This window comes from Elephas maximus, chromosome 8 (genome assembly GCF_024166365.1).
Source record: "Elephas maximus indicus isolate mEleMax1 chromosome 8, mEleMax1 primary haplotype, whole genome shotgun sequence".
Lineage (NCBI taxonomy): Eukaryota > Metazoa > Chordata > Mammalia > Proboscidea > Elephantidae > Elephas > Elephas maximus.
The window spans coordinates 24,732,893-24,804,981 of NC_064826.1; the positions used below are offsets into that span (position 1 = coordinate 24,732,893).

Consider the following 72,089-nt stretch of genomic DNA (forward strand, 5'->3'; position numbering starts at 1 on the left):
TTTTTTAGGTCAATGATCTTCAGTCCAAGCTATGCACAGCCCTGGAAATATACAATGAGTTCTGCATGTTGTTGTTGTTGTTCACCAAAAAAACCCAAACCCACTGCCGTCGAGTCGATTTCGACTCATAGCCACACTTTAGGACAGAGTAGAACTGCCCCATAGAGTTTCCAAGGAGCACCTGGCAGATTCAAACTGCTGACTTGGTTAGCGGCCGTAGCACTTTGCCACTATGCCACCAGGGTTTCCAAAACCAAACCCACTGCCATCAAGTTGATTCTGACTCATAGCAAGCCTATAGGACAGAGTAGAGCTGCCCCATAGGGTTGCCAAGGAGTGCCTGGTGGATTTGAACTGCCGACCCTTTGGTTAGCAGCTGTAGCACTTAACCACTACACTACCAGTGTTGTTGTTAGGTGCCTTCAAGTTGGTTCCGACTCATAGCGACCCCACGTACAACAGGTTGAAACACTGCCCAGACTTGCATCATCCTCACAATCGTTGTTGTGCTTGAGCCTATTGTTGCAGTCTACTGTGTCAATCCATCTCATTGGGGGGGTCTTCTTCTTTTTGCTGATCCTCTACTTTAACAAGCATGATGTTCTTCTCCAGGGACTGGTCCCTTCTGATAACATGTCCAAAGTACGTGACATGAAGTTTTGCCATCCTTGCTTCTAAGGAGCATTCTGACTGTACTTCTTCCAAGACAGATTTGTTCATTCTTCTGCAGCCCACGGTATATTCAATATTCTTCACCAACACCATAATTCAAGGGCATCAGCTCGTTTTCAGTCTTCCTTATTCATTGTCCAGCTGTTGCATGCGCATGAGGCAACCGAAAATACCTTGGCTTGGGTCAGGCACACCTTATCTTCAAAGTGACATCTTTGCTTTTCAACACTTTAAGGAAGTCTTTTGCAGCAGATTTGCCCAATGCAACACGTCCTTTGATTTCCTGACTGCTGCTTCCATGGACGTTTATTGTGGATCCAAGTAAAACAAAATCCTTGACAATTTCAATCTTTTCTCCATTTGTCATGATGTTGCTTATTGGTCCAATTGTGAGATTTTTGTTTTCTTTATGTTAAGGTATAATCCATACTGAAGTCTTTGATCTTCGTCAGTAAGTGCTTCAAGTCCTCTTCACTTTCAGCAAGCAAGGTTCTGTCAACTGTATAACTGGGGTTGTTAATAAGTCTTCCTCCAATCCTGATGCCCTATTCTTCTTCATATAGTCCAGCTTCTCAGACTATTTGCTCAGCGTACAGATTTCCTGACTTTAAATCATGCAGCATTCCCTTGTTCTGTTTGAACAACTTCCTCTTGGTCTGTGTATAAGTTCCTTGTGAGCACACTTAAGTGTTCTGGAATTATAATCCTTCCCAGTGTTATCCATAATTTGTCATGATCCACACAGTTAAATGCCTATGCATAGTCAGTAAAACACAGGTAAACATATTTCTGGGATTCTCTGCTTTCAGCCAAAATCCATCTGATATTGGCAATGATATCCCTTGTTCCATGTCCTCTTCTGAATCTGGCTTGAACTTCTGGCAGTTCCTTCTGAATGTACTGCTGCAGCTGCTTTTGGATGATCTTCAGCAAAATTTTACTTGTGTGTGATATTAATGATATTGTTCGACAATTTCTGCATTCTGTTGGATCATCTTTCTTTGGAATGGGCACAAATATGGATCTTTTCCAGTCAGTTGGCCAGGAAGCTGTCTTCCACATTTCTTAACGAGTGAGCACCTCCAGCACTGTGTCCATTTGTTGAAACATTTCAACTGATATTCCCTCAATTCCTGGAGCCTTGTTTTTCGCCAGTGCCTCCAGTGTAGCTTGGACTTCTTCCTTCAATACCATTGGTTCTTGATCAAACACTGCCTCCTGAAATGGTTGAACATTGACCAATTCCTTCTGATAGAGTGACTCTGTGTATTCCTTGCATCTTCTTCTGATGCTTCCTGTGTCTTTCAATATTTTCCCCCATAGAATCCTTCAATATTGCAACTTGAGGCTTCAATTTTTAATTCAGTTCTTTCAGCTTGAGAAATGCTGAGTGTGTTCTTCCTTTTATGTTTTCTAACTTTTTAGGTCTTTGCACAATTCATTACAATACTTTGTTTTCTTGTACTACCCTTTGAAATCTTGCCTTCAGCTCTTTTACTACATCACTTCTTCCTTTTCTTTAGCTACTTTATGTTCAATAGCAAGTTTCAGAGACATCCATTTTGATCTTCTCTTTCTTTCCTGTCTTTTTAATAACCTTTTGCTTTCTTCATGTATGATGTCCTTGATGTCATTCCACAACTTGTCTGGGGTTCAGTCATTAGTGCTCAATGTGTCAAAACTCTTCTTGAGATGGTCTCCAAATTCAGGTGGGATATACTAAATGTTGTACTTTGGCTCACATGGACTTGTTCTGATTTTCTTCAGCTTCAACTTGAACTTGCATGTGAGGGACTGATGGTCTGTTCCACAGTTGACCCCTGGCCTTTTTCTGACTGATGATACTGAACCTTTCCATTGCCTCTTTCCACAGATGTAGTTGATTTGATTCCTGTGTATTCCATCTGGTGAGGTCCACATGTATTGTCTCTGTTTATGTTGTTGAAAAAAGTTATTTGCAAAGAAGAAGTCGTTGGTCTTGCAAAATTCTATCAAGCCGTCTCCAGTGTTGTTTCTATCCCCAAAGCCATATTTTCCAACTACCAACCCTTCTTTGTTTCCAATGTTCTCATTCCAATCACCAGTAATTATCGATGTGCATAGGACTTGTGCATAGGAATGGATGATTTTAAGAGATTCAAAATCGGATGCTATTTCCCAAAATAAATGCATCTAAGAAAGACTGTGCCGTCAGATTTTCACTTTCTAATTCTCCTGTCACAATGATCCTTCCTCCACTTTGGAAGAAGAATTAAGAAGAACAAGGAGATGAAGATGCAGAAGAAGAAGAAAGAGAACAAGAAGACCAACAACAAGAAAGAAAGAATGAACAAACAACCAAAACAAAGAAAGAAAATAGCTAATTTTTTGTCCCAAATGTTTCTGAAGATACCGTCTTGGTCATCTAGTGCTGCTATAACAGAAATATCACAAGTGGATGGCTTCAACAAAGTTTATTCTATCACAGTCCAATAGGCTAAAATTCCAAACTCAGGGCATCAGCTCCAGTGGAAGGCTTTCTCTGTTGGCTCTGGAGGAAGGTCCTTGTCATCAATCTTCCCCTGGTGTAGGAGCTTCTCCGCGTGGGATCCCCAGGTCCAAAGGAAGCGCTTTGTTCCTGGTGCTTTTTTCTTGGTGGTATGAGGTTCCCAACTCTCTGCTCACTGCTATTTCCTTTCATCTCTTGTAAGATAAAAGGTAGTACAGGTCACACCCCAGGGAAACTCCCTTTACATTGGATCGGGGATGTGACCTGGGTAAAGGTGTTACAACCCACCCTAATCCTCTTAAACATAATCTAATCTTGCCTCATTTACCATAGGCAGAGATTAGGATTTACAACACGTAAAAAGATTTTGTTGGTAAAAAGATTACATCTATTACAAAATGGAGAGCAATCACATAACACTGGGAATTATGGCCTAACCAAGTCAACACATATTTTGTGGGGGCACAATTCAATCCATGACAGATACCCATTCATTTCCTTCTAAGACATCACAGAGCAGAACGGTCAGTTTCTTGAACTTTGTTTGAGGTTAGGGCTGAATTCTATTCTCATCTCATTCACTTAAGAATTGCTTAACCTGTTGTTGTTAGTTGCCACCTAGTCAATTCTGACCCCATGTGTGCGTAGTAGAACCAACCTCTCCATAAGGTTTTCAAAGATGTAACCTTCGGGAAGCAGATCACTAGACCTGTCTTCTAATGGGCATTTGAGTGGGTTCAAACTGCCAACCTTTGGCTAGTTGTCAAGTACTTAACCATCTCACCACCCAAGGACTCCATCACTTAACCTACAAGTTCGCAAACTGGTCATAAGAAAAGTTTCCAAGGAGTAAAAAGTTATATCAATTTTAATATAATTAATCTTTAGATCTCCAAACCTATGTTTTCTTTTATAAAATTAATCTTTCTGAGAAAACACTACAGTTGGGGTGTCATTCAGCTTCTCCTTTCTAAACATGCATTTCTCCTGAGGGAAAATACAGTGAATGAAAAACAAAAGGAATATTGGTAAGAAATACTAAAAGCAACAGAGCTTTACTTCATCTAGGCAGAAATATACACAAAAGAAATCTGACCCTTACCCATCAATACATCTTAGAATTCAAAAGTAAGATGGTTGTCACAAGGAAACATATTAACATACTCATTTGTATTAAAAAATGAAGTTTTTTTTTTTTTTTTAAGGGAGTAATTCCAATTTGATTAGTTTGACAATGAGGACTGGTTTTTCCCATTATATTTTATGGTGAATATTTTCCAGAAATTGAATGAACTAAATCTAAATCTGCAACTCCAAGTTTTGACCATTTTATCAAAATATTGTATTACCAAAGCTATTCTGAAATTAACAACATTTAGACTTTTTCCACTTTTTCTGAGTATATTAGGTTAAACAGGGTATCTCTAGGTTAAGAAGTAAAAGGTAAAATTAATATTTTGATACATTTTGGTGAAATCTTTTGATACAGTTTCCAGAAATGGAAGAAGCGAATGACTCTACTTCCAGATGTCATTTGCAAGTCAGATCATGTTATAATCTTTGCTTTTATCAAATATGCAAGACATAATTAAATTATCAGTTGAGCTAGCATAAAAAGTAATGATGATGGATTACAGTGATTTTTGGTTTAAAATGTAGTAGGATTTCAAGAAAATGTGTTCCTTAAGCTTTATTGTATACCACTCATTCTGTTAGAGGCTGATAATATGACAGTGAACAAGACAGTCATGACCTTGCTTTCATGGAAATGACATTCTTACAGAAGAATAGATGTTAAACAAGTGATGACAAGCGCGATGAGTTTCACAGAGCAAAAATAGAAGTGGATATGAAAACATGGAGCAAAAGGGTATAATTTGGTCTATAAGATCAGAGATAGACTAGTGGACAAACATGTCACGACATCTATTTTTACTGTCTAAAGGGTAGAAATGTACATATAATACATGTATGTACATAATTTTTATAAATGTATATAAACACATAACTAAATTCTTAAAATAATATGTGCAAACATCTCTGTGTGTGTGGTACGTGTGTGTTTTGAGACTTGGTGCTGAAAGATATCAAATGAAATACTGAGCACCAAGAGTATTCAAATGCATGTACTAGACCCTTTAGAAAATTTTTGAAAAACATCAAATATGTTGGAAACCAGCTCTTCCTGTGTAACAAGTTCCTTCAAAATCTCAGCAAAGAATTAGTTTATAAGCGTTCTCTCTCAGTAAAACACATGCCCACATTTCCCTAGAATGTGTACTCGAAGTTTCAGTGAATTTAAAATTGTGAAGCATGCCAAGCTTGCCTTTAATTCTGCAATCTTCCCTCTTCTCCCTCCAAAAGCTATTCCAGATTTTCTATCCATGCTCAATGGAGCAAGAGTATAAAGTTCATGGCCATTATCGTCAAGTAGACACGGTTCTGATTTTGTGTTCCACTAATTATTGTGATCTCAGGAAACTTATTTAACTTCTCTGTCTTAATACCTTCAGAGCAAAAATCAGATAATGCTAAGTAACTCACGGGGTTATTTTAAGCCTTAAAGGAGATAAAGAACGTTAACAGAAGTCAACTGAGATCTTCCCAGGCTGGCAAGAGCGCCTCGTCCCACGGCTTCGGGAGTCCAGTGGCAGCAATGGCTCGTGTGTCTGGCTTGCTTTTTTCACCTGAGGGGGAGGCTTCGGGCTCTGGGGAGAAGCTTTGCAGACTGTCAAGGTGGCCCCAGCCCACTAAAGCCACCCACTCCCCGCGAGGCCACCACTCTCACACTCTTGCTCTCGATCCAGGAACCAGAATGGCCTCAGCCATCAGGTGGGGAGTCACAGCTAAACCTACAGAAACCAACCCTACCGCTCCCGGTAGGGGTCTCGGTCTCGAGAGTGGCCTTCTCGACCCGGGGCATTCGTTTCGCATCTTTGTGGATCCCGGGGCATTCGCTTTGCATCTGCTTCCTCGTCCGCATATTACCACGGCTACTTGCACCCCTACGGGGGCGCCAAGCTGTGGCCCAGCCTCCCAGACAAAGAGGGCGAGGAGACTCTGTGGCAGATGAGATTAAGTGAGAGAGAGAAGTTGGAGAATTGGGAGTTCCTGAAGTGTGGGCACTTTTTCCAAAGATCCCTGAACCCCTCTCTGATGAACATACACCCATAGAGAATGAAGAGCCAGAGGAAAACACTACTTCAGCTTCTACTTCAGAAAAACACAAAGAAGTCTAGATACAAAAGGAGGGCAAAGAAAGCCAAGGAAAAGGAGAAAAAGAAATGAAGATAGAAGAAGTACAAGAAAAGAGTAGAAAAGAGAGCAATGATTCAAGCCCTGAAGATTCCCAAGAAGAGTTTCTGGAGAATCTCTGAAAGGATGGATCAAAGCCTGAGGAACCCTCAGATTTAACTGGACCAGAGGCTGCAAAAACACTTGCCTTTCAAAATGATAAACCTTTGAACTATGGCCGTGCCCTGTTACCTAGCGAAAGTGCAGCTATGGCTAACTGTGTGAAAACTGGAAAACATATCCCACGAAGAGGTGAAATTGGCTTGACAAGTGAAGAAATGGCATCATTTGAATGCTCAGGTTACTTAATGATTGGTAGCAGGCCTCATCGAATGGAGACTGTGCAACTGTGAAAAGAGAACCAGATCTATAGTACTGACGAGAAGAGAGCCCTTGCATCCTTTTACCAAGACGAGAAATGAAAAAGAGAGAACACGATTCTGACCAGTTTTTTTTTAAATAATTTTTATTGTGCTTTAAGTGAAAGTTTATAAATCAAGTCAGTCTCTCACACAAAAACTTATATACACCTTGCTACATACTCCCAATTACTCTCCCCCTAATGATACAGCCCACTCGCTCCCTCCAATCTCTCTTTTCATATCCATTTTCCCAGCTTCTAACCCCATCTACCCTCTCATCTCCCCTCCAGGCAGGAGATACCAACATAGTCTCAAGCGTTCACCTGATCCAAGAAGCTCACTCCTCACCAGCATCCCTCTCCAACCCATTGTCCAGTCCAAAACATGCCTGAAGAGTTGGCTTCAGGAATTGTTCCTGTCCTGGGCCAACAGAAGGTCTGGGGGCCATGGCCACCGGGGTCCTTCTAGTCTCAGTCAGACCGTTAAGTCTGGTCTTTTTATGAGAATTTGGAGTCTGACCAGTTTATGAGATGCTGTACAGAAAGACCAAAGGGAAGGATGACAAATAAGGATTTTCTGAGGGTTCGGCATTTTTAACAACAAAAAACAAAGTTTGGGTTCCATGCATACACAAAAAAGTTACTATGTTTTGAAAGAGCTTTATAGTTAAAATGTGCCTTCTATTTAATTTGTTCAGTCCTTTGATAAAAACCTGCCTATTGTTATAACTTTAACAAGTTCTTTGGTCTTTGGACTATTTTGCATTGACTAAAACTTTCTGATTTGAAAATCCAAATTATGAATGAGATCCTGCTGTGTTGGGGAGGTGCCATGGAGAGAAAGTGTAAATGAGATAAGGAATTTAAATCTCATATTATGGGGCAGTGCTACTATTAACTCCACATGATGCCTACCTTATCCCCCTCAACTGAACTTGTAAAAAATTATCATTTCTCTGTTTTGAATGTGTTATAAATGGACTTGATAGAAACATACAGGAGATCACTTTTGTTAACAAAACAAAGGCATTGCTGAAAAAGGCAAACCTGAAATTTGAAAATTGTCTTCTATAATATAATATATAGTCTTCTGTAAAAGTAGTGTATTTTACTGGACTAAACCAAAAGCAGTTTCCTGAATACAACCAAACTCTTCGAAGGCCAGGGTAACAGGGACGGGGGTCTGGGGACCATGGTTTCAGGGGACATTTAGATCAATTAGCATAACAAAATGTATTAAGAAAACATTCCGCATCCCACTTTGGTGAGTGGCACCTGGGGTCTTAAATACTAGTAAGTGACTATCTAAGACGCATCAATTGGTCTTAACCCAGCTGGAGCAAAGGAGAATGAAGAACACCAAAGAACAAGGTAAGTATGAGTCCAAAAGACAGAAAGAGCCACATAAACCAAAGACTTCATCAGCCTGAGACCTAGAACTAAATAACAGAAGAACTAGATGGTACCCAGTACAACTGATAACTGCCCTGGCAGGGAACACAACAGAGAATCTCTGACAGAGCAGGAAAACAGTGGGATGCAGACCTCAAATTCTCGTAAAAAGACCAGACCTCATGGTCTGACTGAGACTAGAGGGACCCCGGAGGTCATGGTCCCTGGACCCTCCGTTAGCCCAAGACTGGAACCATTCCCAAAAGCTCTTCAGATAGGTATTGGACTATAAAGGTGAAAATGATACTGGTGAGGAGTGAGCTTCTTGGCTCAAGTGGACACATGAGACTATGTGGGCAACTCCTGTCTGGAGGGAGATGAGAAGGCACAGGCGGACAGAGGCTGGCCGAAATGACACGGGGAATATAGTGAGGAGGGAAGGAGTGTGCTGCCTCGTTAGGGGGAGAGCAACTAGGAGTACATAGCAAAGTGCATATAAGTTTTTGTATGAGAGATTAACTTGATTTGTAAGCTTTCGCGTAAAGCACAATTAAAAAAAAAGTTGTGTGTTTTGCTTTTAGTTCCTACCTCTACTACAAAGCCAACAAACAAACCAAAAAGCAAACTAATCCACAGACTTGTTGAATTGAAAATGTGAACATTAGTTTTAAAAACTGTAAGTTACTTAAAAACAGTTCTTTCAAATATAAAGTCTTGGGAAGTCTACAGTTGTACCGGTGTAAATACATTCTTTTGATCTAAGCTGTGCTTTGATGATGGGATAAAATCTCAGAAGAACGGGAGTCAAAAATAGTCAGGAGTTTGATAGGGGAAAATATAATGAATAAGTTTTTTACTTAGTTGTTTCATAAAGTTGAAGCTAAAATGATATTAAAACATTTTTAAGTCTCTCCTTTATGTAATAAACAGATTTCATTTTAAAATGGTTAAACCATTCAGTTAATTTTTTTATACCTGCCATTCAGTTTAATCTTTAATGTTGTATAGAATTCCCTCACTTTATAACTTTTTTTTGTGGCTGTTATTGACTTTTAAGCTTGGGAGAAATAGAGAACACAGATTATGAGACCACACACACACATAAAAAAAAAGAATGTTAACATACCTATTGAATTGATTCCAACTCATGGTGGCCCGATGTGTCAAAGTAGAACCGGGCCCCATAGGTTTTCAAGGGCTGATTTTTCTGAGTAAATCCAAACCTCCAACCTTTTGGTTAGCAGCTGAGCACATTAACTGTTTGCACCATCCAAGGACTCCATTCATCATATAAGTTTTTGCTAAATACTTGTGAGACCCCCTATCCCTTATATTATACCTTTAATATTAGTATAGACTATTTTATATTACTACCTGAACCCAAGTCAGTATGTTTTTGCATTTTAATCCTGATGTCCGAGAGCAGAAATAAAAGCCATGCCATCTGTGAAAAAGGTGTCAGAACACAGTGTGTGGACAGAGAAGATTTTGAAAAGTAGAGGAAGGTCTTAGCTGGCTCTTCTAAACTCAAATAGTAAATGTCATTGTTTATTCTGCCACTTTGGGAGACCATGTGTGTATGGTAGAGATATTCAGATTGCTTCCCGAACAGTATACACACACACACACACTATACACATACATACCTGTACCTACACAGAATTGAGAGTGGATAGGGTCCACACATTTATTTTCAGTCACATGGATCTATTTTCCAAGATTTCCCCTAATTTCTTTTTTTTTAATTGTGCTTTAGGTGAAGGATTACAGGGCAAATTAGTTTCCCATTAAGCAAATAATACATACAATGTTTTGTGTTGCTAACCCTGGGACACATGTCTTTTTGTTGTAAAGGTGTTGGATTTTCCTGTAGATTTTAGAGATTAGACCTTTGTTGAATATGCGATAGCCAAAAATGGTTTTCCAGTCTGTAGGTTCTCTTTTTATTCTTTTGGTGAAGTCTTTTGACGAGCTTGTTTAATGTTTATAAGATCCCAGTTATCTAGCTTATCTTCTGGTATTTGTGTATTGTTAGTTATAGTTTGTATCCTACTTCTGTCTTGTATTAGGGCCTCTGGTGTTAACCCTATTTTTTTCTTCCATGGTCTTTATAGTTTTTAGTTTTTGGTATGTAGGTCTTTGATCCATTTTGAATTAGTTTTTGTGTATGGTGTGAGTATGGGTCCTGTGTCATTTTTTTTACAGATGGACATTCAGTTTTGCCAAAACCATTTGTTAAAAAAGATTGTCCTTTCCCCATTTAATGGACTTTGGGCCTTTGTTCAGGTGATTGCAGGTGGATGTATTTACATCTGGTTTCTCGATCCCGTTCCATAGGTCAATGTGTCTGTTGTTGTACCAGTACCAGGCTGTCTTAGGCTGGGTTCTCCAGAGAAGCAAAACCATTAAAGTGTATAGAAAGAGAGAGAGAGAGATTTATATCAAGGAAATGGCTCACTCAGTTTTTAAAGTCTGTATGTCCCAAGTCTGTGGGTTAAGAAAGAGGATTGTCCTGATTCATGTAGCCTCATAGGCTGGCGAGCCTGAGATTGGTAGGCTGGAGGGCAGTACTGCTGCAGGCTGTGAAGACTGATGAATCTCAAGATCCACAGGCAAGAGCACTGGTAAGCTGCTAGCCCAAGTCCCAAGAACGGTAGATCAGATGAACACGAGTTAGCTGCAGGATCCAGGCAAAGGAAGCAGGAAGGAACTAGGCAGAGGAGGCAGAGAGATGAAGGCTGAGGAAGTGATGAGTTTTCACAGGCCTCACCCCCGCTGGTACTATTCAGCAGATTCCATCATGGGGGTGATCACACATCAAATTTCAACATGGAAGGGATTATGACATTATATAACTGCCAAAATACTGAGAACCATGGCCCAGGCAAGTTGATACAATCTCAACCATCACACAGGCTGTTTTGATACTGTGGCTGTATAGTAGGTTCTGAAGTCAGGTAGCATGATGCCTCCTACCTTGTTGTTCTGCTTCAGTAATGCTTTACTTCTCTGGGGCCTCTTTACTTTCTATATAAAGTTAATGATTCATTTTTCCATCTCATTAAAGAAAGCTGTTGGTATTTGGGTCGGGATTGCATTGTATTTCTAGGTTGCTTTGGGTTTTTGGGTAGAATTGACATTTTCACAATGTTGAGTCTACCTATCCATGAACATGATATGTTTTTACATTTATGTAGGTCTTGTTTGGCTTTGTGCAGTAGTTTTTGTAGTTTTCTTTGTATAGGTCTTTTACATTCCTGGTTAGATTTATTCTTAAGTATTTTATTTTTTTTAGGGGCTATTGTAAATGGTATTGCTTTCTTGATTTCTTTTTCATATTTCTCTTTATTGGTGTACAGGAATCCAAACGATTTTTGTCTTTTTATCTTGTAGCCTGCTAGTCTGGTGAATCTTTCTATTAGTTCCAGTAGTTTTCTTGTAGAGTCTTTTGTATTCTGTATGTATTTATGTATAGCATCATATCATCCACAAATAGGGATGGTTTTACTTCTTCCTTACCAATTTGGATGTGTTTCATTTCTTTTTCTTACCTTATTGCTCTAGCTAGGATTTCCAGCACAATGTTAAACAGGAGTGGTGATAAAGGGCATCCTTGCCTTCTTCCTGTTCTCAGGTAAATGTTTTCAGCCTCTCTCCATTGAGAATGATCTTGGCTTTAATGATTCTTTTATGTTTGGTTAGGTTTTTACATATTCCCTTAATTTCTGTTTATCTGGAAATGTCCTAATTTTGCCTTTATATTTGAGTAAGGGTTTTGCAGGATATGTTATTCTTGGTAGGCAATTTTTTTTTTCTTTAAGGTTTTATATATGTCATCCCATTGCCTTTTGCTTGCATGGTTTCTGCCGAGTAATCAGAGCTTAATCTTATTGTTTCCCCTTTGTATGTGACTTTTCATTTTTCTGGAGCTGCTCTCGGGATTCTTTCTTTTTCTTTGGTTTTGGCTAGTGTGATTGTATGTTTTGATGACTTTCTTTTGGAGTCTGTCCTCTATGGGGTTCGCTGAGCCTCTTGGATGTTCACCTTCTCATCTTTCATCATATTAAGAAAGTTTTCTCTTAGTAAATCTTCAATGATCCTCTGTGCATTGCCCATTTTCTCTCCCGTTCTGAAACTCCAATAGCATGCAGATTTTTGCTCTTGATTGTATCCAACATAGTTCTCCAGTTTTCTTCATTTTTCATTCTTTTCTCTGATTTTCCTCAAACTAAGTGGTATCCAAGGATTTGTCTCCAATTTCACTGACCTTGTCTTCCACTGTTTCACATTTGCTCTGAAAGCCTTCTATTGCATTATCCTTTTCTGAAATCCTGTCCTTCTTTTGGATTTCTAATTACTGTTTTTGTATGATTTCTAATGTTTGTTTATTTTTACATTTTGTTCCTACATTATTTTCCTGAATTTTTCCAATGCTTTGTCTGTTGTTTCCCTGATTTTATCTGTATTTTCCATGATTTTGTCTATTTTTCCCTTAGTTTTTCTGTGTTTTCCTTCATCTCTTTGCTAATTTCTTGGAGTGCCGTGAATGTTAGACTTTCACATTCCCTGTCAGATAGTTCCAGTGCCTTTTTTTTTATACCAGAAGGTCATCTGATGTTTTGTTTTGGTCATTTCTGGAACCATCGTGACTTTTTTTTTTTTTAACATTTTTATATTATTTATGTTTCTGAGATATTCAGGAATTATTTTCTTTGCTCCATTGTAGGTTTGTTTGTTTCATCTGGCTTTTCTGTTTTATTTGGTTATGTTTGGGTGGGTGGGTGGAGCCCTGGTGGCACAGTGGTTAAGAGCTCAGCTGCTGATCAAAAGGTTGGCAATTTGAATGAACAAGCCACTCCTCAGAAACCCTATGGGGCAGTTCTACTTTGTCCTATAGGATTGTTATGAGTCAGAATCAACTCAACAGCAATGGGTTTTAGGTTTTTTGGGGTTTTTTTTGGGGGGGGTGGGCAGGCTGGGTGTGTTTTGTTGCTTGTTTGTCTGTGGGCATGATACTTCTCACCAAGTCATCCAGGTGGTCATGGCCAGTTGCTCAACTATGGTGCAACAGGGCAGGTCCAGCCAGAGGGGAGGGTCAGGGATGGGTCTGTGTGGCATGAACTGGGGCTGGCAGGGTGGAGTCAAGGGTCAATGTGGGGCAGGGTCTGGTTATCAGAGGTCCACAAAAGTGCCACTCAGGAGCATGGCACTTGGCGTGCAGTGCAGAGAGGCAGGAGGGAAGGGAGAGGATGTGATGTGTGGAGTTAGGTGGGATAAAGAAAGAAGACAGAGAAACAGAAGCCAAAAAAATGAAGAAAAAAATACGTAAATAAAATGGCTCACTGTGAGTTGGTAGGTGAGGTGGGGCAGACCTAGGGAGGCTGTGTGCCAGTGGCTCTCTAGCCAAGCAGTGTGGCTCAGCCATTTGAGAAAGGGCAGGGCAGCACATGGGGGTAGGTGGGTGGTAGAAAGGAAAGGAAAAAAAGGAAAGAGAAAGAAGAAACAAAAAAAAGATAAAAAATAACAATAACAAAATAAATACGGTGCTAAAGGAACTGGCCATTGGGAATGGAGTGGAACCAGCATGGCAGTTAGATGGTATCTCATCAGGTGGCACAGCATGGTTCCTCAGGAAGGGGTAGAGGCAGCACAGGGCCTAAGTGGGAGGGAGAAGGAAAAGGAAGAAAGGGTAAGATAAAAATATGAAGCTGAGGGAACAAGTGGATAGGGATGGGAAAGACATGGGGAGGTTATGTGCCAGTGGCTCTCTAGCCAAGCAGTGTAGCCCAGCCCATTGAGAAGAGGCAGAGGTGGTGCATGGGGCTAGGTGGATGGGAGAAAGGAAAGGAAGGAAGGGAGAGAGAGAGAAGAAACAAAACAACAACAAAGCAAAATAAATAAACAAAATACAGTGCTGAGGCAACCAGCTGTTGAGGGTGGGATGGAACCAGGGTGGCAGCAAGTTTTTGTCTGTCCTATCAGGAGGCATGACATGGCCCTCAGGAAGGGGAGGAGGCAGCACAAAGCCTAGATGGGAGGGAGAAGGAGAAGGGAAAAAGGGATAGATAAAGAAAAATAAAAAATAAAGCACAAAGGGGCTTTCCTGTGGGAGCAGTGCAGATCTGGGAAGGCCTTGTATGAATGGCTCTCTAGCCAAGCAGTGTAGCACAGCCCATTGGGAAGAAGCAGGGACAGTGCATGGGGCTAAGTGGGCAGAAGAAAGGAAAGGAAGGGAGAGAGAAAGAAGAAACAAAACAAACAAAAAAATATGGAGCCAAGGCAGCTAGCTGGGAGCAGGGGGCAGCACGGACCCAAGGAGGCTGTGTGCTGGTGGTTCTGTAGCAGAGCATTGTGGCACGGCCCATTGAGAAGGGGCAGGGATGGCTCATGGAGCTAGGTGGACAGAAGAAAGGAAAGGATGGAAGGGAGAGAGAGAAGAAACAAAAAATATATATATACACGGTGTTGGAGGAACTGGCCACTGGAGGTGGGGCAGACCTGGGGCAGCAGTGAGCCATTGTCTTTCTGGCCAAGCAACCATGGCCCACTGGAAAATAGTAGAGGCATTGTACAGGGCAGAAGGGTGAGGGGTGGGAAAGCACATAGCCCTGGTTACAAGGTGTTCCGTCTCCTGTTGGGAGCTCTGTGAAGTTACCTTCTCATACTCCATGTCTTGAGTCCTTGGTGGCTGTGGTCCAGGATGGTGAATCCATGCCACATTAGTTGGCAGGGGACCTCCATTCTGTAGCTCTCCTCATTCTCTATTCTCTGTCAGTTTCTTCTTCCACGTGGTGCTTGATCAAGTTCTTTATCCTTTCATTTGACTTGACTTAGTTTTTTGGGTCTTTGCTGCAGAGGGACAGCACGGTGCATCTGTCTAAAGCACCATGTTGGCTCTGCCTTTTCCCTAACTTCTCTAAGACCTTGAGCAGTTGAGGTAGTTTTATTTTCTTGCCTTGTTCATTAGTTATTTCTGATCACCTGAAATAGCTCTGGGGGAAAAAAATGGCAAGGAGAACCTTATTTCTGGTAGTATAGTTTCCTTCTAACTAAAATGAAACCTATTGCTCAAGTTGCAAAGATAGCACAAACACAGAAACTTAATTTCCTGAGGTGACTCAATGCAGCAGCTAATTTATTTTCAGACCTGTAGAGGTGCAATGTGAACCAGTTCAACAAAAACTTAAAGTGACCCTCAAAAAAGTCAGCATGTTTGATCTGGAAAAAGTATTGCCCTTTACGAAATTGCAGTTACTTCCACCATATGTTTTTATTTATACAATTACTCAGAGAACAGAACCCACCCACCCAAAACGGGTATGTTTTTATTTATACAATTACTCAGAGAACAGAAAGAGTAGTATAATTTTTAATCATGGCCAAAAAGTAGCAGTCACATTAGAAAGTAAGTTATTTGTGAAACAGTAAGGTGGCCTGGATTTATGGAGAAATAGCTGGAGGATGAAGATATTATTTTTCCGAACTCTCAGCTGAAGCCCATCTGTGCTCCACTGTCTGGTGATGTCTTAATTCTCAACCTTATTATCAAAGGCTCTCAGCAAAGGTCATCAAACAAACAAACAAAGCCGTTTGTTAGAGAGAGACCAAGATTAGGAAAAATAAGCATGAGTCACAGCATTGTTCTCTCCCGGTCCAGAGGAGTGGAATGTATAAATTCTTCTAAAAATTATTGTATATTAAAGCAATAAAGTCATTCATCCCAGAAAATGTCTTACTTCCTTTGCCAAATGTGTATTAAGCCTTTTCATCTCTCACTGTGTATTTCATTTTCAAAGTAAAAAGACCCCAAACAGAAATGACAAAATGATAAAGGTCTATTTTTATATAAAAAAGAGAAATCCATTCAGATTTGTTTTTTTCATTTTCCAAGCATTGTTCCTTTTTTAGTAAATATTGGATAAAAATCATATAGAAAGATCAGTCTTAGAAAGAGGAGCTTTAATTGTGTAGCACACAGATTCCCAGGTAAGCAGAGTACCTTTGTTGAGAGTGATTTAAAACTCTTTCATGCACAATTCAAGAATTAGTCTCCTGAGGAGAACACAAGGCTCCCATGGCTCTTACAGAGCATCTCCCTTTGGGGTATATTGATAAACGGTCCCTGCCAGGTAAGGAGCTATGAGATAAGATTCCCTGAGATTTCCCATGAAAGAAAACCAGTGATATCATCACCCTAAAACAAGAGAGGAAACAAAGAAGAAAAGTATTTATATTTGCCCGTAGAAGAGTGGGCTGCTGAGAACGTGATGAAATGTCCCTGCCACAACACTTCATATCATCTGATATGAACAAGTACAGTTATTTTAAAGACGTTTAAAGAAATTAAAACCTGCAAATGGAGCCCATAGAATAACCACATAGGTAAATATGCCATATCCCTTCTTCAAAGGATAATAACATTTATTCATTTGTTCAATTTTTCATTCATTCATTCATCAATTCACTGAATACTAGATAGTGTCCAGCACTATTCTGGAAATTGGAGCACAACAGTGAAAAAGGCAAGCGTACTTCTTGCCCTCATGTAGCCTATATATTCTTGAAGGGAAAGGGGAGAGAAATACATGAGATAAACTTTTTGATAACTAAGTGAACAAGATAGTTGTACTTGTAAAGACTGTAAAAAAAAAAAATCATAACAAAGAAAGAGATAAAAAACAAAAGGAACTGGAAGTATTTTCTGAGAATGTGAAATTTTAGTTGGAACATGAATTACACCAAGGAGCCTGGAACAGGAAGATAATGAGGGAAAGAAATCCAGGCAGAAGAAATAGCAGTTTAGTGTCTTCAAGAAAAAGAGTCAGTGTGGCTGAAGCACAGAAGGTAAGGAGACTAGGTAAGAGACAAGGTAGGACACAATCAGTCAGGAACTTGCAGATCATAAGGAAATCAGGTTTTCAATCCAGTGACACCTAATTGTAGAATTACAAGCACCAAAGTGGCATGATTCGATTTATGCTTTTAGAAAAGTCGTCTGGCTAGAGAACAGAAAATGGATTCTAGCCAAGCAAAAGAAGCAATGAGAGCAGCTGGGAGGTACCATACCCAGATGAGAAATGATGGGGACTGTAATAGAGAGATAGCAGTGGAGGTAGTTGGAATGTGGCAGTTCCTGGAGGCCTGAACATGGGCTGGAAGTTGACATGGGGAAGAAAAGAGCTCAGCTCAAGTATCCCTAGGTTTTTGGTTGTAGGAAATCAGTGGGTAAAGTTAAGCTCTAAGATCAAACACTAGTAGGTAACATGTTTGGGCTTTAAACTCAGCTGATTGTGACTCCAAAATCCATACTTTTTTGCACCCCATGATGGGTTCTATTCAAAGTTCCAGAGAATAATGGTGTTGGTCTATTCTATTTTACAATTTTAAGACCAATAGCTTCTACAAAATTCCCTTTGAGGAAAAAATGCTCCTGTTAAGACTATACTTTAATTCTAATCATTACTTTTAACCTAAGGTTCAATCTTTTATCACTCAGCTGTTTTCAGAGTATCTCCATATGGGAATTGGTGCAAAATTAATGAGAGGATTTTCAAATCTTGCTAAGTGTCTAGTACGCTATCAGCCACATATTTTTTGAACCAGCAGCAAATGGGAAGCTTGTAAAAGTAAAAATGTAAGATGTGGCAGTTGACAAATTTTAGAATGGTTTCTTGGTGGAGTTGGTGACAGATGTGGCCATACCAAGGCTGATATCCACCATAGGAAGTTTTTTAGAAATTAAATTTCAGAAATTATATGAATTACCAATAATTTTGTGTAAGTGTTCAGTATACTTGACGTAGTTGGTAATGTACAGGTAATGGTAAACAGGAAGACTCAAGCCTACCCTTGATATTATTTCACTCCTTTCTTTTCTTTTTTTTTCCAGAATAAATCTCTTTACAATAGCAGCTAGACTGATTCTACCTCTCTAGTGGTGTGTCTTCCCATTCCATGTGAACTAATTTCCAGACACACTGGGTCACATTGGCTATTCCCTGGATGTGACTCCTTCTGAGTCCATCTCTACCTTCCCCATCTACACACAAATTCAATGAGGTGTCCTTCCCTCTTCCTCTGCCTAGTTAAAACATGGTCATTTTCAACATCCAGAACAAATAATAGTTCCTCTGTGAGGTCTACCCAGGTTTCTCCAGGAGGCCTATTCCATTCTCTGCATTTTCCAACTTTTGGGTGTGTACCTCTATATTAATATATTGAAACTGGCAAATCTTTCACTCTCCCTGTACTGTGAGTTACCATATTATGAAGGTTGCATTTGTTTTTCCACCTCAAGTGCCCAGATGTATATCACATAGCAAATACAGTGTATTGCACAGAATAAGCATTAAATGGATAAATGAATGAATTCATTAGTGGCCCAGAAAGCAGAACCTGCTTACAGCATTTAAATTTGGCTCTTAAGTGCATTATTTAATGTAAATGAGGGGCAATTTTCTGGAAAAGTAATTAACTAAACATATCTATTAAATTAGCATACATTTATTGAACACATGCTACTGCCAGTGAGTGGGGATTATTCCTTGACTTTACATAGACACAAACTTCAATTGTGTCCATTAAAGCATATTACATTCATTAAGTGTTTTCCACTTAAATCCATTGAGACAGAATTCATGAAACAAACAAAAGAAGAAAAAGCACACATCAAATCCTGCAAATGACCATACGTTTTTAAAATGTTAATGGATGAAAGGGATATTTGGGGAATTGATTTGAATTTTCATAGGCACTACCTATTTTAACAGTAAACTGCTCACTGAAATTTTTACAAAGCCTAGGAGATAATATAATGAATGACTGCATATGCATGTAGCAGATGGTGTTCCTCAGAGCCATAAAACAACTGGACATAATGACTAAGAATACTATTGCAAAATTGGTCCACGATTTTAACAATGAATACTGTAAATTTGATAGGCCTGTAGGCTGACCAAACCAGCGAGATTCCTTTCCCTGTAAGTATGTAAATATAACTGCTTATTTTATTGGGCCCTTCAATCCTGCTCTATCACTATTTTGCGGTTGCTAAGCAACCCTAGCAATATTGTGGCACACACGCTTAAAAGGACAGAGGCATCAAAATGTGTCTTTTGATTTATTTATTCAAATGGCAATGATCCAGGTCCAAAATAAAATCTTCTCAGTGTGACAGCTGGCACTGACTGGGTAACAACTTCTCACCATGATCACTGTGAGGCATTTTTTTCTGATAAGGTAAAAAGATCCCTCGATAGCCCCTTATCCCAGATGAACATGTATATGATCCTTTCAGGGAAGGGGGATTGCTTATGAATGTCTGCAGATAGATTTTGGCTTTGGAAGTTCATGGGAAGAAGTATAGGTGGAATGAAGCCCAGAGCCAGGACGTTTGTAGGACAATATGAAGCTTGAATTAATGTAACTGTTTTTTTTTTTTTTTGTTACCCAGTGAGAAAACCAACCCATCAAGCTATGTAAGTTATCATGAAATATACTGAGGCATCCTGTTCCACTCAGGTGAGATAGGATGAAGGGCAGAAAGAAGGAACCTGAGTCATAAAATCCTTGCTGCCTCAGGGTCAGAATCGACTGAACTGCAAAAGGTATTAATGGCAACTGATCCAGAAGAAATGGGGACATCAAATTGTCCTTAGCCTCTTGTCGAAAAGAAAGAAATCACAGATGATTACAGTTATAGACCAGAAAAAAAAGTCACAATCAACAACAAAAACTCTGTTAGTATAAATACTATAATAATAATAAAATGCAATTTACTTAATACATTTGCGCTGTTTTCTCCAATGGCATTATTCAAGTTTTAGTGCATGCAGGAAATTTATGTATCACATAGAGGAAAATACAGTATACTATTCAAAATTACAAAGGACTAAGATCGCTATTTTTACTTCTTGGCCCTTGGTAGTGAATCAAATATTATGAGTCACCCCACTCTCTCCTTCCCTGATTAGGTCGTTAAGTAGCCCTGGTGGCACAGTGGTAAACACACTTGGCTGCTAACTGAAAGATTGGTTGCTTCCCCATCAGTTGCTCCACAGGAGAAAGATGTGGCAATCTGCTTCCATAACAATATATAGCCTTGGAAATCCTATGAGGCAGCTCTACTCTGTCCTAGAGTGTCCCTGAGTTAGAAACAACTTGACGGCAGGGGTTTGGTTTTTTCAGTTTGATTAGATGATTTTGTCAATTGAAGACGAGATATTAGAAATAATTTCAGCTCTTTCCTATCCTCTGTATCTCAGGCAGCACTCGTAGATTTTATCCAGTTCTTAATTTTTACACTTCTCTATGCTCCTGAGCTACCCCTCCCGCTCACAACATGTTCTAAAGAAAATGGCATTATTTGGTGATACTGCTTATGGCTATAATTTTTGGGGACTTGTTAGGTGACAGGAGCCCAGACCTTTCTACTTGCTTTGCCGATGCAGTGATAGCCTACGTGCATTGTTAAATCATACAGAATCTTCGTTTCAGTGGAAAGTGAACAGGAATGAACTAGGTCAAAAGCCTGACCTTTCTTCTATGATAATAAGCACCACAGGGAAGCAATAAAGGCAATGGGGTAACTCTTTTATTCCTAAAACATAAATTATGATCCCATTCACTTAGCTGTTATTTTGCTGAAATACTTTTCAGCAATGCTTAACCCAGACATAATTGCTGAAAAACCTCAGACATTTGTTTGTATGCTATAAAGCAGGCACCCATTGCCTGCTTCCATAACATTTATGACTAAGCTTTTTTAATCAAGCCTATATTATCACCTCATTCTCTATTTTAAACTGTAGACTGTCACTAGCACAGTGTCATCATCTTACCTATCCACTTGGGGTTTGGAAATTAATGTGGAAACTCTGTGAAAATGTATAGCACAGAAATCATTGATGAATTTCAGTTTTGTGTAATGCAGGCCTAAAAGTATACTTAAGATTCAGTCTGTATCTGAGAACAGTTAGTCTGTTTAACTGATAGAAAATTGAATTAATTAATTATTTGACTGAATATGTTTCAAGTGGCCAAATTTTGTCATACATTAGGACAAAGAAATCATTTTTAAACCTGTTGAGTTTAGGTAAATTGATGCCTTCATTGTATTTATTGACTACGTTGCTTAATGTATTAGTTGAAAGCTCTATTCAAATCAAATTCCAGTAAATTGTATTACCTTAAATGTAACAGAAAAATAATTTATTTGATGGCATCCCATTCTTAATAACTCTAAACAGAGTAAGTAATAATCTCCTTTTTTTGTTTGTTTTTATGATCTATTCTTGTTTGAAGAATGTAGCATATATTATAAAATTATTTGAACTTTATTAAGCGAACAACATAATAAACTGAAATCCAAGCTTGGAAACAAGTATAATCATTACTGACTAAAAAAATAAACAGTTATTTGATTAGACCTTCTTCCCCAAAGCCTGATTTCACTTGGGACAGACCTGTTATCCCATGGAGCTTCAAATTGTGTTTCTGATGTTCAGACAGATAAGATTTTCACCTGACTGAAGAGGGTCTTGCTTTGCATTCACAAGGCAGTAAACACTTCTAGTAAGTGTTTAACTCAAATGAATGGCACTCACAAGTGGGCTTCCTGCGTTCCACTTATATATCCCATCTTGCATGTATCTAAGTGCACTTACGTAAATCCCCCTCTCTCCGGAATGAGCACTTCCCTGGAGAGGCTTACCTGAAATGCCAGCTCATCTGGCGCTTGAAGGTCTAGCCCAGCTAAAAATATTTAGCTGCTGTGTTAAAACTAATACTTTCTTTACTTGTTCACAAGAAATATAAAGCAAAACCTGCTCATTAGCACCTGTGTTGATGTTATTCTAAGCTTTTAAATGTGAATCGACCGCATTTCGTAATTTTATCCATCAAGGATGTGGAAAAAAAAAGAAAATAATGAGATTACCATATGTTTAGGATTCGAATTATTCTGAAATAAGTACTTTTTATGACAAAAAATGACTAATGTTCAAATATCTAAAATAAATATTATTGCATCTGAATATCTGCAAAGTAGCACACCTGTAACCTGCTAATCGTTTAATCATAGCTCAGTGTGAACTTCTTCGCATTTGAGGAGAGTCTAAATTCACAGGTACTTATATGTGTTATCGTTCTGCTTTATAAAGAAGGTTCACTGGTAGATAAACACAGGAGAAAGATGTGGCAGTCTGCTTCCATAAAGATTTACAGTCCTGGAAAACCCAGAGGGCAGTTCTACTCTGTCCTGTGAGGTTGCTATGAGTCGGAATTGACTTGAGGGCAGTGGGTTTGGTTTTTGGGGGTGAGGGATAGATAAATAGATTATCATCTTGCAGGTTAAAATATTCCTTGATTTAGGGAATCAATTCTTACAAGAAGTTAAATACAACCCTCTCTCTTCTAATCACTTCCACAGACGTTCAGATGATCAGTAGTAAATTACATGGGCTAAGAATCTTATGTGCTAGAGATTCTAGAGGTTCTCACTTTCTAATATGCTTTTCAAAACCTTATTTAGGTTTTGCTGCCCTGAATATCACAGATAATAAGATATCCTCTGAGTTACCTCTGGATTTTTTTTCTTTATTGCATATTGTGGTGTTGAGCGAGCAATGATTAAATAAGACTACAGCAGACCCCACTGTAGTGTCTTGTTTTCTGAGAGCCGTAAGGAATGATTTCAGATATCAACATGAAATAGTTATCACAACCCTAGACAAAAAAAGTCATCTTTAAAGTTGTACTGAAGCTGCTCTTCTGAGAATATGATCCTTGCTTCAGCCACAGTCATTAACCTTCTTCACAATTCCTTTTTTTTGGATGCTCTAAGACATGATTAAATCTCATTGAGTGATAAAAATAAAAATGTCCTGTGCTCACTAAAGTTGGCAACAAATTATCCCATGAAATTTTCCCCCAAATTAAATTTTATATTATCTTAAAATGTCAAAATTCTCACTTGGTAACACTGCTTTTAGTAGATGGAGTGCAACGTTCTTCTGTGAATGAAATGGTTTATTCAGAACTCTCCTTTGAAACTACTGTATTGGACTAAATTGTTGAAATATATATATTTATTGACTACAAAAATGTTCTATATATTCAAACATATTTAAATTCTTTTTAGGTTTTGAATGTAACAAATATAGCAAGAGAAAGAAATGTCTCCCTCAAGAGTATCATTTTCACTATGTCTTTGAGGGAATCGCAAATTCGTTAACATTGATTAAGAAATCAACAGTTTGTGAAAATTAAGGTCAAATATATTAATGAGAGAATTATAAGATAATTTATTAGGTTTTCTGAACTGGTCTTAAATGTGGATTTTGTGTAGGTATTCATATAAAATTTCTCTAGTTGGCATATTTCTTTAAAAATTCATACTTTGATGGTGCCCGGCTACCACTGACTGCTCTGACACAGATCACAATAGAGGGTCCACAACAGAGCTGGAGAAAAAAGTAGAACAAAATTCAAACTCACAAAAAAAGACTAGACTTACTGATCTGACAGAAACTGGAGAAACCCTGAGAGTATGGCCCCCAGACACCCTTTTAACACAGTACTGAAGTCACTCCTGACGTTCACCCTTCAGCCAAACATTAAAAAAAAAAAAAAATTAGACAGGCCTAATAAAACGAACAATAATACACATAGTCCAACCTGTTTATGAGACTAAGCAGGCACACCAGGCCAGGTACAAGGATGAGAAGGCAGGAGGGGACAGGAAAGCTGGTGGAATGGAAATGGGGAACCCAAGGTCGAGAAGGGGAGACTGTTTACACATCGCAGGGTTGGCAACCAATGTAACAAAACAAAATGCGTATTGATTGTTTAATAAGAAACTGTTTTGCTCTGTAAACCTTCACCTAAAGCACAATAAATTTTTTTTAAGTCATACTTTAAGATTTATGCTTTACAAAGTTTATTGATTTCCTTTGGAGATGATAAGAAACTAATTTTTACACTTATCAAGGATATATCTTTCCTCTGTGAGCTGTTTTACAAGATAACCAAATAATAGATGAGGGGAGTTTCTCTTTACAGAAGTAACACACTAACAAATACCCTTAATGAAGTGAATGTCATAGATATTGAGCATCTGCGCCTAATGACAACACAAAAAGAGAGATGATGCCTCCTCAAAAAACACAATACACCTATGAAGTAATTTTGCCAAACAAATTTAACCTAAGTGGAATCAAGCCCCTAGATCCAATTTCCAATACAGGGGACAGAGGAACATATTAAGCTTATACCACAAGGATGCAATAAACCCACACACACAATGAGAAACTTCACGGTGCTGTTAGATACCCCACTTGGGTTGACTACTCTCCCTTTTCCATCTCAATCTCTCTTTCTCTCTATATACTTTGTTTTACGCGGCTTGTTTCTTCATTCTCATGTGGGGTGGTAAAAGGTAGATACAATTTCTTGGGAATCACAGTTGTTCTGGATTCCCTGTTATCAATTCTTCATTACCACTACCTCCTTGGAAGAATTCTGTAATCACTGAAGAAAAGCCAAATATATATTTCCTAGAATCCCCTTGGTGGCACAGTGGTTAAGAGCTTGGTTGCTAGCCAAAAGGTCAGAAATCCAAATGCACCAGCTGCTCCTTGGAAACCCTGTGGAGCAGTTCTATTCTGTCCTATAGGGTCACTATGACCTGGAATCAACTTGACAGCAACAGGTTTGCTTTTTTTGTTTGTTTGTTTTTTGTTAGAATCCCCATTACTGTATAGTTCTGGATTGTATTTTGCCAGTGAGAGGCACTCACACAAAATCAGGAGGTTGGATGAGAAAGAGCACACGTCATTCTCCAGAAGCAGATTCAGGCACACACATGAGCAAAGATTCACATTGGCACCCTGGTTTGCCACTTTACTCAGCAGACTGAAGCAACTGATGGGATTTTCCCCAGAATCTCAGTAGCTTCCAGGTGAGCTGTGGTGCCATAGCTGAGAAATCAGTGGTGCCTTCTCCTACATTTCCTCCCTCAGCTCTTCCAACAGGTGTAAGCACCTAATTATCTGTTAAAAAAAAAAAAGAAGAATGGAAGAGGCACTAGGCAGAACCACACAGAAAATTGCCACGGTATGCTTTGTCCATAGAAGTATGTTGTCCTACAGACAGTACAAATTAGATATGGTAGGGGATTTGTCCTATAGTGAAAGGCAGAATAGCCAGAGGAGAATCAAAAGGAAGCAAATAGAACAAGGCCAAATGCGTAGGACTGAGAATCTACTAAGACAGACAAGGCAAGACATTAAATGGGAAGGTAAATCAAAACAAAAACTGAAGCATTCTAGAAAGGATCATCAACCTTGTCTAATCATCCAACCAAAATAGCGCCCTCATCAAAATCTGGGTTCCTATCACACTTTCCCACCACATATCTGTCAGTTTGTTATACTGTGGGGGCTTGTGTGTTGCTGTAATGCTGGAAGCTATGCCACCTTAATTCAAATACCAGCAGGGTCACCCATGGCGGACAGGTTTCAGCTGAGCTTACACACTAAGACAGCCTAGGAAGAAGGACCCAGTGGTCTACTTCTCAAAAGAATTAGCCTGTGGAAACCTTATGAAGAGCAGCAGAACGTTTTCTGATATAGCACCAGAAGACGACCCCCTCAGGTTGGAAGGTACTCCAAATACAACTGGGAAAGAGCTGCCTCCTCAAAGTAGAATCAACCTTAATGACATGGATGGAGTCAAGCTTTTAGGACCCTCATTTGCTGATGTGGCACTACTCAAAATGAGGAGAAACAACTGCAAACATCCATGAATAATTGGAACATGAAATATATCAAATATGAATCCAGGAAAATTGGAAACAGTCAAAAATGAAATGGAATGCATGAATATTGATATTCTAGGCATTAGTGAGCTGAAATGGACTACTATTGGTCATTTTGAATCAGATAATCATATGGTTTACAGTGCCAGGAATGACAACTTGAAGAAGAATGAAGAGAATATTTCAAGATCTATCCTGAAGTACAACACTGTCAGTGACAGGATAATATCCATATGCCTACAAGTAAGACAAGTTAATATGACTATTATTCAAATTTACTCAAAAATCAATAAGGCCAAAGATGAAGAACTTGAAGATTTTTACCAACTTCTGCAGTCTGAAATTGATCAAACATGCAATCCGGATACATTGATAATTACTGGTGATTGGAATGCAAAAGTTGGAAACAAAGAAGAATGATCTGTAGTTGGAAAATATGGCCTTGGTGTTAGAAACAATGCCAGAGATTGAATGATAGAATTTTGCAAGACCAACAACTTCTTCATTGCAAATACCTTTTTTCACCAACATAAACAGTGACTATACACGTGGACCTCGCCAGGTGGAATACACGGGAATCAAATCGACTACATCTGTGGAAAGAGACAATGGAAAGGCCCAATATCATCAGTCAGAATAAGGCCAGGGGCCGACTGAGGAACAGACCATCAATTACCCACGTGCAAGTTCAAGCGGAAACTGAAGAAAGTTGAAACAAGTAAACAAGAGCCAAAGTATGGCTTTGAGTATATCCCACCTGAATTTAGAGATCATCTCAAGAATAGATTCGAAGTGTTGAACACTAATGACTGAAAACCAGACGAGTTGCGGGATGATATCAAGATGAAGAAAGCAAGAGGTCAATAAAAAGACAGGAAAGAAAGAAAGACCAAAATGAATGTCAGAAGAGGCTCTGAAACTTGCTCTTGAACATCAAGAAGCTAAAGTGAAAGGAAAAGATAATAAAAGAGCTGAACAGAAGATTTCAAATTTTGGCTCAAGAAGACAAGTAAAGTATTGTGATGACATGTGCAAAGGCCTGGAGATAGAAAACCGGAAGGGAAGAACACACTCAGCATTTCTCAAGCTGAAAGAACTGAAGAAAAAATTCAAGTCTTGAGTTGCAATACTAAAGGATTCTATGAGGAAAATATTAAATGATGCAGCAAGCATCAAAAGAAGATGAAAGGAATACACAGAGTCACTATACCAAAAAGAATTGGATGATGTTCAACCTTTTCAGGAGGTAACATATGTTTAGGAACCAATGGTACTGAAGGAGGAAATCCAACCTGCACTGATGGCATTGGTGAAAAACAAGCCTTTGGGAATTGACAGAATACCACTTGAGATGTTTCAACAAACAGATGCAACACTGGAAGTGCTCACTCGTCTATGCCAAGAAATTTGGAACATGGCTACCTGGTCAACCGATTGGAAGAGATCCATATTTATCCCTGTTCCCAGGAAAGCTGATCCAACCAACTACGGAAATTATCAAACAATATCATTAATATCGCATGCAGGCAAAATTTTGCTGAAGATTATTCAAAAGCGGCTGCTGCAGTATATCGACAAGGAACTGCCAGAAATTCAAGCTGGATTTAGAAGAGGATGTGGAACCAGGGATATCATTGCTGATGTCAGATGGATCCTGGCTGAAAGCAGAAAATACCAGAAAGATGTTTACGTTTGTTTTATTGACTATGCAAAGACATTGGACCATGTGGACAATAACAAATTATGGATAACATTGTGGGGAATGGGCATTCCAGAACACTTAATTGTGCTCATGAAGAATCTGTACTTGGATCAAGAGGCAGTCATTCGAACAGAACAGGCAGATACTGCTTGGCTTAAAGTCAGGAAAGGTGTGTGCAGGGTTGTATCTTTTACCATTCGTATTCAATGTGTATGCTAAGCAAATAATCTGAGAAGCTGGGCTATATGAAGAAAAACACAGCATCAGGATTACAGGAAGACTCATTATCACCTTGGGTTATGCAGATGACAGAACCTTGCTTACTGAAAGTGAAGAGGACTTGAAGCATTTACTGATGAAGATCAAAGACCACAGTCTTCAGTATGGATTACCTCTCAACATAAATAAAACAAAAATCCTCACAGCTGGACCAATAAGTAACATTATGATTAATGGAGAAAAGATTGAAGTTGTCAAGGATTACATTTTACTTGAATCCACAATCAACAGCCATGGAACCAGCAGTCAAGAAACCAAAAGATGCATTGCATAGGCCAAATTGGCTGCAAAAGACCTTCTTGAAGTGTTGAAAAGCAAAGATATCACCTTGAGGACTAAGGTGCACCTGACCCAAGCCATGGTGTTTTCAGTCGCCTCATGTGCATTTGAAAGCTGAACAGTGAATAAGGAAGTTGGAAGAAGAATTGACGCCTTTGAATTGTGGTGCTGGCAAAGAATACTGAATATACCATGGACTGCCAAAAGAGCAAACAAATATGTCTTCGAAGAAGTACAACCAGAAGCAAGGATGGCAAGACTAAGTCTTATATACTTTGCATATTTTATCAGGAAGGATCAGTCCCTGGAGAAGGACATCATGCTTGGTAATGTAGTAATGTAGAGGGTCATCAAAAAAGAGGAAAACCCACAATGAGATGGCTTGGTACTGCCCGCAACAATGGGCTCAAGCATAGCATCAATTGTGAGAATGGCCCAGTACCAGACAGTGTTTCATTCTGTTGTACACAGGGTTGCTGTGAGTTGGAACTAACTTAACAGCACCTAACAACAACAACGATACTGCTTTGTGTTTATTCTTGTACTTGTATTATTATATCTTCATTTTTCCGTATGTCTTCCTACTAGAATTGAAGTACCATGAGGCAAAGGATATGGTCAACTTTGTTCACAAGTCTATCCTTATTCTTGGAATAGATCCAAGTAGGTGTTCAGTGAATGCATAATAAACTATTGAATAGTTGGTATGAATTGAGGTGGGGCATCTGTGAAAATTCTGTTTACCCTCTGCTCTTGTGTGGTGTAACCCATCTACCAAGAGGGTGCTGACATTATTAGCTTGAAAGGTCTGGGAGAAACTTTATCTTTATTTGACAGTGCTTAAAGTTATTGAAAATATTATCGTAAATAATTGGACACTGTCCTCAAAGAGGTATCCCTGGGTGGTGTTAATGGTTAAAATGCACAGCTGCTACCTTGAAGGCTGGAGGTTGGAGTCCACCTAGAGGGACCTCAGAGGAAAGATCAGATTATCTACTCCCAAAGAATCAGCTATGGAAAACGCTACGGAGCACAGTTCTACTCTGACACACATGGGGTCACCATGAATTGGAGTGAACTGGACAGCAACTGGTGTTTGTTGTTGTTGTTTGGTCCTCAGAGAGCGCCCAGCCTGGTGGGACTGACAGACACAGTGGCAGATAATATCATAGAGTGAGATCCATACTACAAGAAAGGTATAGATTTGTTGAGGAAGCATCAGAGCAGCCAGCACCTTGCAGCAGAGGAAAGGAGACCCCATTTAAGGAAGAAAAAGAAGAAGCAGTAAAATTAAGAAGTTATGAAGGGCGAATTTGCTTCACTTAACAATTTTTGTTCAGGATAGACCGTATCTTGATTTTTGAAATGATAGAAGTGTTAACCTAAAGAAAGTACTCCTTAGTCAATTACATTCAGTGCTTATCATAACTCACACAATTACTATAGTAAGTACATCAATGGCTACATTTCTGAATTGTGTGTTTTTATTATTTCTCTACTACGTATAATGCTCCTTTCCTAACAGAGAAAAAAAAAAGATATACTTCTTAATATTGATTAGAAGTCTTCAAAATGAGATGGGGGCTCAGCTGAAATGTCTGAAGAAAATTTCTTCATTCTTACAGTTATAAAGCAGATGGCATTTTCACATAGCAGCTCAAGAAAATGCTAATTTATCACTGAAATGAACAAAGGACAATGTGTAAAATAACAGACCAGTTTCCTAAGAGTTCATAGTCTGATGTCTGCCCACAGTTTTGTTTTTTTTTTTTTCAGAATCAATAGCTGGTTCTGCTCTCCTTGACTTTTCCTTCATGTGTGCCTGCAAAACACAAGAACAAGGACTTAAAAAGTAAAAAGTACAACCACTTGCCTTGACTTTTTTTTTTTCTTCTGTATTTGATGTCAAGACAGATTTGGCTGAATGTGTGTTTTTTGGCATTCTTTAGCCATAACCTCTTTCTTTCTCTTGGTTTCTCACCTCTCCTCTTCACTCTATTGCTCTCATTCCTCCTCCGTCATTAAATTTTAAATAGATAGTTGAATTTTAATAGTAAAATTAATGGAATTGTTTATTGACACTAAATACTGAAAATTGACCAGGCAGACCTGTAACTCAATCCTATACTACAAGCATCTGAAACGATTTCCTGATTCTTCAGAAGTCTTATGCAGATGGTTTTCAATCCTTAAACACTGACCTATACTCATTTTGTTGTTGTTGTTATGTGCTATCAAGTCACTTCCAGCTTGTAGTGACCCTGTGTACAACGGAACAAAACACTGCCTGGTCCAGTACCATCCTCACAAACGTTACTATGCTTGAGTGAATTGTTGCAGCCACTGTGTCAATCCATCTCATTGAGGGTCTTCCTCTTTTTCACTGACCCTCTACATCAGCATCTCTCTCCAACTCATTGTCCAGTCCCTTCCATGTCTGATGAGTTGTCTTGGGGAATGGTTCCTGTCCTGGGCCATCAGAAGGTCTGGGGACCATGGCCACCGGGATTCCTCTAGTCTCAGTCAGACCATTAAGTCTGGTCTTTTTATGAGAATTTGGGGTCTGCATCCCATTGCTCTCCTGCTTCCTCAGGGGTTCTCTGTCGTGTTCCCTGTCAGGGCACGATCTAGTTCTCCTGGTCTCAGGCTGATGTAGTCTCTGGCTTATGTGGCTCAACTGTCTCTTGGGCTAGTAATTACCTTGTGTCCTTGGTGTTCTTCATTCTTCTTTGATCCAGGTGGGTTGAGACCAACTGATGTACCTTAGATGGCTGCTTGCTAGCGTTTAAGAAGACCCCAGACGCTACTCTCCAAAGTGGAATGCAGCATGTTTTCTTAATAGATTTTATTATGCCAATTGACTTAGATGTCCCTTGAAACCATGGTCCCCAAACCCCTGCCCCTGCTACACTGGCCTTTGAAGCATTCAGTTTATTCAGGCAACTTCTTTGCTTTTGGTTTAGTCCAGTTTTGTTGACCTCCCCTGTACTGTGTGTTGTCTTTCCCTTCACCTAAAGTAGTTCTTATCTACTATCTAAGTCCCCTCTCCCACCCTCCCTCCCTCCCCCCTCTCCTAACCATCAAAGAATATTTTCTTCTCTGTTTAAACTATTTCTCGAGTTCTTATAATGGTGGTCTTATACAATATTTGTCCTTTTGCAACTGACTAATTTCACTCAGCATAATGCCTTCCAGATTCTTCCATGTTATGAAATGTTTCACGGATTCATCAATGTCCTTTATTAATGCATAATATTCCATTGTGTGAATATACCATAATTTATTTATCCATTCATTCATTGATGGGCACCTTGGTTGCTTCCATCTTTTTGCTATCGTAAACAGTGCTGCAACAAACATGGGTGTGCATATATCTGTTCCTGTAAAGGCTCTTATTTCTCTAGGATATATTCCAAGGTGTGGAATTGCTGGATCATATGGTAGTTCTTTTTAAGGAAGCACCAAATCAATTTCCAAAGTGGTTGTACCATTTTACATTCCCACCAGCAGTGTATAAGTGTTCCAATCTCTCCACAGCCTCGCCAACAATTATTATTTCGTGTTTTTTGGATTAATGCCAGCCTTGTTGGAGTGAGATGAAATCTCATTATAGTTTTGATGTGCATTTCTCTAATGGCTAATAATCGTGAGCATTTCCTCTTGTATCTGTTAGCTATCCGAATGACTTCTTTAGTGAAGTGTCTGTTCATATCTTTTGCCCATTTTTTAATCGGGTTATTTGTCTTTTTGCAGTTGAGTTTTTGCAGTATCATGTAGATTTTAGAGATCAGGCACTGATCAGAAATGTCATAGCTAAAAACTTTTTCCCAGTCTGTAGATAGTCTTTTTACTCTTTGGTGAAGTCTTTCGATGAGTACAGGTGTTTGATTTTTAGGAGCTCCCAGTTATCTAGTTTTTCTTCTGCATTCTTGATAATGTTTTGTATACTGTTTATGCCATGTATTGGGACTCCTAACGTTGTCCCTATTTTTCCTTCCATGATCTTTATCATTTTAGATTTTATATTTAGGTCATTGATCCATTTTAAGCTCACTTTTGTGCATGGAGTGAGCCATGGGTTTTGTTTCATTTTTTTGCAGATGGATATCCATTTATGCCAGCACCACTTGTTAAAAAGACTGTCTTTTCCCCATTTAACTGTTTTGGGGCCTTTGTCAAATATCAACTGCTCATATGTGGATGGATTTATGTCTGGGTTCTCGATTCTGTTCCACTGATCTATGTACCTGTTGTTGTACCAGTACCAGGCTGTTTTGACTACTACTGTAGTATAGGTACCAGTATCTGGTGGCAGCAGGGGTCACACTCTGAACAAGGCAGTGGGCTGAAAATCATCCCCCACATGTCCCTGAGGAAAGTGTGTTCCTGTTCCCTAGAGTGTACAGGTGGATGGGTTCTGCAGACAGACAATGGGCACCCAATGTTTTTGCTTTTAAGGACTAGAAGGTACCAGTTATCTTTGGACCCCTGTTGCGGGTGGCTGGGTGACCTGAGTGGAGCTACCAGTCCTTAGGCCCCTGATGTGGGTAGGTGAGGACCCTGTTTAATAGGCAAAGCAATGTCAAACCTCAAACACCCACCTCTCTACCGCACGGCTGAAATGGTTGGAGTTTGCCAACAAGGGCCTATTCTCCTGAAATAGGCCCACACAGGTCCATGCAGAAGGGAAAGGTGCTCAAGGTCCATGGATGGTTTATGCCTGGGCAGGTGCCGCTTCTGTCCTGAGCTCTCTCAGTTAATGGAGATAGGAAATTATCTTTTCCCCCCAGTTGCAAATTTTTTCCTTCCCCAAGGCCAGGAGGATGGCTCCAATTGCTCACCAAGGTCTATCTCAGGCCCAGGGATTCAGCCACTGAAGCCGGCTTGGGGGTGGGGGGGCGCGGTAAAATGTATGCAAGTACTTAGCTTTTGCCTGAAGCGCGCCATTCTCCTCAGGTTCCAGAGGTGTGAGTGGGCTGTGTGGCTGGCTGCTTCTTGCTGAGGAAACTGCGGCCAGACGCTAGTACCAGCCCACCTCCACCGTGCTCCGGAAATGGTGCCTGAGGGCTCCCCATGATTCAGGTCCGGTAACTCCTCTTTGCTTCTGAAGAACCTCTTCCTACCCCTGCCCCTCAGTTTGTTGTCTAAGCTTACCTTTGATGCTCAGAGCTCTCAGCTTGTCACAAATATACTCGTTTCACTTGTTTTTTCGGGTCTTTGTTGTAAAGAGGGCTAGCCGGAAGCATCTGTCTATTCCGCCATCTTGGCTCCGCCTCTCTTTAAGCCACTTTTTAGAACGATATTTCCATGTTCGTATAATACAGATTCTCCATACATCTAGCTTTATCCATTGCTGTTTCTTATACTTTACTCCTTTAATTGCTTTAGAGACTTTTGAAGAAAAATAACACCTTTTTTTTACTGTTTTGAAATGACTTAAATAAGAAGCTAATCAAGATATATCGTCCATTTATAAGAGATATTTGAGGTAGTAACCTTTGAAATTAATTCATCTATGTTATATATAATAAATTCCATGTAAATCAAGCAAAAAACAGCTGAGCATAAGTTATATTTCAATGGAAATATTCTTGATGGCTGCACATAAACTTGGTCAAGTTGGAATTATCTTCTTACACATGTATTTAAATGAAAATGTTGTTGATTAATAGGGCTGACCTACTTAAGCTTTGATGTGAAAATCTTCTCTTTGCAGTGGTAGCTAATTGAGGCCTGATCTTTGACTTTCTGGCAAGAGAACATCTTCACAGTTATATCTTAAGGCCCAACTTAATTAGTCTCACCAGAGTCTCTTTTCAGACTTACTCTACGACCCTGTTATCTTCTTCCATTTTGCTTTTGACTATGACTCTTCTCCCTAACTATTGCTTCCTCCACCACCATACTCAACAGTGGTTTTTTTTCTGTCCAAGTTTCCCAAATGCATAATGTTAAAGACTATGATATGGTTAGCATTATTCTAATTTATAATTTATGTTTTCAGTGGTAACCATTCCTTCACATTTTTAGAGCATACTAGAAACAGACATATATATGCCTCTTTTATTATTCGTATGTCTGGTGGCAAAATTACTGATTATCTGTAGCAAGATTTCAACTTACTGTACAATGGAGATTCCATATTTGTGTCAGTTATAAGAAATAAGTGAAAATCTTTATATCAGTAAGAACTGAGTTTAGTTCATTTTCTGGTCAGAAAACTTTATCTGAGAGCTATATTATAAAGGAGAAGTCAGTGATTAACTACTTGCAATAATCTTCTGTTGCCTCTGGCAGCATGTAAGAATTAAGGGAAGAATGAATTCCTTAAATATAAGATGCATTTAGAAAGCAGGAAAATGGTGTGAAATACAGAATAATGCCCTTTTCTCTGATGACTTTTTCTTACTGATAGGGGCAGGAAGCAGTCACAGGGACAAGTGACATTTTCTGTCATTTGGGGATTAAAAGTCATATAGACCAAGTCCAGAGCTAACTGGTACAGAATCTTTTCATTGAAAGTGACTGAGGATTTGCTGTGCATATCTTCACACACACACACACACATACACACACACACACACAAAATTGAATATGACTAAGGAGTTGCAGGAGTGAGACAGGATTTTAACAGGTTGGAAGATATTCTAGGATGCAAAGGGAAGGCTGAGTCCTCTGCGTGATCCACCTAGGGAGACCAGACCCTGTCCTAGGAGCTCCCAGCTCACCAAAATTTCCCATGTTATGCTCCAAACTTGCAAGCTAGAAAATGGATTTGGCAAAAGAAGAGAGTTTTAAATGATGATCAAGGGGTCTCCTTGCTATGTTGTTGACTGTATAAAACTGTAAGATTAGGAATTGGTTTAAAGTTAGAGTTTGACTTAAGGTTGAGATAGAAAAGAATGTTGGGGTTGAATTTAGAAATAATATTGTTCTTACAATTCTGACATTATGGAACAAGTAATGTCCATCAGACTTCTATGTTGCCTTGATTTTAGCCCAGGCCAAGGTGATTCTTAAAAATTAACTGTCTTCTACAGGAATCCATATATCTATAGATAGAGATAGAGAGATAGAGATATATAGATGATATAGATATAGATTAGATATAGATTAGATATAGATATAGATGATATAGATATAGATACAGATACAGATATAGATAGATATATCATCCAGGAGCTCTGGTGACACAGTGGTTAAGTGATACAGCTGCTAACCAAAAGGCTAGCAGTTCTAATCCAGTAGCCGATCCTTTGAAATTCTATTCTGTCCTCTAGGGTTGCTATCAGTCAGAATTGACTCGATGGCAACAGATATAGGAATCCAAGTTCTCGAGCTATTACTTTCATTATGGTATCATAACCTCTGCCTTTAATATAAAAACCAATTAGTAATTAAATATAAGGATAAAGAGGTACCCAGCATCAACCTATTGCCTGAACCAACATTCAGGCTTAGGCCAACATTTCTCCATTACCCTTGACAAGACCACTTGGTTACCTGTCACTGCATATGGGTGCTGGTCCTGATATAATCATGCTGCTTCCTCTTCACTCATTATCAAAGTCAACAATAAAAAAAAAAAAATAAAAAAAACTCAAAGAGTCAAGAAGGCAATACAGAAATCTTCCTGGGTAGGGATGATGAAAGTTTTAAAATGATTACAGATAATATTTTCTTTCCCTCACACAAATATCAGAAACTACTTGACACATTAATTCATACAGTTTTCTACAATACCATAAATAGTGTGTTATAAAATATTTGGTTCTTTTTAAATTACTCTTTTTAAATTGCTCTGTTCACTGTTTTCAGAACAAAGCTTATTTCCACTTGATTTTTCCCCTGAGATACCAAAGACATCCTTTAGTGGGTTATTTTTTTCCTCTAAGCATTTGTTAAGCATTTATGATTTTTATGTGATAACTGTCCTTCTGGCATGAGACAAATAGCCTTTCTGCCTGTCCTCCTTTTGCAAAACATCTCTGAAAGGTGTTGGGAAAGTGAAAAAAAGGGATAAAGTATAAAATCTGGCCTTGCTGGTTGAATTTTTAAACTCTTTTCCCTGAAAGATTGCAGTCTGAGTATCTCCTACTTCTAGCTCTGTAGGGGATGATTCGCCCTGAGTGGGAAAGTCATCTCCCATGATGAATAACAGACCCAAAGGAAGGATCCCCATGAAGGCAGCATCTCCACTGGTATAGCCCTTCCTGAATATCTGACCAGAAAGTTAGTTCAGAACTGACTGAAAGATAGTCATGTTACTGAATTATGTCCTAAAAGAGCTTAAAATAGCTCTTCTCTAGAAGGCGTTCCTCAGGGACATTCACTAAACACTGACCCAGGCTACTTCTACTTGGCTTAACCTGACAGGGTCATTATTTTAGTTTTACTACTTTATCTGGAAAGAAAATTCTACTTGTTTTCTCTTAACATATTACTAGTGTGGAAACATACTCCTGTCACCTTGTCTCCTCAGCGATTCAGGAGGAAGTTACTCTTTAAACAAGTCAGTGTTGACTGGTTAGCCCTTGGTAACTCTGAGCTGCCAATCATGGAGGGAAAGCTTTGCCAGTGGTATGTGATAAGCCTGTCCTAAAACAGCATTGTGCAGAGTTGAGCATGCGTGACAATGTGTCCCCATTAATGAGGTTAGACTTTGCTATCTTAAAAGGTTAGTATTCACTCAAGAAAGTCATTTGTACACTTAGATGTCTGCTTACAGAGAGCCACACTGTAGTGGGAAAAGAAATAGATTTATGATCAAAAGTCTCAGTTTCAGTCTAGCTCTACCATCATCGGACCTTGGCTAACACACTGACTGAGTTGTAGTTTTTATTAATAAAATTCAATTTGAATACTTATGTTTCAGATTTTGTGACAGTTTAATGTTGGAATTTATGAGGCAACATTTTGAAAAGTGTTAATCAATATACAATTGTAAATGTTGTTTAGGTTAAAGTGTATACATAATTGTGTGCTAGAAATAAAATCAGAATTTAGAAAATAATGACAATGTATCCTGAGACTGCTGAAGTTAATGGTTCCTGGTGAAAAATATTTTAAGTTGTCTAGAGGATATTGATTAACAATGAAATTTCAGCTTATCTAGCAATGACAGTTAATTAATATTATGACATGAGAAGGGCAGGGCACTGAAGGAGAAAATGAGCAGTCTCTATATCAGTGGTGAGAGACTAAGGTAAGCTGCTGTGAAGTAGCCCCGTGAAAACTGAGATCTGAAGGCTGAATAGAATTTGGTCCAGTAAAGAGGTGGAAGAAAGACCTTTACTGATGATTCTCTCCTCTTTTTCAAAGAGCGAGCCATGAGAGAAAAACAGTGTCGAAATTAATTGTGTTTACAGAGATATCCAATAGTTTAAATCACAACTGTGACAACAAAGTTTTTAAGGATATTGAATATTCATTAATTACAAATTATGAGAGATACACCAGTGTGAGAAATAAGGCCTGATAGCACCACTAGGCCGTTGGGACCATGAGGAATAAATATCTAAGTCAGAGGACCAAATACATCAGTGTAGAAACTCATCCATCTTCACAGAGAGGACCACATAACTGATAATCAGTCACTTGCTTTTACTCTCAGCTGCTCTCATCGAAAGGAGCCCTGGTGGTGCAAACAGTTAAGCACTCAGCTGCTAACCAAAATGTTAGCAATTGGAACCCATCCAGCAGCTCCATGGGAAAAAGACATGGCAATCTGCTTCTGTAAAGATTACAGCCAAGAAAACTGTGTGGATAAGTTCTACTCTGTCAAATGGGGTTCTTGTGAGTCAAAATCAACTCAATGGCACTAAGAACAACAACAGCTTTCATTGAGCTGACCAAAGGAGAATGAAATATTCACCCCCCACCACCCTGACCATAGGCTTTACTGTGGGTCCTTAGTTAAATCCTGTTAGGTCCAAGTTTGTGCTCTCCCACCATTTATAAGGACTATCGATATTTATCTCATTTAAGAACAAAAGTTTGCACTTCTGATCTATCATCTCCTAGAACATCACCCTCTTATGCTTTATCCTGTAATACTTCTGACTTTTACCTTAAAAATGTGGCCTCTGATAACATTATTTTCCATGTAGTATTTCCAAATATGCATTTATTCCCTCTCACTCTATACCCTAAGGTCAGATGATTGGATCAACATTTTCCCAGCCCTCAACTGAGATGACATCCTTACTTAGCTCCTTCCCCTGCCTTATCCCACTTGCTTCAATTTTCTTTCTCCCGAGAGCACTCTCGCAAAAAACTTGCATGTGAATTTCCACCTCAAGCTCTACTTGTGGGGAATGAGACTTAAAATAGGGTAAATTAGTGAATTTTAATTAATCACTAATTGCAGAATATTTTAGACGGCACTACTTATTTATTTTGGTAAAGAAAGAACAATAATCTGGGGTACTAAGAAAGGTCATGATTGCAGAAAATGGCATTAAAGAGATACAGTTGAGAGACAGTTCAGGAAATCTTTGAGGAAGTAAGCATATATACTGGCAACTGCATCAGTTCAAGATGTGCGTCTTCTGAATAAATGGACAGAAAGAATGGACAGAAAAGATTAGGAGGAGGATATGATCAAGAAAATAATTCCTAGAAAAGTTTAGAACTGAAGAATATGATATTTCTGATTATAAAACAGATCATATGCCCATAAAAGAGCTGGAAATATTCATGGCAAGGCATGTTATTATGAAAGTTCAAGAGAGAAACAACATTGGATTCTTCAACAGCCACACTGGAAGCAAGACAAAGGAGCAGGCTTTCATCACCGAGAGAAAATAATTTTCAGTCTAAAATTCTATACTGAACCATATTGTCAATCTAGTGTAGAGTAGAATATATCCATTTTAAAACGTGCAAGTTTTCAAAAGATTTACCTGCCTTCAGCCCTTTCTTGGGAAGCTCTTAAAGATTATGGTCCAACATAATAAAGAAGCAAATCAAGACAGGATCTAAACATAAGTGATATCACATGGGAGAGAAGCAAACGAAGCCCCAGGATGATGACAGGGAGACTCCAAGACAACAGGGATTAGGAGGCCTGGAGAAAAATCATGCAGTTTTTAGCAGGAGAGTGCCAGGCTTTGGAAGAAATCACTCCAAGAAGTTAACCTGAAAGTTTGAACATAGCTAGAAGAGCTTTAGAGTTCTAGGAAGAATTTAGAGATGATTAAGTGATATATACATTTAAAATATGCAAAGGGAAAAAGACAATTAGTGAACACAAGGGAAACTAAAAGCTATATCAGAAAGCAACCATTTTAGTTGATGCCTCGTACTCCATATACAAAATTCTACTTTACTTTCTAATTACACCCGTGCTTCTGGACTGTCTATGGCTTCCCCAAAAGAATAGAAGGACCATAAAGAGAGCGTACAAAATCTTAAACCCCAAATGGTGTCTTATTCTATGCCAAACTCCGCCTCCAAGATGAACTCACACAAATGTACGCCATTTTTTTTCAGAGTTCTAATAAACTGCGTCTATCTTGCTTGGGTACGAGATGTCAGTATCAGAATTTTTCTATCCTGGTTTTAGTTCTCTCAAACTGGGGGCGGGGGGGGACTTTTAAAAAATTGTTAGAAATGAGATAAATAAATTTTGGTTGATTCTGTAGAATTTATCCTTTGTTAAGACTAATATTATCTTCATACTTCTCATCAAGTTGTGTTTCTGGTTTGACCTACTTCATAAAGCTGCACATAAAATGAGACTAATTTAATGCTATAAATAAGTGTGGTGTTATAATGTCCTCCTGAATGAAACATGGAAAGACAAAATCTTTTTGACGTCTGTGAATATTAAAAATAGACATTTACAGCCTAGGTATTCATTGCTGATACCAATCTGTAATGTAACAGGTAAAACTGCTTGATTTTACAAATTGAGGTGGCAAACTGCTGAGAACTAGAGAAAAACATTACAACAAGCAGCCAATAAGACAAGAATGTCAGGGGAGAACAGTGCTCAACAAAAAGTTTATATCTGTACAAAAATCACCTACTTCATATAAAATAAAGTTACTGCAAGAGAGGCACAGTGGTTAAGGGTTTGGCTGCTAACCAAAAGATCAGCAGTTCAATTCCACCAGCCACTCCTTGGAAAACCCGCAGGGCAGTTTTACTCTGTTCTATAGGGTCACAGTAAATCAGAATCAACTCTACTGTAACTGGTTTTGGTTCATTTGTCCTATGGAGCCTACTTTTGCTTTGAGTTGTCCCAGACGACTTCTCAGAGAAACTACAGTACATAGTCACACTAATTTAAATACATGTGCTGTACAATAACATGTATAATTTTACTGTGATATTTGTTATTAAGTACCAAATTTCTGTACTAAAGATTATACTTAATAGGAAAATTGTTGAAAGAATATTCTCTGAATACCTTGTCATGTTTTAACCACTGTGAATGTTAAGAACTGTTATTTTCCTTCAGCAGTTCTAGTCACATAAATTCAAGATTGGTGTTTGGCTGTGTTGCTGTTGTTGTTAGGTGCTGATGGGTTAGCTCCAGCTCACAGTGACCTCATGTAAACAGAAGATGTTTTCAGAACATGTATTCCGACATCGCCAAGCCCTGCTTCATCCTCACAATAGCAGGAATGTTTGAGCCCATTGTGGCAGCCACTGTGTCAATCCATTCTGTTGAAGATCTTCCTTTTTTTCACTGACCCTCTTCTTTACCAAGGATGATGTCCTTCTCCAGCGACTGATCCCTCCTGATAACATGTCCAAAGTAACTGAGACAAAATCTCGCCATCCTCGTTTCTAAGGAGCATTCTGACTATACTTCTTCCAAAACAGATTTTTTCTTTCTTCTCGCAGTCCATAGTATATTCAATATTCTTTGCCAACACCAGAATTCAAAGGCATCAATGCTTCTTCAGTCTTCCTTATGAATTGTCCAGCTTTCACACACATACGAAGTGATTGAAAGTACCATGGCTTGGATCAGGCACACCTTAGCCCTCAAAGAGGTCTTTTGCTGTAAATGTGCCCAATGCAATATGTCCTTTGATTTGACTGCTGCTTCCATGAATGTTGATTATTGATCCAAGTAAAATAAAACCCGTGACAACTTTAATCTTTTCTTCATTTATAATATTGCTTATTGATCCAGTTGTGAGGATTTTCGTTTTCTTTATGTTGAAGTTTAATCCATACTGAAGGCTGTAGTCTTTGATCTTTTATCAGCAAGTGCTTCACGTCCTCTTCACTTTCAGCAAGCAAAGTTGTGTCATCTGCATAACACAGGTTGTTAATAAGTCTTCCTCCAATTCTGATGCCCCATTCTTCTTCATATAGTTCAACTCCTCAGATTATTTGCTCAGCATACGGATTGAATAAGTTTGATGACAGAATACAACCCTGATGCACACCCTTCTTGATTTTAAACCATGCAGTACCCGCTTGTTCTGTTCCAGCCTGTCCCTTACTCTGTGCACAATTAAGTGTTCGGAAATTCCCGTTCTTTGCAATGTTATCTGTAATTTGCTATGATCCACACAGTTGAAAGCTTTTGCATAGTCAACAAAACACAGGTAAACATCTTTCTGGTATTTCAGCCAAGATCCATCTGACATCAGCAATGATATCCCTTCTTCCACATCTTCTTCTAAAAATGGCTTGAATTTCTGGCAGTTCCCTATCAATGTACACCTGTAGCCATTTTTTAATTATCTTCAAAATTATTTGGTTGTAGGTACTTTAAATCTTTTCCCTTTATTAAAAAATTTTTTAATCATTTGTTTTCTGTAATTTTGTTACAAAACTCTGCTGGCTTCCTCTATAGTAATTCTAACCAGCTTACTGGAATGGTTGAATGATACTTGGTGATGGGAATGTGTCTATCTCATGCTTCCATCTCTCTGCTCAAGATCTTTCCACTGCCAGGAATACTTTGTACAACAGCTCTGTGATGCCAAATCCTAACTATCGATCTTTCAAGGCCCTATCCAATTGTCAGTTTCTCCACAAAATCATCTGTGGTGTCTCAGCTGGAAGGAATTTCTCCCATCACGTTTTAGGTACATCTCATCACTTCCCATCCCTTAGTTAAGTTACTCGTCTGTCTCACAACCCCTCTTCCAGAGAACTTTAGTTATTTGTACATTTAAACAAAAGTATTTATTACATAATTAATGACTTTTGCTTAGGTAAATCTCTAGGGAAATATGCATCTCAAAAATCTATAGGTTTGTATCCTGATCATGAAAAGCAATTTGGCCAAAAGTAAATAATAAAGATTTTTTCAACATATTTTCTGAATTAAGCATTTGATCATAAAACCTTAGCTGATTTAAACAAACCTGACTACTTTAGACGCCTGCTTCCAACTGAGACCATATAAACACAACAAAGCCGCTTTCTGTGTAAGGCCCTGGATAGGAAATGGGAATAAAAGCAAGATGTGTGGCTGGTAGCCTCCCTACATGCAATCAATACCTTGATAGTAGAGGCTCGCTCTATACTGGCTCCTCTAAGACCTACTCAAACCATCATCACCAAAGCGATGAATTATACCATCTCTTAAAAGTCAAACATATGAAGAGCTCAGCTGCTAACCAAAAGGTCCACAGTTTGAATCCACCAGCAGCTCCTTGGAAACCTTCTGGGGCAGTTCTACTCTGTCCTATAGGGTCACTACGAGTTGGAATCAACTTGACCGCAACGGGTTAACAAAATGATTAATGGCCTCAATTTTCACTTATTTTTTAAAAGCAAGAGAGAGATAGAGGGATTGATTCAAATTCTAAAAATGTCTATATCTTATTGTTCAAGCTTTCATACTAAATCTCTAATCCATTTTGAGCTGATTTTTTATGTACGGTATAAAGTAGGAATCATGGGATTTTGTTTTGTTTTGTTTTTCCATCTGGATATTTAACTAGCCCAGCACCATGTCTTGAAAAGACTATTCTTTTCCCTTTGTACTGTACTGTCACCTTTGTCATAAATCAGATCATATATGTATGGTAGGTTTTTGAAATAGCCATTCTGACCCATTGTTCTATTTGTCTTTGGGTTAATAGCTCAGTCTTAACTATGACTGTTATAATAAATCTTGTATAGGGTATAAAATTCTTCATTCAAGATCATGTTGATTATTCATTGCCTTTGATTATCCATAAAAACATTAGAAATGGCTTGCCAAATTTCTCAAAAAAACTACTAGAATTTTGATTGAAATTATGTAGAATATATTGGAAAGAATTGGTTTTTTAAAATATTGATTCTTCCATTACATTGAGTGATGATAGATCATTCCATGACCAAATTACATTAAATTGCTTTCACTTAGACATAGATTGTGGCTGATACCTCCTCCCAATGTCCTTGTGTTTTGCTTGTCTGTAACTGTAAAGTTTGGAAATACACTCAATATTCTGATGTCTCTTGCAGCTGGGGATGCCATATGACACAGTTCTGGATTATGAGACACAAAAGGAAGACTGAAAATAATTTTACATCCTTATTCCCAAAAAACCTGTTGCCATCAAGTCAATTCCAACTCAGAGCAACCCACTAGGACAAAGTAGAACTGCCCCATAGGGTTTCCAAGGAGCGGCTGGTGGATTTGAACTGTTTACCTTTTGATTAGCAGCCATAGGTCTTAAATACCAGGGCTCCAAGTCCCTAATAGAAGACAGGAAATGTGACTGGAACTATCTTTCTTTTTACTTCTGCCTTAAGCAAAATTTTCCACAATGGCCATAAAAACAAAAAGATAATCTACTGTTGGTGGTAACTGTACCACATCCATGACTAGACTGAGAATATATACTTCTGGAATAAGACTTCCACTATGAATCTTCAGGGGGGAATGCATTTTCCTTGTGTGTCAGGGAGAATTGGCCCATTATTTCTATTTGCTTGACAAAGATGGAGATTCCCTGGACTGTGGCTCTGGCCCACAGCTTGACTTACCTGGTCTTTTCAAAAAGCATGATGTAATCCAGATAATAAGCTTAGTATGCTGCCTTAGTTGTCTCACTTCAAGTTTAAAAATAAAGAGCTGTTAAAAAGTTAGAAAGGTTGCTTAATCAGCTAATTATTATGCTAAAGTGCTATAATAACACCTAACACCCAGGTCTAGTGCATTGCAGAAAATAATAAATCCTTCTCTTTCTTTCTTTCGCCCTCATCCATTGCCCTTCTCCGCTAACGCCCTTCTTTTTCTTCCTAGTTTTTAGAGCTTAGAATTCATCCCTGATATTAATTGAGATTTTGATTAAACATTAGATTTATTTACTTACCGGGTTTTCAAACTCAAATGATTAAAGAGACTAGGTAGGTAATATAAATAAATAAAAGAGGCAAAACCCCGTGTAATAAAATAGAGAGCGCGTGTCTTATCTATAGGGGGCAACCGCCAGTAAATTATTCTTTTATGAATCGAGGCACCATTTTGTTAGAACTTCTGATTTTTTTAGAGGTCGTAACCCAATATTTGAGTGAAATATTCCAATTTTAAATGCCGACAATGAATTCAAACTTAATTAAAAAACTACACTATGTAAGATGATACATGTTGGTGTAAATGATACACACTGGTCTGCTATGTTCAGCCTTAAGGGTTTTTTTTTTAAAAAAAACTTTTTTTTAACCTCTGTGCTATACAGACATATAGCAGAATATATACAATTATATCTTTTTTCCCCGTTAAAATTTTTATTGTTTTTCTGGAGAAGCAGAAAAACTCTGCAGTTTCTCCTTGTTAACAAAGGAGATTTGAATGATAATTTATCTTATTGGTTCTCGACTGGGAGAGATTTCGCCCCCTTGGGGACATTTGGCATTGTCTAGGGACATTTTTGATTGTCACAGCAGAGGGAAGAGGATGCTACTGACACCTAGTGAGTAGCAGCTAGGGGTGTTGTTAAGCATCCTTAACCACCAGGGCAGCCCCCACAACAAACTCTTATCTCATTCTAAATGTTGATAGTGCTTAGGCTGAGACACCCTGGTTTATAAGAACCCCAGATTCTTAATATTTTCAAAAATTTCTTATAGAAGCTTTGTATATGGGAAATAGGACTGAAGAGAATCAGAATGAGTGAGAGGACATAAGGGGTATCAGGTGAGAGAGGAATGATTCTAATGTTTTGGCATATTTTAACTTTATTCCACTTCTTAGTTGGTGAAAAACAATCTGGAATAGAGTGCTTCATTTTACCTCACTTTTATTATTCTCATTAGCTGCTCAGGGTAGAAACATTTCAGGGGAAAATAAAAGGTGACAGAAAATCATTCCTATTTATTTTTCTCTATGTTGAACTCAAATGTTTTAGTCTCTGATTCTTCTGTAATGTTTAGAGCTCAAGCTAGTATATCTAGATACTAAAATTCACTATAATTATTAATACTGAATAACACAAATGTTAACTTAGTGTTTCTGACATTTATGAATACTCCTGGTATGTAATAAATACTCAGTAAATATTATTCTCTGCATTATTACTGTTTTTCAGTGACGGTATGAAATGGTAAGTCAGTATTTTTCCTTTTTCTTAGACACTTATTTTTTATTTATTTTCTTATCCTTTAACTCAAGAGTTGAAGATTTATTTCAAGTGGTTTAGAACTCAAAAATAAACAATCACCAAACTTAAACTGGAATGTCATTGAAGCAGGCTAGATGAGTTCATTTGGGTATATTTTTTTGTTTTACAAGCTACTATGGAATTAACTGGGGACTTAAGCTTTAATAATAAAAATATTTTGGAAAGCAAATTTCCCGATGAATCAGCTGACTGCATACATAACCTACATGTACAGGCCCAGGAGTTCTGTTCCCTGCTTGAGCTCAGGAATCATTTAATGAGGAAGTTCCCTGGCTTGAAAAGCCCCTTGCATTTTCTGATTCATAATCACTGTAATTTATTTGTTTCTATTTTGTACAGATAACACAAGAGGGAAATACATTAATATCATTCATCACTACTACTTGATTAGGGTGTGTTATTTATATTGCAAATTTGAGGGCACTGGGTATAGTTGTAATTTTTTTTTAAGGTTTCAGGAAGACTAGAGTGAGTCAGATTTTCATTTAGTCAGATGCATTTAGTCTCAGGAGTTAGTCTCCTCGAAATTTTCAGTTCATTGTTGGACTACGGCCAAATACATCACCAATTTCAGTCAATTTGTTCTTTTTAAAGCGAGGTTCGAGAAGATTTAACTCGTTTACAATATTTATTTTTCCCTGGGTGTATTTTTGTCTGTTTGTTGTTGGGCCAGGCTCCAGGAGGACAGCCTGGTAAGCAGATAGCTCCAGCTGCCTGGCAAGGCATTTCTTCTGTGGTATCTCACAAGACTTGGCTACCATTACGGTGCTGACACAATGATTTTGGTGATTTTCACTCACATGAGGTACAGGATGAAGTCAGGGCTCTGGGCTGCTAATGCACCACCGCTGACTCTCAGGATTGTGTCACATGTGCAGAGCATGTGTCAGCTCCTTTCTGTGTTCCAACCACAATGCCACCTCTCGTCTACAGCACCCAAGGGCACCAGGGGTGGTGGTAGGTATCTTTTACCCTATATGCCTCTTGCTGCTGGCATCCAGGGAGATCATCCCCAGCACTTTGGCAGGCTTAGTGCCACATGTCAGGCAGTCCTTCAGGGTTGGCTCCATCTATCTCCTACAAAAACTTTAGAGATACATGTTCACAACACCAGTCCTTCTGATTGGGTCTCTTTTTCATCTGATCAATGTGGTAATTTCATGCTTTCCTGTGTCAGTCTTAAGCTATGCCTGATAAGAATGGACATTCCTTGTCCAATGGTACCACTCTTGCTCTGTCCATGGGTCTCTTTCCTATCTTCCCACTGGTGGCACTGTGTGCAAGGCAGAGGTGCAGTCAACATTGAGAGATCACACTCTACAAATGCAGCAAATGCAGTGATTGCAGCCAAAAGACATGATTGGAAGAAGTTATTCTACCTTTACACTATAAAAGTTTGAACGATAAGTTTTACATGAAAATGAATTATCATTCACATTTGCCTGCATTCTCTGGATAAGACTGGTGCTAGTTGTCATCATCAAGGAAGCACAGTAACAACCTTTGAGGGAGTCATTGGAAGCCAGTGTTCCTGGCCAGCACAATAGATGAATCTACTGAGTGTCACGAATCCTGATGGAGTCAGCAATACATGAATGGTAATAGGAAACTAGCTACAAAAGCAAAAAGACCTATGTTGTTTCAACACAAACAGACTCCTGAGTACCATAGCATTGTGAGCTATAACAACAGTAACATTTTTTCTCGTGGTAGGAGATGTGAAATTGGACACAAATGATACTTTTCAAAATACAGAACAAAAAGAGATAATTCCTGGATCTGAACAGATGATACCTGGACAGTTGGGCTTGTTGTTGCTGTTAGTTGCCATCAAGTGGCTTCCAATTCATGGAGATCCCATATGTTCAGAGTAGACTGCTCCATAAGCTTTTCAAGGCTGTGAACTTTCAGAAGCAGATCTCTAGGTCTGCCTCCCTAGGTGCCTCTGGATGGTTCAAACCAACAACCTTTCAACTGGGAGTAGAGCACTGAACTATTTGCACCACCCGAGGATTCCCCTGTTGCGATTAGCAACATAGGAATTATCACTAATCATCTGTTATAAAAATTTTCAATTATTTAAAGAAAAAACATGATCATAATTAAGATCCTCACCAGAGAACCAAAAATTATTATAAAGAAACAAACGGACATTTTAGAACTGAAATATACAATATCTCAAGCCTAAAATTCCTCTGATGGGTGTAGCAAATAGACTGTAGACCACAGAAGAAAGTTCATTTAACTAACTTGAAGACACATCAATAGAAATTATTCACTATGAAAAATGTTGTTGTTAGGTGCCGTTGAGTCAGTTCCGACTCACAGCGACCCTGTGTACAACACAAAGCAACACTGGCCGGTCCTGTGTCATCCTCACAATCATTGCTATGCTTGAGCCTATTGTTGCAGCCACTGTGTTAAGCCCTCTTATTGAGGGTCTTCCTCTCTTTTGCTGACCCTCTACTTTAGCAAGCATGATGTCCTTCTCCAGGGACTGGTCCCTCCTGATAACATGTTCAAAGTACATGAGACAAAGTCTCACCATTCTTGCTTCTAAGGAGTATTCTGGCTGTACTTATTGCAAGACAGATTTATTCATTCTTCTGGAAGCTCACGCTATATTCAATATTCCTTACCAACACCATAATTCAAAGGCATCAATTCTTCTTTGGCCTTCCTTATTCAATGTCCAGCTTTTGCATGCATACGAGGAGATTGAAAATATCATGGCTTAGGTCAGGCTCACCTTAGACCTCAAAGTGACATCTTTGCTTTTTAACAATTTAAAGAGGTCTTTTGCAGCAGATTTGCCCAATGCAATACATCTGAAAAAAGACAGGAAAAAATATTGGAGGGGGGGGAACCTAAGTCTCAGTGATCTATGCAACAATATCAAGTACAAATTATCAAATGTGACTTACAGCAAGACTATATATAAATTTTACCTTAAAAAAAACTGTAAAGAAATAATAAATTCTATTTGGCAGAATGCTTTTTGCAGTGGTATGAGTTAGCAATTCTAAAATTATCTTCTGTGATTCTAGGCTTGAGACATAAAGAATAAAGGAAACCAATTTTCTCTTTGTTGAGAAAAAGTTACAAATATGGAAAGGAGAGATTAGAATATACTTAGTGATGCTGGTTTAAAACTTGAGGTATGAGTGTAAGCTCATGGTATTTAATAGATACAAAAATAAATGTAGACGTATTTGTTGGTGTATGTTTTTGTGTGTTTCTTAGCACCATCTCTTGATAGGTCTAGAAGCTATAAAATATTAGCAATGAGCATATCAGTCATAAAGACACCCATTGCCATTGAGTCAATTCTGACTCCTAGAGACCCTATAGGAAAAAGTAGAACTCCAAGGAGCAGCTGCTGGATTCAAACTGCTGACCTTTTGGTTAGCAGCCAGCCGTAGCTCTTAACCACTGTGCCACTAGAGCTCTTAGCATAAAGATATTGGCTTCTAAATAGCATTCTCCACTATACAGAATGAAGGCTTCTCTGATAAATGACTATTTCCACAGTGGGGGTAGGAAAAAAGAAAATGAGACGAGAAAATATTTTTGTGCCGGAAAATGGGGAAGTGCTCAAAGAATCAGAGATACAGATCCAAATTGAACATGCTCCCACTGGCTAAATCTGGGATAATTTGAGTACAAAACAAATGAGGATAGTAGCAACGGAAAAAATAAAACCGTAAGTGTACACTAATATAAATACACACATACGGGAGAATAGAAATTTCTTTACGACAGTAGAATGCCAGCTCAAAAATATAGAAGGAATGCAAAGAGGCTAGAAAATAATCAGGGAATGCTAAAACTAGTGGAGGAAAGTTTAATGAAGAACAGGATATGTCATAGTCTCAAAGCAGTTTCCATTTAAATGACATATTATTTACAAAGGGGAAAACGGTAACTTCAGGGGAGAAACCTGGCAGACAGCACTTTAACCAGGTGAGACATACTGACATCATGTGCCTCCTGAAATGAGGCACTGAGAAGGACTCAGTACAACTACTGGAATATTCCTGCCCAAACTTCATAACCTAAATTTAATCATGAGAAAATCTCAGGCAAACCCAAATTGAGGGACATTTCTACAACATAACTAGTCTGTAATCTTCAAAAATACCAAGGCCAAGATAGATAAAGAAAAGCTGAGGAAGTGTCTTATGTTAAATGGACTAAAGAGGCATCCAAGTAAATGCAGTGCTTGATCCTGGATTGGATCCTGACCTGTGGGCAAAATAGGGCATTACTGAGACAATTCAGAAAATTTGGATACGGGCTGTGGATTAGAAAATAGTCTTGTTTCAAAGTTGACTTTGATAAGTATATGGAAGAAAATGCCCTTGCTCTTAGGAAATGCACTCTGAAATACTTAGGGATATAGAAGGACTACATCCCCATCTTACTCTCAAAAGATTAAGAAAAAATAATGTGTGTGTGTGTGGTGTGTGTGCATGAGAGAGAAAAAGAGAGTGATAAAAAAGCCAATGAAGAAAAATGTAAACAATTGGTGAAACTGCCTTTAGGGCTTCATGGGCTTCCCCATTTTTCAACTTTTCTATAAGTTTGAAGTTTAGCAAAATGAAAAGGTTTCCAAAATTAGCGTGATTTGCTCTATAGAATTGGAAGGCATGCAAAAGTCCTTTAACACCAAGGGATTGCTCAATACTCAATGGAATTCCATAGGGCAAAAGTATCTCACCCTCAAATTTTAATTGAGATGTTTAGGTACCATACAATTCATTCTTAATATCAATTAGAACACTGGATAACTTAGAAGCTCAGTGTAAGGCTGTCTTCCACAAGAGACAGATAAAACAGCATTACAGTAATTCTTTAAACCACCCTCCTTATGACTTCTGAACCTTGGGGCTTTCTAGTAAAAGTGGAGAATTAAGCCAAAGATACATAACCGAGGACCATATATCTTATACTAGCAGGTTTACATTTCATACTGAAGGCAGTAGGGAGCCATTGAAGTATTTTTAGGAGATTTTATCAGGTTTAGATTAGCATTTCATAAAACAACCTTGACAGATTGGAAAATTAAAAACTATTTTAGCAATCAGGAAGGTGTCGCCACTATCTAGGAGAGAGGAAAAAAGGCCTTGGACTTAAGTAGAAGCCATATGGATACCAAATATATCTGAGAGTTATTATAAAGGCAGAATCAAAACTACTTTGTCATTGATTCATGTTGTGGTCAGGGATAAAAAGAAGTTAAGCATGTATTTCATGAGATGGGAATACAAAAGTCAAAGCAGATATGGAGAAGAAGATGATTAGTTCCATTACTGATTTATTGAGTTTTAGTTCTTTGTGTGACAGCCAAGCTGAAATGATCAGCAAGATTCTGGAGCTCAAGGAGATCTGGGCTGGAGATACTGTTCAGGAAGGCATCAGCAGATAAGTCTCTCCTTCTCTTGCTGAGAAATGCTGAGCAAATACTCTAGGTGTGAAATGTTTTGAGCCTAAACGAAATCCATTATTAAATGTCAGGTAGCGTCGTGGTCTTCTATTAAGACTATCATCTCAATAGAGAAAAAAAGCAGTTGTGATATATAACAAAACAGATGCACCATTAAAAAACAATGAACGTTAATTACGGTTTCTCTGAAATCTATTTCCCTATATTTTCTTTGATACTTTCCTAACTTCAACCAAATTTCATTTTTCTGAATGTTAATAGTGCTGGTTGATAAATGAGCAAAATATCTCTGGGCCAATTTTCAAGGGCTAATGCTATAATTCAAGTTATATCACATTTCTTGACAGGCTCTGCATTAAGAGTATACGACATATGGAGGTTTTGTTCAAACAGAAGAGCACTTCAGAGTTTCAACACACCATTTGCACCCATCCAAAAAAGCAGAAGAAAGAATGCAATCCTAATGCATTTGAGATTCTTGATGATATTTAAAAAGTCTAGATCAGAATTGTGCAAGTCCTTAACACAGGAGTACCCTAAGGATTCAGCAAAGCCTTTCTGATAAAAATATTAATAAGTTAAGATTGAAAGGGGGAGAAAAAGAAGTGTTTGATCCATTCTACTACCAGAGTATATCCTGGAAGTGAGAGAGGAAGAGTGTGTGTGTGTGTGTGAAATTGAGGAAAAAAAAAAATTAACAGTGTTGCATAATCGTTCTCAACCACTTACCAACAGAATCAAAAGAGAGCCCTCTAAAAGGTAGGTTTTGCCTCACAATGAGTCGCGTTGGTCCCTTAGGTAAATTTTAAGTTTGTGCTTCTGGGGTTTGCTTCTGTTAAAAACCTTTGAGTTTTCAGAAACTTTGGCTTGGCATAATTCATTCTTTTCCTGTTTGATAGAGTCACTTTTATGCTATTTAAAGCAATTATAACAATTCTAACGACATTATTCGTGAAAATATGAACTTAAAGTGAATAAAAATCATAGCCTTTAAAAGCATATTCCTTAACTTGCTACCTTTTTCTTTTCACTAATTTTCACTTAAGAATTAATACTAACCATGCTGGTGGTGCAGTGGTTAAGAGCCATGGCTACTAACCAAAAGGTCAGCAGTTCGAATCCACCACCTGCTCCTTGGAAACCCTATAATGCAGTTCTACTCTGTCCTATAGAATCACTGAAAATAATGTCATGTTTCTTGGCAATGTGAATACATTATAAATTTACTTAGAAGTACATTACCAATATATTTTTAAAATAATATACCCTACAACAATGGCTCATAGATTAGTTAGACTTACAAATTCCAGATGTATCCTACTATCCCTAAAAGATTGAAAACCATGGCCTTGGTGGATTACTTAAAGTAAATAAAATGTCACTTTATTAAATTTAACCAAACATTATCCAAGAAATCACTGTTCCAAGGAGAGCAATCTGAGATTTCCTCGTTGACATTTAAACAGTGACTTGCCACATAACTAGAGTTGAGAAAATAATAGATTACACCATATGTTCTTATCTAGTTCCTGCCCCCAAAGGCCTAGGGAATGGACATGGTTTTATAAATCTAAACAACTTAAATAAATGTTTCTCACTTGTAACTCCTTTACCTTTTAGCAAAAAAAATGAATTACTGCCAGGGGAGCCACAGAGTTAAGAGACCCTGTGAACAAAAGAACAGAATCCTGTCTGGATCTTCACACCAAATTAACAGAAGCCAAGACAAACTATAGATTAACAGGTTAGCAAAATACTTAAATTACTGCAGTTTATCAGGATAAAAAAAAAATCAGGATGGATGACATAAAAAATATTTATAAATATCATTTCTTATTTTGATTATTAATGGGACTACATGACAAAAACGTTTGAAAGATGTCTCAGAAAACTGAATATGTTTTGAAGAACAAGATGTAGAATCTTGAATATTACCCTGCGGTCTTATGGCTGCTTCTGCTCTGCCCTCGCGAACCCAAGGCTCACGCCTCTCCTTTCTGTTATCATCTGAAGATACACCAGCGTGTGTGTCCCACATGCCTGGAATCATAATCAAGCTCCTTCCAAGCTCCACCAGCTGTTTTTTTTATTTGTTTTTTGTTGTTACTGTTTTGTTTTTTTAAAATTTTACCACAGAGTTTTAAGTCAAATTTTCAATTCACATGCTATGAAAAATTAATACAAAATCATTAAGCATATATTTTTTTTCCTATTTACTTATTGAACTTGTTTTCTCTTTCTACAACCAAGACTTCCTCTTTTAAATTCATGTAGATAGTAGTCTCTAATTCTTAGGAGAGTTATGCTCCAACAATCCAGACAAATAGCATTGACCCAAAGAAGTCCCTTTCTCACGTGAAGCCCATACAATCAAGTGATGTGATTTATTTCTGGCCACCCATTACACATCAGTTAGGAAAGTTCCAGACACCAATCCCCTCTCAGACTTACACTGATCGTGAAACTTGAAAGAAGTTTATGTCCAGCACTAGTGGCACCAATGTGCCCTTAACAGTTTTAATGTTCACGATTTTCAACCAAATTACTTCACAACCCAGAGAAAACATCTCAGGAAGGAAATAGAAATTTCCACTGTGCAGGTAAATTGATAAATTGTTTTTGGATCTTTAACGGGTCTATTGAATCCATTTAAATCACACTATTATATCACACAAAAATAAAAATTCAGACACAACAAGAAGAGGCTCAAAGCCATGTAAACAAAGAGCAAATTAAGGATTCAGGACACTCCTAATCACCATTCTTAAGCTCATTAAAATTTCAGTAATTCAATTCATTCAGCAAATGTCTAACGTGGCTAATATGCCAAACACGTGGACTAGATGCTGTCATACCTTATTACAGCTCTCAGTGCCCTCCTTTCATGGGGAACTGGGGTCGCTATGAGTCGGAATCAATTCAACGGCACTGGGTTTTGGTTTTGGGTGGTGCATGTCAAAGTCCTTCCTGAAAAGAAGGAAAGTCTAATACCAATGGCGCAACATGGATCAGTGGGTTGAAGAGGTGGGAAGTTGTTAAATAACGTCTCCCTCATTAATTTGCTAAATATTAAACATTTCAATCCAGCTTTACAATTTTAAGTTGATAAGTACACTTTTGCAAACCCTCACATATCTCCAAGTGGATAAACCAATCCTGATAAAATAATCCCCCCAAATCTCCAAACTCATCCAGTTTAAAGCTCATCTGAGCTTTAAGACTGGATAGAAATCTACCTGAGAGTAAGGAAATGGATTTTTCAGGTATTGATGGGTGGCTTGGGAGTTTAGCTAAGAAATCCTCAGCAGCCTGATTGTAAGACCCCTTTGCAGCCCTTCTTTCCTCACAACATCTTTTGTGTTCTCTCTGAAGAATTCCCATCCCAACGTTATTGTGAAAACGCTATGTGTTCATAATTATGTAGTGACACCATCATTCAAATAAAATGCTTACTAGTAACATATGGAGAGATAGACTTTTAAATAACACAATCCTTCCTAAAAAACTTCTATAGACAACATAAAAAAAAATAGACAACATAAACAAGGAGGAAAAAAACTGTCATATTCACTAAAAGGAGCAAAGGTAAGCCATACTAGGCAACATTTTTAAAACATTAAGTGTATAGTTCTTCTGATGGCAAAAGTAAACGTTGCAGAATATTCTTTCAATACAGAAAAACAAAAAATCCTTTGTAATTCCACCCTCAGGGATCATCACTCACAGCACTTTCGCGTACAGCTTTTCAGGTGTCTTAATGTATATACACATACATTTGTATTTTTCACAAAAACACAGTTTTGAATCAACTCCATTCATAACAAAACATTATGATCACCTCTCTATGCCATTAAATATCCTGCAACCTAAGTTTTAATGGTTGTCCAGTACGTTGGTGAACCAGCATTTATTTAACCAACTCATACTGTTATACAGTTGAACTGTTTCCTGAAATGTTATGATTGATAATGATGCTTTCATATACTTATCACTAAAACCACCAGCAGTGTAAGAGAGTGTATACCTCCATGTACTCTTAGCAACACTAAAATGTAAACATTTTCAATTTGTCAATTTTATCAGTTAAAAAAAATTATCTTAATTTAAATGAGAGTTCTTCATTTTTTGATGAACTTGAATATTTTTCAAATATAATGATCATTTGAATAGTTTCTCTGCTATCATGCTTATTTCCTCTGATACTTAGATTTCTAATTAAGCCCACTGGGGCTGTGTCCAATAGGAATGGGAAAGAAATTCCACATACAAGACCGCTCTACTGAAATCAGATGGAAAGAAACTCTGAGTGAGCCACTCCAAGAAGCCAGTGATGAATGGGGACTTGGTCACATAAACATAGCACAGAACCATCCAGCATCATTCTGCACCATCTTCAATGGGAGTTCCTAACTATCCATTGAGGTGTCTGGATGCTTAGCTTTAGGGTCGTCTGCCTGATGTTTCTCTAGCTGACTCATCCTGAACCACTGCATGATTTCTGCCTAAAACTACATTTTCAGATACCCTCCTTCCTAATGTTAGCTGAATTCCCTGGGTTTAGTCTCCAGCTTACCTGACCTACAGTATCCATTTAAATCCTCCACCATGGTGCGTTCAGTGGCCGTCAATATCAGTGGCAGTCAATACCCTGTACACCTGAACAGATTATGTGTCAGACCATTCTTCGTTCCTTTCCTTCTCAAAACCTGACCTGTTGTCACCTAAAAACATTTGGACTGAAGGAGATTTTTCCATCAGCTTTCCCCAAGCCATCTAGTAATCTGAGAGAAAATTCCAGAGAAAGGAGGTTCATTCAAAAAAGAGCACTTAAAATCATATTAAAATGAAGAAACTAAGAATATTTATCTTGAAATTTTAACTAGAATCATTGTGGGTGGAAGAGACCCTGAAAACCAGAACACTTGTTAGATTATTGCTTAATTCCAAAAGAAAGATAATGAAAGTTGGAACCAGGGCAGTGGTATGGGCAATATAGAAAAGAGGGGAAACTAAAGACTTCTTATATCGATTTACGAATATGGTGACTGAGTCCATGGTGGCACGTGGGGGGTAGAGGCTAAAAGGAAGACAGAAACCAAAGATGATTCTGAGGTTTTTAAAGGAACAGTTATCCTGTTAATGGAAACCCTGGTGGCATAGTAGTTAGGAGTTCAGCTGCTACCCAAAAGATCAGCAGTTCGAATCCACCAGGTGCTCCTTGGAAACCCAGTGAGGCAGTTCTACTCTGGCCTATAGGGTCACTATGAGTTGGAATCAACTCGACGGCAGTGGGTTTTTTTTTTCTGGGCCGGGGGGGGGGTGTTGTCCTGTCAACAGTTAATAGTTATCCCATTAATCTATATAGTTCATATTCATTCAAGCCAATTATTTTAGTTCTGTGTGAAGGCTAATTCATGTACTAGAAAACATTCCAAAGTCTCAATGATTCAGGTGATATTGGGCATCAGAGCATGTAATAAAACCAGAAAAATACTGAGAACATGTTATAATTTCTGGGATGGCAATCATTTCACTCTTTTAATTAGGAACACAGCCTAGGGTATCTTATTTTAAATGGACCCCATTTATTATTGTATGCCTTTAAATGTACTCTGCTTCAGTCTTGATATTTTATCAAGAAGCTGGATAGAAACTTAATTGGCTCATTCTGCTATGGAGACATGGCTACAAATTAGAATGTAGGCTGTAAAAGTGGTGACAACGGATCCTCCAAGGAACTTTGAGCTTACCTCTTGTGCTAGTTATATATAAAATGTCCATGTTTCAAAACCATTTCTCTGGCATGAATTAATTTATTTATACTTAATATAAAGTAAAAATCACCTAACTGGGAAGCGTTTATTCATCTGTTTCTTTGTTTTGGCCAACTCATGCAAGAGACAATAAATGGGTTTGAAGGAGGAGGCTAGGGAAGTAGTGTCATTGTTAAGTGCCATCCAGTTGGTTTTGACTCAGAGAGGCTCTAAGTAAAACAAAACAAAACACTGCCTGGTCATGCACCATCCTCAAAATCGCTGCTATGTTTGAGCCCATTATTGCAGCCACTGTGTCAGTCCATCTCTTTGAAGGCCTTCCTCTTTTTCTCTGACCTTCTAATTTACCAAACATGATGTCCTCCTCTAGGGACTGGGCCATTCTGAAAACATGTCCAAAGTACATAAGATGAAGTCTTGCCATCTTTGCTTCTAAGGACCATTCTGGATGTACTTCTTCTGAAACAGATTTGTTTGTTCTGGCAGTCCATGGCTTTTTCAATATTCTTTGCCAACACCATCATTCAAAGGCATCAATTCTTCTTTGGATTTCCTTATTCATTGTCCAGCTTTCCCATATATAAGGTGATTGAAAATACCATGACTTGGATCAGGCATACCTTTCACCTCAAAGTGACATCTTTGCTTTCGAACACATTAAAGAGGTCTTTTGCAGCAGATTTGCTCAACGCAATACATCATCTCATTTCTTGACTGCTGCTGCTTCCGTGGGCATTGATTGTGGATCCAAGTAAAATGAATTCCTTGACAACTTCAATCTTTTCTCCATTTATCATGAAGTTGCTAATCTTCTGGCACTATATCAAACAGTGTTCCACTGTTATTCATGATGTTTTCATTGACCCTTTTTTTCAGAAGATCACCAGGTTCTTCTTCCCAGTGTGTCTTAGTCTGGAAGTTCTCCTGAAACCTGTCCTCCATGGGTGGCCCTCCTGGCATTTGAAATACTAGTGCCATAGTTTCCAGCATCACAGCAACACACACAGTACAACAAACTGGCAGAAGAGTGGTGTAGGAAGGCAGTATTGCATAATAAATTATCTAGTCCAACCAACCCGATTTCACATCCTGACTCTGTTAGTTTTTGTTCTAAGTTCATTAGTCCTCTGACCATTAATAAATTACTTACTTCTCTAAAACTCACTCTTCTGTAAAATAAGGATAATAATAATATCTACTTTAAAGGGTTATTATAAAATTTAAATAACAAAGTGTACATAAAATACCAATATGCCCAGCGCATAATATATACTCAGTAATGATTATCAAGGCTAATGTCTACTGATATTTGCTATCGAGCTAAAAAACCATTGAGACTTTAATGATCATAAATATATTAAAAACAGGTTGCTATCTGTAGTGCAGGAGAAAGATGTGGCAGTCTGCTTCTGTAAAGATTTACAGCCTAGGAAATGCCATGGGGCAGTTCTACTCTGTCCTATAGAGTCGTTATGAGTCAGAATCAACTCAACAGCAACAAGTTTTTGTTTTTTTTTTAATCTGTAGTAGTTTTCTGTGGCTGCCATAACAAGTCACCACCAACTAGGTGGCTTAAAAAATCGATGTATTTTTTCACAGTCCTGGAGGCCACAAGTCCAACATCTCTTTCACTAGGCTGAAATTAAGATGTCAGCAGGGCTGCGCTCCCTCTGGAGACTCTAGGGGAGACTCTGTTCCTTGCCTTTTCCAGCATCTGGAAGCTGCTGGCATTCCTGGGCTTGTGGCCACATCTCTCTCTTCTCCACCTTCATACCCTTTTCTCTGTGTGGGCCTGTCACAAAACTCCCTCTGCTTCAGTCTTAAGAGGATACATGTGAAAGCACTTAGGGCTAGCTTGGATAATCCAGGATAAACTCTCCTCTCAAGATACTTTATCACATAATTTACCATATAAGGTAATATTTATAGGTTCTGGGGATGAGGATGTGGACATAATTTTGGGGACCCACCATAGTATATTTTGAAGAGGTCTCTTTTTCTTAGATACCTCTTCCCTTTATGGTAGATTGGCTGTAAAAACAGCCCCAATTCTTCAAGCATTTCTGTATCCACATCCTTTACAATGTGACTTTTCAGCTACTCCCTACAAGAGGTAAAGACACTCTGGTCACTAGAATGAAGCAAAAATGACAGTGTGCCAATTCTAAGACTAGGCCTCAATAGCTTTGCACACTTCCTCTTGTTCTTTCTTGGAAAAGAACCAGTCCAAGCCGATCTGGTAGAATACGGGAGACCATGTACAGCAGAGATGAGATGGCCCAGCTGAGAGGCCCTAGATAAGCCAGCACCCAGCTGACCAACAGCTGACCACAGACATGAGATCAGCCCAGGCCAGGTCAGCAGAAGAGCCAAACCATGGACTTGAAAGCAAGAAGCAATTTTTATTGTTGTATGTCACTGAGAATTTTTTTTTTTTAACAGCATTATTGTGATAATAGATAATTGGTCATTTTCTCTCTATGTAAGAAATTTGGCAGAGCCTTGAATAGAAAGGAGTGGGAAAAAAAGTCTATTTTGTGAACAAAGACTTGAAAACTATAAAAACGCAAAATATAACAATAAAATTATCATTTGAGCACTTACAAATGGACAGGTAGTATACTAAATAATGTATATACATATAAGTGTATATATAATATATACACATATACATAGATACATGGAATCTCATTTAATTCTTATGAGAAGTCTTTGAAGTAACAAATCAAAAGATACTGAGGCCACGGGAATTGAAGTAACTTTTCCAAAGCTTCACTGTGATTTGTGCCCTGGTCTATCCAACTCCAAAGCCTAAATTTTCAACTGCTCTGTGATACTGCCTTCCAGTATAAATTTATTCATAGTTCAAAATGCCTCTCTATTTATTGACCATAGCTTGATTAGATAGCTTTGTTAATGACTTGGAGGTGCAGCTTCTAGAATTAAAAAAAAACCCTTTGTTGTCGAGTCGATTCCAAATAATAGTGACCCTATAGGACAGAGTAGAACCGCCCCATAATGTTTCCAAGGAGCAGCTGGTGGATTTGAACTGCTGACCTTCTGGTTAGCAGTCAGACACTTAACCACTGCACCATCAAGGCACCAGTTTCTAGAATAGTCATGAATTATTACCCAAAACTATCTTTGATTCCATTTACTAGAAAACAGGAGTCAAAACAAATGCAATAATAAGCACAAAGTAAGACAAAACACTTTCTAGTCGTGATATATCTCTTCTCTATAGTTAAGAAAGTAAGACATTCTAAAGAAGTTGCGTTATATATAGAATGCAAACACAATTGAGAACTAAGTGATTGAATCAGCAGCTTTAGAGAGAATAAGCCAAATCAGGTGAAGGAATACTTAACCCTTCTGCTTTCTAAGCCTGCAGAGAGCAACTTTTCCAAAGGCCTCAACAATTGCATTTTGTGGAAATTATTATAGGAAAAGCAAGTTGCAAGAAGAGGATGGACCTCTTTTTGGAAAATACTACCTTGAAATTTAAGGGGCATAGGAATATTACCAGGCAAGGATCTGGGAGAATTAGGGTGTCCCGCTTAAAGAAAAATGGCCATCAGCCTCACTGAATGAAACGTTCTCATACTGCTTATTCCCCAAAGGAAAGGATGAGTCTGCTTTTCTGTCCTCAAAGCTGCCAGTCATGCAGCAGTGAATACGAGCCACCGCGTGAGTCACTTTTCTTTCAGCTCTAATCTCTTTTCACAGTGACAAATGAATCACAGAAATCAGTCTCAACTCTGACTCTGACAAATCTTCTGCAGGACTTTTATTTGAAGAGAGTGGAGACAGAAGACCTAAAATTTCACATTAGGAGGCAGGCACAATGAGTGTGAGCCAAAGCTGGGTGCCACGTGCATTGAAAGTGTTTCTGAGAGCTGCCTGGCAGAGCAGAGAGAGCCCAGGTTCTATAGGCAACCTGGATCTGAGTCCACATGAGGTCCCATGGCCTACTAACTATGTGAGTCGGTAAATTGCTCAATCTCTACGTGACTCAGTTTCTTCATTAATCAAAAAGGGAAGAGAATAATATCTACATAGTAAGATTATTCTAGTAGTCCTGGGTGGCGCAAACAGTTAATGCTCTCAGCTGCTAACTGAAAAGTTGGCGAATCGAGTCTACCCAGAGCCTCCTCATAAGGAAAGACCTGGTGATGTACTTCAAAAAAATCAGCCATTGAAAACACCATGAAGCACAGTGTTACTCTGACACATGTGGGGTCACCATGAGTCGTAACTGACTCCCTGTAACTGGACAAAAAAAGATTGTTCTGAAAATTAAACATTCTAACAAAAGAATTGATCAGAAATCAAATAGGCAGTACTCAATCCCACAATCATTTACACTATATGACTTAATGCCTTGTGCGTGTGTGTACATATATATGTATGTATGTATGTAATAAATAAAGGTATACATATATACTTTTTTTTTTTGCAATTTTGTGCAGGAATATGTTTATTCCATCTCCCTAATTAAATGGCTGTTTTTAAAAGGCATTACTTTCTATTTCTTTTTTAAATGTATTCTTCAGTTCTGTTGATGGTTCTCTCCACATAGAAAGAACTCAGTAAATGTAATGGATAACCATCGAGCTACATATTATAAAGAGTAGGGTGTTGCTGATCTATGTAGTCACAAGTATTTGGAGAGCACTGCAAGAATCTTACCCCCCCCCCAAAAAAGCAAAATAAAACATGTGTTGACGCTCTTTCTGCTTATTAGCAAAGTTTATATTCTCTCTGTAGTTCTTTCTCCCCTGTGGAGGTTGAACCAGTGCTTCATGGACAATCTCACTGCAGACAATTTGTTTCCCAGTCATTAGGAGGAATTAGTAAGGTAATACTGGATACCTCAATGGAACTTTCACTGAACACTCTGGTCTGTCTACTTATTAGGCACAATTACTGTCAGGTTAAGAAACCTCTTAGTGGTTGCTGAGATCCCGTTGCTACTCATTAGAAAATTCTGAAGCCAGGAGCAATACAGAAGGAAAGAGGTTTATTAAGGTTCATTTTTTATGCTCAACAAAAGTCGTCTTATTAGCACACATTGAGGTATTTCAGTTTATAGTCAGTTAGCTGCCTTTTAAAAGACATCTATAACTAACAGCATTAAACGAAAGCCCTGGTTGAAGTCATGCTTGCTCGGTTACCAAACCTCTGATGAATGACTGTGTCTTGCTGTAAACAAAATGCAGTGTAAACATACACCCAAGATAAATGTTAGTGGTTCTATTTGGTCTATTGTAAAATGTAAACGGTTACAAATATAGAAGCTACTATTTTGTGGTTAGTCCCAAGGAATTATCGCAATTTTAAGTTTTGGTTTGGGTTTCTTTTATTCTGTTTGTGTATGTGCACGTGTGTGTGTGTGCCAAAACAAAAGTAATTAAGTAATTATGTGTGTGTGTTGTGTGAGCATACAATTTTAAAATACTTCCAAATCTGTAACATAACTTTAGTTTTAAAAAATACTAATTAGCAACTTTTTTATACCCAAGGTTTTCTTATGACTTGAAAAGGGAGAAGAGTGAAAATATGAAAAATTATATACATATACTCAGTAAAATATTTTTAATCCCTTTCCCCAAAGAGAACAGCAGACTTTTTATTAAAGGTCTAGAAAGACATAGACATTAAGGATAAGGTAAGCCTATCATTAGAGACTTATCTGTTAAGCCCTAAGAATTGTTTTTACTGATTTTAATGCTTTGAAAATATGTATCTGTACTTCCTAAAATACAGAAAGATCTTAGTTTATTAATAGAGCACCATCTTCTGGCAAATATTAAGAAAGGCAGATGGTTTTGTACCAAAAAAAAATATTGAAATCATTTAAAGAATTTAATGAAAAATTGATCTTTTGTAGCAAATGCCTAGAATTGCATTCTACAGGGCTTTCTTAACATTTTAGTGCTATATTAATTTGCTACTTGTTAACCTAGACTTCTAGCCTTTTCCAGGAATTTAAATTTATTGTCAAATTGCTCTAACATGGCATAAATTCAATTAAGTCAAAGTGAAAGATAAAGGAATATGTTTTATATATATATATAATGTAAATACATATAAAACAAAATTTAGTTGGGTTATCCTAACTCATTATGAATAGATAAGAATTTTTTTTTAATTGTGTAATAGATCTCAAGAAAATATTCTATGAATAAAACACAAAATATTGAAAGTGGCCAACATTAACAGGAATATAACAGTAACCCATGGAAAAAATAAAAAACACTGCTTTTCTAAACATACCAAAATGTAAACAAAAGGCCAGAAAAGAATATTTTCAATGCATGTAATAGAAAAAGTTAAAGGGCTAAAATGTCATTTTGATTATTTCACATCAATGACAAATGCTAACGTCCTTGATATGTTGATAGTTCTAACAAATCAATTAGAAAAAGAGAGCTTCTGAAAAAGAAAAATAAGCAAATGAGATTAATAAAAATTTATAAATGAAGAAATAAAAATTGAACAAAGAAAAAATTTTATAATTTAAACAAGCAAAAAAAAAACCCACTTCCAACTTCATGTACGATGAACTGATCTAAAACAAAAATATCCATCAGTTTTCAGCTATAATTTGAGAAAAAAAAAAAAGAAAGATGGTAATTCATTTATTTTAGAAGTAAAAATTGGTATAATATTTCTAAGTAGTGATTTGGTAATATGTACCAAAAACATTTAAAAAAAAAAAAACTAGTTTTTTTTTTACCAAAAACATTTTTTTTAATGTATATATCCTCAGAAAATACAGAGTGTGAGAAAAGTGCTAAAAAAAGGAGTCTTTGTGTGTGTGTGCTTTTTACACAGGGATTTAATAGAAGATTTTAAAAGGAGGTTGAAACTGAATTGTGTAGTGCCATGAAATCCCAGCAAAAAAGAGATTCAAGTTGATTTTGACTTCTCAAATTAAGGTACTAATATCAGAAAATGTGGTAGTGCCAGGGATACTTGGAGACGTACAGCTAATGTGGCACATTTTCCTAGACATCAAAATTACTTCAAGCCTTGGAATGTTAGGTTGTTAATCACGACATCATGCTGGGTAAAGTAGAGGGTCAGTGAAAAAGAGGAAGATCCTCAACAAGATGGATTGACACAGTGGCTGCAACAATGGGCTCAAGCATTAGGATTGTGAGGATGGCCCAGCACCCAGCAGTGTTTCGTTCTGTTGTACATAAGATATAGTGACCCTGTAGGACAGAGTAGAACTGCTCCATAGAGCTTAACCTTGCCATAGCCCATAGGAAACCATCAAAGATGTATGATCGTAAAGTGGTATAAGAAAAAAAAAAAAATTGTAGAGATTAATACATTGACAGTATATAGAATGGATAAAAGGGGGTAAGACTAGAGAATTGGAAGCTAGTTAGAATATTTGTAATTCAGATATAAAAGAAAAGCATATCCCAGGGTGTTAGCAGCAAGGACAAAAAAAAAAAAAGGAGAAAATTACAAGAATCATTGTAAAGGAATACATGTCTACACCATAGCTTTAAATGAAATTCTAACTCAAGTTTTAATACCATGTTGTGGAATCTAACCAAGACTCGAGTCATGCCTTCATGAACAAGACCACTTAAACCCACTGGGTTATGAGGCCTGCACAACTTTTTGTCACCACTTGTATTTATCTGCAGCAACACAGGAATGTCATTTCTATGGCTGAGAAGATGGAGCTATGAAGCACCACGGATACTGGTCCCATCCCACTCCAATTCTTGCAAGGTATGAGGAGTAGTTATGTGACTAGTGTAGCGATACTTTCTTCCCTCCAGTTTCAACATAATTTCCCTCTCCTTTTGGGATGTAAAAAAATTGGAGGAAGCTGATTATGAGAGTTTGGTCAAAAGCTGAACTCTCTGGAGCAATTCTGGTGCCATGCCTGAAGAAAGACAATATAAAGTTTGAAAAAGGGACAGAAAAAAAGATAGCTCAAACCAAGGATATGTAGAAGTTTTCAGATGAAGAACTACCTACAAAGTGGGGGAAGGAATTCATCCATCTCCAAAAAGTAGATTTGAGAATGAATATAACTGAATCTATAAAAGGGTGAAAATGACCCATAGAGGCAATAAATTCTGGGGTAGAATAGCCCCCACTGTGTGCTAAGAACTTGCATATTCTGTAATCCAGTCTATTATGAGAACAAAAGTAGTTATTATTATTACAACATTCAGGTGAAAAAACTCAAGCTGGAAGAATTTGAGGTCTATCCCGTAATGACTGAAAGAAGTAATGTCAATTAATACAAAAGAAGGTAACACTTTACACAGCACTTTATTGGAGGCTAAAAATAAAATTAAATACATAAGTAAATAAAAATTCAAAGGGAACTGAGGTGCATGAATAGCAAGGGAATGTTACAGGTTTTGGGAGTAGAAGCCTAACTTTCTGCCACTGCAACTGGAAAATAATTGTGAATCTTATAAGACCTCTTTCTTGCCTCTCTCAGAACACATTTTTGCCCAATAAACCTTGAAGTTATTCATGTGTAACAGGTATTTATCAAGTACCTGTTACGTGCCTGGGATATCTTAATTGATTTTTCTAATTAGACATTACTATGCATAACCAAACACCCATGAGGAAAGGTTTGTCTTTTTTTTGTTTTTTCGTTGGGTTTGTTGTTGTTGTTTACTTCTCATTGCTTTTCTTGACCTGAAAATATACTGTAATGCAAGCCACAGAATCCACGTCCTGGGACTCTATTATAAATGAAGCCTTGGTACAAGATCCTTCTGGTATTTCCAGTAATAAATCCCCTTGGATAGGTTCAAAGACACATCCACTTTATCCTGAATCCTGCATTCTCCACAGCAGCGCTGTGAGGTACCAGCCTTTTGTCATTAATGTGAAAGCAAACCCTCAAAAATAATATTTTTATTTAAATGGAAAACCTAAGGATTATCTTTAATATCACCCTGTAATATTACCCGAAATTCAGAGTAGCTATTGTACAACTGCATCCTACTGTCTCATGAGATCCATGTACCAAATAATAGCTGCCAGCCAAGTTGAATTCAAAGTCAATTTCTAATTCATTACTTCATAGGGAGCTTTGAAATATCCTCTTTTAAAAATCTGCTACATAACAGTAAGTTGTGTACCACGCTTCTGTAATGTCAGTATAACGTTGGCAAGCATGAGAGTGAAGTATGGATGCTGACACTTAATTACAGATATTAAATTCAGTCTCCCATTTCAGATATATGTCAGATGTCACCACCTTCAAGATTTCATAAAGAGCTGCTCCCTTCCTCTAGTCAATGTAATGTGAATTATAGGATGAGAAATATTATGTTAAACTACTCTTCTTTGGTTACACACCTGTAAAATATTCTTTTCCATCCCAGAATTTCTGGATCACAGACACTTCCCAAATACTCCATCCATCATTACAATGTAGTTACCTCTAGGGTGTGATTTCGACAGTCAAAGGTGAAAAGGAGCATAACAGATCATCGCTTCTTACTAGTTAAGATTTCAGTTGTTAGGCCTGGTGAGCTCAGGCAGTTTTTAAAATGAGAGTTGCAGTGGCCTATTTTTCGGAAAATCACTGTCTAAATTACAGCGATGTGTCTACATATGTGCGACCTTACAAAACAAAAAATGTGAAAAGGGCGTGCTGCTGATAACAGGGGTGTTTAGGGTCAGCTTTCGGTTGTTACCCATATGTTTATGTGCAGGGACTAAAAAAAAAAAAAATGAGGCTTTGTTTTTTAGTATTCTTTGACAGCTTAAGTTGTGTGCTGAAAGGTTAAAAGTTATATCAAAAGTTAAAGTTTTGCAATCAATTGTGTCTTAAACTCTAACCTTAGAGCTCAGCTGTTGCAAACATTTTACAGCTTCTCTGGAGAGTTACTGTTCATGGAACTCATGCTGTGAAATCATATTATAGCCGAGGCCTCGGTACAACTTTCTGTAATAAATGCTTTCAGACAATGGCCCCATATCGGAGCACAAAGTGGTTTATAGTATGGTGAAGGCCAAGATAAATAAACAAATGTGGTCACTGTCAAGTGCGAGTTTAACATGGAGTGTCCCTAAATCAAGTTTCATCGGCTTTGTAGCGGTCATGATTGCATTTCATAAGCAGTGGGGTATGAAACATTTTAAGAAGTGTAGGCACCACACATTGATGACTTATATTGCCCATTTATTATCCCTAACTCTTTTATTGCCATTTTATCATTCCTGACTAATTGTATGTTCTGACAGCTTCTACGAGTGAGTGGTACCAAGTAATAATTATTGACTATCCATCCAGCAGTGGCAGGAAGCTTAGCCAGGGGAAAATGTGTCCCAGATGATACATCAGTGAATGCTCTTCAGACTTTAATAATTTCATGTTAATTTTTGCTTCAGCAGTAATTAGCGAATTCCTGCCTTAAAATATTTCTCTTTCATTGACATCCTTAAATACTTTCAGTGATTCATTTAAAAATATATATATATATATATGTTTTCTATTGATTCTTTTAACAGAGTTAGCTTATGGTAGAATAAATTTAAAAGCTGTGGTTTCTTTAAGGGAAATTTTCTAAAAGTGTGGCTTTCATAGGAAGGGGTTTTGTTTTATTATAGGCAGAAATTTTGTTGTATTAGCAGTTAATCTCCTTCTTCAAAACAATTCAATTTTATTCCCTAGCTTGGTTTTCCGTTTCGGTGTGATGTATACAAAGGGAAAGTCTTCTTGTAGACAAATCTTAAAACCAAACTGTAACCCACAAATGCCATTCCAGCAACTTGCCTGTCTTCACTGATTTATTTCAACAGAATTGCAATTCAATCACAAGAGACCACCCCGGTGGTTACACTTGAAACCTCCACAAAATCTGGTTTTACCTATGGCCGTGCAGTGAAATTGCAAACACAACTCACTAAGCTTCTATACACATTCTAGCTACTTAACTCAGTCATGCAAAGAACCCAAAGGCGCCTGACCTGCTAAGTTGCCTGAAAATATGGAACTGTCTTTCTGAATAGTTTTTCTCCGAAATAACTCAAGTATAGCTTTGGGTTTATTGCAGATTTCACTTGGAGGCAGTGAAGAAAAATAACATGCTTCACAGGCTGTCCTTGCTAATCTAGCAACATCTAGTCTGGGGCTAAGAACATAAAAAAAAACATAGTGGACGCTTAATAAATGCTTGTTAAATGAAACAACATTTGCATAGTCAACTAGAGTTTCAGTGACAGAAAATATCTCCAGAGCTCCGAACAGTGCCATATTTTACTGTTTTCTTACCTTAGCTCATCACAACATTAAACAAGATGGAAAAAGCAATGACATCGAGTAATGTTTGCTCAAATCAGTTTATTTAGCAAATATTTAAAGAGGATCTGTGATGCATTAGAAACTAGGAATATAGAAGCGGTAGAACTAGACCCTAATATCCATGGTTGCCCAGGTTTCTAAGAGGAATAATATGACAGCATTTTAAGTGTTACCCGGAACATAATTTCCCTTAAGATGTTTCAATAGCATTTTTTTCAGTTCTGCTGTTAGATAGTCGAAGAACATGAACCTAGAGGGTGACTCAGGTGACCTCTCCTGCACCAGAAATACATAAATTACAAGCAGTAAAATTTAAATGAGGAAAGGGGAAGGCAACACAGCCAAACCACTCTCTCTTTCCGTACAGAGGCAGCCAAGCATGCTCAGGCACGTCTGAAAAACAGGACAGAGAAGGGAGGATGATGGTGCCAGACTCTAGCACGAATAGCAATGACCTGGGAATTAGAGAATGCAAGGTCTCCGAGCCTGAGTTTCCTCATCCGTAAACTGAAGGTGGCATTTCTGTATGATTTCTCAGATCCTCGTGTGTATTAAAACTGTTAGGACAGGGTGAAGCGATTTCATACTTCCGAACATCCAGAGTTACAGAAATACAACCATAAAGGAGAGAAAAACTCTAAAAACAGGTAATAAAATCTGTCTCGTTCATCCGTTGTCACACCTCATCATAAGGAAGAGTGCACTAGATATGTAATCCTTTTATACTATTTAGTATGAAATCCTTTCGCTATAAGCTGTGTCCTTTCCAAGAATCATAAACATGGTTTTTATTTTTTGGCTTATCTGAATATGAGCTGAGAAGTCACCCCACTAGTCACTCAGACCAGGCTCCTTTGGTAACATTTAGATGATGGAGAAATACCACTCTCTTACTGCTCACAGCACCACTGACAGGGAACCTTTCTGAAGACTTTTAAATGGGGGAGAACCATTTGGAGCAGTAGTTCCCAAATGGAGGGGGAAAACAGGCAGCATTAGTTTAGAACCAGCAGAATTTTTCTTTTCAAAGCATCCTCTCACCTCAGATTGATATCTTTATAGTATCAGAATGGGATTGTGGGTGGGGCATTTGTGATTTGAAAAACAGCAAAAACCATGGCATCATATGCAGGTCCTTCCTCTTCTATCACCCAAAGGGGACTTATCAGTATCTCCCAAGAAGGGCCAGTGTATGTATTTTTCAACAGCCCTCAAATTGCACACTAATGATGTTATACACTTAGTCCACATCCTACCCTCCACTCACTCTTGACTGAGGAACAGTCATTTAAGGTCATCGAAAAAATCAATAGCAAAATCATTTACTAATAATGCATGATTTCAGCTTCCAAGAACACTATTTTTTATCTTCTATTTTCAGAGAAGACATGGACCAAATTTGGTCCACATATATACCTTGGATATTTGTAAACATTGGGAATAATAAACTTGAAATGGTGAAGTAAAGTCCATTAGAAATTTAGATCAGAAAAACCATCCTGCTAATCACTGGTTTGGTAAATGGCTGTGCTCAGTTATCTTCACATATTTTTTTCTCTCTCTCCTTCTAGTTCTAGACACTCGGCTGTAATGGAAGAAATTATTTAAACAAATCACCATCAGAACTGATACAACTTTATGAAAGAGACCAGGTTATTAGCACAGAATGGTACCCCAATTGCAATCACTGTAGAAATATCACATTTCCAACATCCCTACCTACTTCATCATTTATATCTAGATGAAAAAGGGTAAAGAACTGAAGAACAGATTGTTACAGGTTGCAAGTAATGAGAGATAAAGAACGTTGGTTTTTTAATGTTCATAATATCTGTTGACAATATATGTAAACTGACAAAATGTCCAACAATAAATTTATTCATTCAACAAGCAAATATTAAGCATTAAGTGTGCACTTGGCACTCTTCTAGGCATGGGTTCATCCCTTCCATTTTCCTCTTTCTCTAAAACAATTAAAAACCAGAACAGATAAGCCTGTATTCTCAAGAACTATAATAATATAAAAATTTTCAAAAATATTCTGTAATGTCAGACAGACCTCATATATTCTACAAGAATTTGTTGTCTAACCCATTTGTTCTATGAATTTGTTTCTGCAAAAATCAAGAAGCATCTATTATTGCATAATATCTATGTTAAAACAATGACCATCATAGTTCATTGACGCAATTAATAATTGAGTCCTTTTCATCTTAAAAAAAAAAAAGTCAACTCATTAGCCATACATAGATAATAGTGCTGCTATCGCCATTTGATTTAGCCTGACTTTTGTAAAATACAACATAAAATTTAGTGGGTGTAGGTGGTAATCAATACTCTAAAGGAATAAAGTTGTTTGACTTTACCCAAAAGGACTATTCACTAATAATTTGAAAAACGTTATGTCTCAGCCATGCAACAAAATTTTCTTTCTTTATGAAAGCACGGAATTGAAAATTGATGAGGTATTTTAACTAGGAGGACATTAGTTGATTAAAGGGAACTCTATTAACCCAGATTTCCCATAGTCCTTTACCAACTCACACTGGCTTCTACATTTGTAAACTCTGTTCACTATAACCCAACCAACCCAGTGCCGTCGAGTCGATTCCGACTCATAGAGACCCTATAGGACAGAATAGAACTGCCCCATATCTGCCTTTAAATTCACTGGACTTATTCCAAATGAGTTGCAAAACAAGATAATTAAGACAGAAGTACACTGTAATCTCCTTGAGAAGCTTCAAAAACAATTAATATGGAGTTAAAAACCATTTTTAATTTTTTCAAATCACAAATAAATACTAGTAAATGCTAAGAGATCGTGAACCTCTACTGTTTTGGGAATGGAAGGACACGTCAAAATCAAATGTGGAGTTTTTTGAAACATGGATACCTTTCCCAGGATCCAAATAGCCCCAGTAGAATGGGATTCATGGTGTCGAAACAGAGGTAAGGAATAAGAAGAGTGTAAATTCAAAGTCTGCAACTACATAATATATTCTAGGTTCCTCATTGCTCCCCCCTACAAAATTAAATGAGAATCTCCAGGAAGAGACTGGAGTACATGTCTTGAGAAAATTCTACACATTCGTTTTTATTTTACCAATATTTTAATCTCATTTTTTTCATTTTCTCCCGCATGAAAAATTGGCACTGCCTACGCAGAATATTTTAAAATGCACAGACGCTGCAAATAAAATATCTCATGGCTGTTCAACAGAAACATAAGGCCACTGAAATATATTAATTTGTCAGTATACATGCAAATGTGGCTAAGCAAAAATTTGGCAGAAGAGCACACATATTATTCACAAAGAAAACACAACACAGTAAAACATAAACACAATTCAATGAACCAAATTATAACCCATCAATAGATGAGAGAGGCGTGCCACTGACTATATCTGCACAGTAATGATGCAGCCAATTTTCTGGATTATTAGACAAAATACGCACAAAGCTTTTGGATGATTAACTGTGTATATTAGAGTCCAATTATTTAACCAGCATTTATTGAATATCTATCATATTTCATGCACTATGACAAACACTGGGATTACAAAGATGAAAAGAGTGACAATCCAAGCGCTCAAGAAGCTGACATCTTAAGTCACACCTAAAAAGCATGGGTTTAGAAGTTTCATGGGTCACCTTACGCTTCTTGAAAATTAGCAAAAGCCTG

The 72,089-nt window shown here is 37.9% G+C and overlaps 1 pseudogene; it reads left to right on the forward strand.

Annotated features, from left to right (window-relative positions):
- The first annotated feature begins 5,816 nt into the window (after positions 1-5,816).
- LOC126081554 (NF-kappa-B-activating protein-like) lies at positions 5,817-55,732 on the forward strand (annotated as a pseudogene).
- The last annotated feature ends 16,357 nt before the right edge of the window (positions 55,733-72,089 follow it).